General features: G+C 42.8%; 2 protein-coding genes across 2 annotated transcripts; both read right to left on the bottom strand.

Moving 5' to 3' along the window:
* On the bottom strand, positions 38,135-40,629 carry LOC110436294. The gene is made up of 2 exons (XM_021462976.1): positions 40,000-40,629; positions 38,135-39,900 (listed from the first exon to the last, which is right to left on the bottom strand). The coding sequence occupies exon 2, from the start codon at positions 39,098-39,100 to the stop codon at positions 38,135-38,137; it is 966 nt and encodes a 321-aa protein (XP_021318651.1). The 5' UTR covers positions 39,101-39,900; positions 40,000-40,629.
* LOC8080293 (probable pectate lyase 8) lies at positions 50,428-57,237 on the bottom strand. Its single transcript, XM_021462291.1, has 7 exons — positions 56,901-57,237; positions 56,491-56,586; positions 54,703-54,804; positions 52,131-52,773; positions 51,665-51,768; positions 51,377-51,515; positions 50,428-51,280 (listed from the first exon to the last, which is right to left on the bottom strand). The coding sequence occupies exons 1-7, from the start codon at positions 57,047-57,049 to the stop codon at positions 51,059-51,061; spliced, it is 1,455 nt and encodes a 484-aa protein (XP_021317966.1). The 5' UTR covers positions 57,050-57,237; the 3' UTR covers positions 50,428-51,058.

Below are 72,089 nucleotides of genomic sequence, written 5' to 3'. Positions count from 1 at the left end.
AAGAGAGGAGTTCGCATCCGGCCGTTGAGTCGACTACCTCATCGATGCGAGGGAGACCAAAAGGATCTTTAGGACAGTGTTTATTGAGATCAGTGTAATCAACGCACATTCTCCATTCATTATTCTTTTTGCGTACAAGAACCGGATTGGCCAGCCAATCAGGATGATACACTTGTTTTATAAATCCGGCTGCCAGAAGCCGTGTTATTTCTGTCCTAATAGCCTCCTTTTTGTCACGAGCGAACCATCGCAGCTTTTGCTTGATGGGTCTTGCGGTCTTCGAGACATTTAAGGAGTGCTCGATCAGGTTTCGTGGGACGCCGGGTATGTTTGCGGGTTTCCATGCGAAAATGCTCATGTTGTCCCTTAGAAACCTGACGAGCGCGTCTACCTATTTGGGGTCCAGATTAGCCCCGATGAGGGCCGTCTTCTCGGGGCTGCCGTCGACCAGCTGTACTTCCTTGTATTCCTTGGACTTTGAATTTTTCCTAGCGGTCTCCTGGTCGGGTAGTCGGAGCTGGTCCGGAGGGAGCTGTGCAGCTTGGGCTGCTGTTTCTGCCATGCGGATTGAAAGATCAATTGCTTCGGTGATCTTGAAGCTTTCCTCCTCGCAAGTGTATGCGGTATAGACATTGCCTCGAATAGTAAAGACGCCCTTTTCTGTAGGCATTTTGTGCACCAGGTATGAGTAATGTGGAACTGCCATGAACTTTGTCAGCGATGGTGGGCCCAGTATGGCATGGTAAGTTCCATCAAAGTCGGCGACCACAAAGTTGACGAACTCTGTTCGAAAGTAGTCGGATGTTCCGAACTAGACAGGCAGCGTTATCTGTCCGAGGGGTACTGAACTTTGACCTGGCAGGACTCCCCAGAATTGAGCGTCGTAGGGCTTTAGCTGTGCCAGGGTTATCTTGAGAGCAGGCAAGCTGTTGCGAAAGAGGATATCAATGGAGCTTCCCCCGTCAACGAGCACGCGCTCGAATCTGATGCTGTTGATGCAGGGATCCAGTATTAGAGGGCAACGTCCTAGTTCCGAGATGGTGGCCCACTGGTCCTTCCTGCTGAAGGAGATTTCCCTGTGCGACCAGGGAGGGAATTTCGGGTCGGTGATTAGGCCATCCGTGCTGTCTATGTTGAGGCAGGCACTTTTTAAGAGCTTTCTTTCTCACTTAGACTCGATGGAGACCTTGCCCCTGAAGATGGAGTGGACCACGTCGGTGGGACTGACATACTGGTGTCGTGGGTCCCTATCCTGGTCCTCGTCCTCGTCTTCATGATTGCGCCCGTCCTGTTTCCCATTTTTCTTGGCTGGGTCGTCTTGAGCAGCCCACCGTATGTAGATGCTTTTTAGGATGCGACATTCCTCCATCGTGTGGTTGGATTTTGGATGCAGCTGGCATGGTCTCTTCAACGTCTTGTTGTAGTCTTCCTGGTAGTCTCGCCGCCCATTGGGACGCTTGACCATATTCACCTCGTGGTCGTGGTCGCGAGGGCACTTGCCTCTGAAGTCATCGCGGTTGTCACGCCGCCTGTCCCAGCCTTCTCTGTGGTCCCGGTTGTCGGGGCGACGATGGTTCCTGTTGTCGAAACGACCTCGACTGTCATCTCGTCGAGGGGGCTGGTCGGGGCCTCTCGCATCGTCCCGGATGAGTTTTTCTGCGTCGTCGGCGTCGGCGTAATTTTTAGCCGTGGCAAGGAGCTCGGCCATCGTTATTGGTCTTTTGCGCAGCAGCTTGTTCCTCAGTGCTTCATGGAAGCGCAACCCTTTGATGAAAGCAGATATGGCCTTGTCGTGGGAAATTTTTGGGATCTTAAGGCGCATATCCGAGAATCATCGGATGTAATCGCGCAGAGGCTCGTTTTTCCTGTCCCGTATCCTTTCGAGGTCGTACTTGTTCCCAGGTTGTTCGTAGGTAGCGATGAAATTGTTGATGAATGTTTGGTGTAGTTCTTCCCAGGAGTCGAAAGAGTCCTCGGGGAGGCCTAGGAGCCACTGGTGACCAGCCTGGTCGAGGACGACTGGGAAGTAGTTGGCCATGACGTGCTCATCCCCCGCTGCTGAACGGATGGCGATCTCATAGAGAGTGATCCAGTTCTCTAGGTTTTCCTTGCCGTCGTATTTTTTGAGTTTCTCGAGCTTGAAATTGCGAGGCCATACGACCTAGCGGAGGTGTGAGGAGAACTGTCTCAGGCCTGGGGGACCGTGCGTTGCATCGTACTCAATGCGATGCAGGTTTTCATGAACTGCTCTCTCCGTGGCGCGTGTTGGGTATTCTAAACATCATTACCAAAAGTAGACTTAGTTTTCTAATTCTAGTAACGGTGCCAAAAATGCCAAACCTATCCCTCATACCACTTAAGCCAAGTTGTCATCCCCAGCATGACATGAGAGACGCGGTATTGAAATATGCAATTGCTCTTCTAAATAAATAATGAATGGGATCTGCAAGCGCACAGATTAATACCGATGTAGCATTTTAACCGGGAAGTATTCCAGGTATCGTTATTTATATTTTTACCACTGGGAAGGGATTAGCAATCATCAATATTGATTACAGAATAGAATATGAGATTGAGTATCTATCATTGCATGTATAATTGAGAACATTTATCTAACTCTTTCATACAGGGGTAAGTGTCACATAAAGGATATATGAAATAATGAATAGTGACAAAGATAATTAATCTGATCAGCCACATATAAATATGATAAGCACCTCAATTAGATACTCTAGAAAGTCATTAGCATGGTATTAGAACGAACTACAAGAATATTTCCTAAGTTATTCTCAACTATATAGTCTAGCATTATCATAGTTAGTGCAAGCATACTTAGCAATCATTGTGAGACAAGACTACGCCCATGCATAGTGATATTAGCAAGGTAAATGAGAAACATAGCAATCACTCTCCTGTAATAATATTGCTCTGCCAGCCCAATACACGAGAGGGGGACTATATAAGAATCAATGAAGCTGTCACTATCACGAACTACCCCACGATTTGGCATATTGGGTACAATCGCAGATAAATACGGTATAAGCACCACGCCTACACAATATCTATCATTTACTCATGGATCCGATGGATAAACGCTATACCATCCTAAGCATGTATATAGATCCAATCTAACTAAGCCAAGTACATAACTATGATAAACTAAGATCAATATAATCTTGAATATAAGCAAGTAGAGCAAAGTCATAAGCAATATATTGAAGTAGAACAAAGTCATATTCATAATATTGAAGAACAAAGATAATTAGAAAGCAATTAGAAGCACAATTAGAGAATAACCAAGAATCCTCTTGACAGATCCGGAAACCAATCGAAGATTGACTCCTTCTAGTTCTAATCCTATGTAGCTATGATAATCTAGATGTCTAATTGATGTGGTGGCTCTAATCTTGATCAGAGGCTTCTTCTCTCTTAAGGAATAATGAATTAGGGTTGAGAGGCTCTCTCCTCCAGGGGCCAGGGGGTCTGGTTTTATAGTCCCTTCAAGTGAATATGGGCCGTTGGATCAAACCGACATAGATTGTATGGTTTAGATTCATCCTTTAGGTCGGTGGAGATCTCCCACGAAGCAGAGTCCTGATTGGACTCAGGGAGAGGGCGGGCGCCCAGGGGAACAGGGCGGGCGCCCTGCCTCTGGCCCCGTTTTGTCTCCGCTTCGGTCTCGTGGCTTCTGAAGTCTTCTAGATGTAAGATAATTGTGCGGCACGTTAATATCTCTATGTAATCCCGACGTGTGGGCCTTTTTTCCGTATTTCCTGATAACCCCCTGCAGAAATAGACAAACACCAAAACTCGTGGAATTCTGTCAGATAAAACCCTAAGTCTAGATGTTGATTTCATTTAGATCCTTTTCTTTGTTTATTTTGATAATTGAATTTGATACTTAAGGACCGTCAACAAACTCCCCCAAGCTTACCTCTTGCTCGTCCCTGAGCAAGGATAGACTCAGCAATGGATCATAAGTTGTTGCAATATCTTTTTAAAAAAAATTGACGGTACACATGCTTTTTAAATAAGATCTTATCTCTGAGTTAGAATAAACTGTCAAGACTTAAAACTTACTTACTTTACCTTCACCATGGGACTTGTAACCGTCACTTCTGTCTTGAGTAGTTAAAAGATAAAACAGTCTAGTCAAGTGCCATGTCTCTTATTCTTGATCAGCTATAGCTCTGGGGTTTTTGCAGATTTTCAAATAAAACTCAGAGTTCCTTGTATGATTCTCTCAAATCTCTCTTTTGTGGTATTTCTGGATCCTTACCAAGACAGTGATGGTATATGCCTTCTCTCAAAATATGTAGTATTTGTGGTATAAGGCATAGTGACATTGCCTTCTCTCTCACCCTACTCTAATAAGGCTTTAATATATGGAGCTCATAGGTGGGAGATAAAGTATACATACTTACAAGACATGTATTGCATAGTCAAACCATGGATCCAAAGAAACAAGTTAATAAGTTTAATCAAGATGTGCATGTGTTGTGAATGAATGGTGTATGGTGATGATGGTGATAACAATGGTGGAAGTCTAATTCTACTTTTGCTCTTTTGAGGAGATACATACCTTCCTTGCTTTTTGAATAGTGAGGAGAATGAGATGCTCTTCTTTTTTCTTTTCTCTCAGGTGGGTATCTTGTACCCCTAATTCTACTGTCGGACACTTGTCCATTTTTACCTCTCGTCTCACTTTTTATTTTCTTTCGAGGTTCCGAGCACTTGCTCCTTTTTATTTCCTCGTATCTTTTTTCTCTCTTTTATAGAAATATTTTTGGCTATTCTCTCTCGGATTAGGAGTAGAATATTTTTAGGTGGTTCTGGAGATGGAAATGGATGGATATATGTGGATGGTACTTCCGGAGTAGAAGTAGCATGTATGAGTGAACGTGCAAGTGAATCTTGATTTAACCACATGACAAGCTCCTAAGGGTCTACACAGCTTGACAACACTCAATGCTCATAAGCAGTAAATATTAAATGTGTGGCTCAAAGTCTAGCAAGCATGTATATATGGCTGTGGTAGAAATTTAAACTCTCATCATACAGGAACTCATCATGCAATATTTTAAAGATTTTCAAAGATAAAATTCTCCAGAATTCTAGCATCCCTAGGAACAGATAAACAGCAGCTCAACCTTCCCATATCAAATCCGTTAACAACTTAGACTTCAGATCAAGTTTTCATCCCACAAGTTTAGGTCTAGAGCAAGTTTTAAATTATAACAGTTATATCTAAACTTGAGAGAGAACTTAAAATTAAGCAGAGCAACTATTCATCGTATCCATGCTTGAGTTTTATTTAGATACAGATTAGCATAGCCATTTTATTTATTTATTAAACACACTAAGCAAAAGATATATATAAGCAAAAAATCTTTATTTGGTTTTTTTATAGTTATATATATTTAAAATATAATATAAATATAAGGATAGATAGATAAAAATACTTATCGAGGTAAATGGGGGTGCTCTCCCCCAAGCTGAATTTTGACGTAATTTCCCTTGATGTAGCTAGCAGGTGGCAGAGGTGTATTTGAAAGTCAGCAGCATTCTGACAGCGATTAGAATGTCCTCCGTCTGCTAGTTTTTTTGATTCTTAAATTCTATGGAGCTCAAATAGACAACAAAGCTTGTGGAACTGATTAAGTGTTAGCATAAATATCTAGCCTTTATCATGTTGAGACTCCTTAATAAATGTTACTCCCTGTTTTTATATTTTCATTTTTATAAAGTAGAAAAGAAATATTTTTATTTTATTTTTATGCCACCACAGTGAATGTACTTATGGGTTTTATGCCACTCGTATACTCACATGGGGCTTTACTGTTTTTCACATTTTTATTTTCTTTTTAAGATAGTATGAACATGATTAACTAAGCAAACTATTTTAAATAATTGAAAGAAAAAGGATAACTACCAAGTTTACCTCGTGGCAAGGCGTTCGGTGTTTTTAAGTCCTCCGAACAGGACTCTCCATTTCTCAATTGTCGTGAGATTCGTTGGGTGGCGGAGTCGGTACTTCCGGCGGCGCCTCCTCTTCATGTATAGTTATCTTCTCTTTCCATACCTGACTCGGTGCTACGGTCTCCTCTGGATAATTCTGTTTAAACTCTACGTCTTCTGACCTTACAACTTCTCCTTCATAGTCTGCCCATCTGTCCTTGATGATTTGCCTCCTCAGGTTGCGGTTGCGGCGTTTTCTTACCTGCTTAGATTCTTCAACGATATAGTCAGGGTCAGTAAAATAACGGCGTACCTTCTCTGAGGGGAAGTGCATATGGACTTCTCCGGTTCCAATGTAGATGATTGCTTTAACGGTACTGAGGAACGGTCTTCCAAGGATGATGGGTGGATCGTATTCGTCTTCTCCCATGTCAATAACTTGAAAGTCTGTGTAGACAAAATGATCATCTATTTTGACTAGGACATCAGTTACTATTCCTTTAACTTCTCAAAATGTCTGATCTGCCATCTGGAGCTGAATGTATGTTGGTTTTAGTGGCATTGTTCCGAACAAGAGCCGATAGGTGACTGCGGCCATTATGTTGACGCCCGATCTGGTGTTGCAAAACGTCTTGTAGAAGTTGTATCCATTTATGGAGCAGTAAATGCTTGGCATTCCTGGGTCATCCTTATTGGTCAAAAACGGTGACTTGAGTTGATGATCTTGGCCTCCATGAACTGCAGTGACCATCTTAGCTGACTCGGTCCACACTTGCTTGTTCTTGTTCCTCCTGTTGGTCCTCTTCCTTGATTCACGTCTGGATTGATCTGGAATTTGTGTAGTCTTGTTCTTGAAGAAAAACGTCTCCTTCCTCCCTTTGATGTAGAAACTGATCTTGGCAGCACTAGCGTAGAAGATAGCTCCCGTGGTGTTCAAGAATAGCCTCCCTAAGATGATGGGTGCCCTCTCATCATTTCCGGTCTCTACCACTACGAAGTCTGCTGGGGCATATAAGGTACCAACTCGGACACAAAGGTTCCTCACTATTCCTTTTGGAAAAGTTATCGTCTGATCTGCAAACTGCAAACACATGGTTGTCTCTAATAAAGGATATGTAAAAAAATTTTCATAGAGTACCCTGGGTATAATGTTGACACTGGAGCCAAAGTCACAGAGTGCTTCTGGAACGTCCACCATGCCGATGGAGATCGGGATGACGGGGCATCCTGGATCGCCTCTCTTGACCGGCAGAAGGTCAGTAGAGAATTCAGTGACGGAGTTACTCCAATTACCTGCATCAAACATGTCTACAAGATTTGCAGATTCTAATCCTTCCAGTTGTGATGGTATACCGGGGTTAGTAGTAGGAACAGCAGCAGCTATTGATTTAACTGAGATTCAATCATTTTATTAAAGCTAATTTGATTCTTGGTGGCATTAGAGAAATTATCCATTCTATTATTTATATTTTCTCGCATTTTATCATTAGATGCCAATTTCTTAGATAGATTATCCATTAGCTTTCCTTGATTAGACACTAACTCTCTCAGAGGTGGAAAATTATTATTATTGTTGTAAGAATTATTACCTTGATAATTACCTGAGTAGTTAGGCCTCTGTTGATTCCAACTTTGATTTTGTTGAGGACGGTTGTAGTAGTAGTTGTTGTTGTTGTTGTTGTTGTAGTTCACATCCTCAAGTATCTCAGGGCAGTGGTTGCCTGAGTGTCCAGTGTCTCCACACTCCTCACAAGTCATGTGAGAGTCGTAGATGTGCATAACTTCCTTCTTATCTCCAGCTCTATCATCGAGCTTCTTCATGAGCAGGTCTAGCTTTGCAGATAGCATGTCTACCCCCTTCAGCTGATGCATACCTCCACCTCTCTTGCGTGTCTGGGTCCTCTCTTCATTCCAGCCTTGATTGGACACCATCTTCTCCACAAGAGCTGTGGCTTGTGGTATGGTAAGTGATAAGAATGCTCCTCCAGCTGCAGCATCCATGGTCTCTCGGGCATTGTTGCCGAGCCCATGATAAAACGTCTGCATCAATAGCCAACTCTTCATTCCATGATGGGGACATTCTAGGATGTAGTCTTGAAAGCACTCCCATGCTTCTGGAACAGATTCATCATGTTGTTGCTGAAAACTTGTAATTTTCCCACGGAGAGCATTGGTCTTGCCCATGGAAAAGAACTTAGCCAGGAAGTTTGTTGAGCAGAGTGCCCACGTAGTATTCTTCTCCTTTGTAGCGTAGAACCACTGCTTCGCTTTTCCTAACAGTGAGAATGGGAAGAGGCGAAGTAGTATAGCATCTGTGGAAACTCCTGATATGGTAAATGTGTTGCAAATCTCCAGGAAGTGCTGTAGATGAGCACTAGCGTCTTCGTGTGCCTTCCCACAGAACTGGTTGGATTGCACCATGTTGATAAGTCCAGGCTTGAGCTCAAAGTTGCCATCGATCTTTGCAGCATGTCCAGTGCGGATGTTGTCTGTAGTGGGAGCTGAGAACTCGCGGATTGATTTGTTCGCCATGGCTTCGAACTCTGAAGACAAATTCCGGTGATCTTCTTGATTGGATGAAGCTTCTTGCTGAAGTGTTGATGATCTCTTCTTGAGCTTGGCTCTTGTCTTCTTGAATAACGCTTCGGGATTGTCAACAAAATTTCCTGAAAGATGTCTTCTATTCATACATTCCCCTACATAAGATAAAATAGAAAAATATCGGGGTAAAACTGTATGAGAGAATAGATAAGCTCAATCATATTAGTGATGCGAATGATAACTCAAAATCTTTTATTCCATTCCTGATTATTAATCAACCTTCTCCGGCAACGGCGCCAAAAATGCTTGTTGGGTATTCTTAACATCATTACAAAAAGTAGACTTAGTTTTCTAATTCTAGTAACGGTGCCAAAAATACCAAACCTATCCCTCATACCACTTAAGCCAAGTTGTCATCCCCAGCATGACATGAGAGACGCGGTATTGAAATATGCAATTGCTCTTCTAAATAAATAATGAATGGGATCTGCAAGCGCACAGATTAATACCGATGTAGCATTTTAACCGAGAAGTATTCCAGGTATCGTTATTTATATTTTTACCACTGGGAAGGGATTAGCAATCATCAATATTGATTACAGAATAGAATATGAGATTGAGTATCTATCATTGCATGTATAATTGAGAACATTTATCTAACTCTTTCATACAGGGGTAAGTGTCACATAAAGGATATATGAAATAATGAATAGTGACAAAGATAATTAATCTGATCAGCCACATATAAATATGATAAGCACCTCAATTAGATACTCTAGAAAGTCATTAGCATGGTATTAGAACGAACTACAAGAATATTTCCTAAGTTATTCTCAACTATATAGTCTAGCATTATCATAGTTAGTGCAAGCATACTTAGCAATCACTGTGAGACAAGACTACGCCCATGCATAGTGATATTAGCAAGGTAAATGAGAAACATAGCAATCACTCCCCTGTAATAATATTGCTCTGCCAGCCCAATACACGAGAGGGGGACTATATAAGAATCAATGAAGCTGTCACTCTCACGAACTACCCCACGATCTGGCATATTGGGTACAATCGCAGATAAATACGGTATAAGCACCACGCCTACACAATATCTATCATTTACCCATGGATCCGATGGATAAACGCTATACGATCCTAAGCATGTATATAGATCCAATCTAACTAAGCCAAGTACATAACTATGATAAACTAAAAACAATATAATCTTGAATATAAGCAAGTAGAGCAAAGTCATAAGCAATATATTAAAGTAGAACAAAGTCATATTCATAATATTGAAGAACAAAGATAATTAAAAAGCAATTAGAAGCACAATTAGAGAATAACCAAGAATCCTCTTGACAGATCCGGAAACCAATCGAAGATTGACTCCTTCTAGTTCTAATCCTATGTAGCTATGCTAATCTAGATGTCTAATTGATGTGGTGGCTCTAATCTTGATCAGAGGCTTCTTCTCCCTTGAGGAATAATGAATTAGGGTTGAGAGGCTCTCTCCTCCAAGGGCCAGGGGGTCTGGTTTTATAGTCCCTTCAAGTGAATATGGGCCGTTGGATCAAACCGACATAGATTGTATGGTTTAGATTCATCCTTTAGGTAGGTGGAGATCTCCCACGAAGCAGAGTCCTGATTGGACTTAGGGAGAGGGCGGACGCCCTGCCTCTAGCCTCGTTTCGTCTCCGCTTCGGTCTCGTGGCTTCTGGAGTCTTCTAGATGTAAGATAATTGCGCGGCACGTTAATATCTCTATGTAATCCCGACGTGTGGGCCTTTCTTCCGTATTTCCTGATAACCCCCTGCAGAAATAGACAAACACCAAAACTCGTGGAATTCTGTCAGATAAAACCCTAAGTCTAGATGTTGATTTCATTTGGATCCTTTTCTTTGTTTATTTTGATAATTGAATTTGATACTTAAGGACCGTCAACAGCGTGCCTGTTGATGCGGTCCCGGGCGTCTTTGGGAGGGATATTGTATCGAAGATCCCTGTGCTGGTTTACTTCCTGACCACGCGCGGCGATTCTGCTCGCGGTGGCCGCCAGCGTCCCGACCGCCATCGTCACGCCGTGAATCTTTTCGACGATTGGTGGGGGAACGGCTGCGGTGGTGGTCGCTGGTTTGTGGTGAGGTCCGGCTGCGATTGGTCTGGTCGGAGGAGACCTCTGCATAGGAGATAGCTTGGACTCTTTTGAGCAGTGTGGCTGTCTGTCCCATCGCGGCGATCAGATGCGCGCGCACGCTGGACCGGACACCCTGGCACTCGGAAGTGTTAGGGAGTCGATCTAAGTTGGTCATGGCGACAGCCACGTTAGCGCTTGGCGTTTTGTAGACTTGTTGATCCCCGACCATGTCAAAAGCATCGGTGAGGTTATGTGGCGGGAGTTGTCGTTCCTCGTCTGCGCGTCGTCGGGCGCGGTCGGTATTGCGCTGCTCGCGGAGCTGCCTTTGCTCGTCTGTCTCTCCATCAACGACCGGCTCATCGGCGCTGACATTGAAAACGAGATCTTCTCGCCGAGGTGGAAAGACCGGGAAGCGAGAGAAACCGGAGGATACGGTGGCAAATCCAGGTCGTAGTCTTCGTCCTCGGAGTTTATGACTTCGGTGGGAACGGATCCAGTGCTGGAGTTTGTGCTAGAAGCCTGGCCGTCCCGCAGTTCTCGGATCGTCACCATGTTGACGTAGTGACGAGCCGGCTGACTGCTCTGTTTTGGCAACCAACCAGCCTCGTTGAAAAGGGATTGGATGTGCCGTGAATAGAGAACGGCCGAGTTGTTCAGCCTGTAAGGATAACCTTGATCTGGATCAGCCTCGAGTTTGACGGACCGTCCTGAGGGGGTGGAGGTTATCGTCAGAGACGTTTCCAGCTGTTCGTGTGTGACGACACGAGTTGGCCGGTGAGAGTTGAAAGAGTCCGTTGGCGCGGCTTGATCAGGCTGGCGCGAGATCCCATCCACTAGTCAGGAAGCCTCGAGAATCTTGAGATCGGCGCGATCAAGGGCTCAGAGAAGATCCGAGCCATCGATCTTCTTTCCCTTGTAGCGCGGAAGCGGTGGTCGGGTGCTCGGTGCCAGCGTCTGCGTGGTCGGAGCCGATGCCGCCATCATCCCAGATCAGATCTGGGCTTCTTCGGAAACCGTGGCCGTGAGGCCACCGCCACGAGTTGTCCATGTAATCTGGCCGACGGTGAACGTGAGGCCTTCGGGCACGGCCGCGGAAGCTGGAACGATGAACATCTTGTTCGCCAGAAAAGCTGTACGCACACCCCCTACCTGGCGCGCCACTGTCGACGAAAGCTAGTCGGCAGTCTACCCTGGGGTATACCCACGGTAGTAGTTTATCGGTAGACGGTGCGCAAGCTACGAACTCGATGGTGACGCAAGGCACGGACAAGCTTTTTATCCAGGTTCGGCCGCCGTGTGGGCGTAATACCTACGTCTTGCGTCTTGTTGTATTGATTTGTGTTGAGAGAATAATGTCTATGACTTGTCCTAGGGGGGGTCCCTTGTCCCTCCTTATATAGTCCGGAGGGCAGGGTTACAGATCTGGAAACTAATCCTAGTCGGTTACAATTGCCATAGATAGTTCGATATCAATTCCTATTCTAACCGACTAGAATCCTGCTTGATCTCCACGTCTTGTTTCCTTGCACGAAACTCCGAGCGATCAGATCAAGCCTCGATCTTGTTTCGTAATGGGCCAAGCCTCCTGGCCCAAGTCTAGCCGTAAGGGTATAGGGGTTTATACCCCCCACGAGGGCTCTTATGTCTTTGCCGAGGGCTTCCGGCTCTCGGCAAAGAAGGCGGATCCAGTAGTGCCTATAGAATATGTTTTTAACTTTTTTCGTGCATGCTTGTGCAACAGTGCCTTGTAGTAGATACGGCTAACTCACTCTTATCGTAGACCTGGCTCTCGACAAAGAGTTCTTTGCCGAGAGCTCTTTGCCGAGAGCCACGTGGCAGGCTCTCGGCAAAGACTTTGCTGAGGGCTCTTATGCCTTTGCCGAGGGGTTCCGGCTCTCGGCAAAGAAGGTGGATCCAGTAGTGACTATAGAATACGTTTTTAACTTTTTTCGTGCATGCTTGTGCAACAGTGCCTTGTAATAGACATGGCTAACTCACTCTTATCGTAGGTTCTTAATGGTGACATATGACCTGAATTTGTGTTTCGATTCTTAAATGGTACTTTATATTTCCTACATACTTGCATAAAGATTTTCAAACGATCAGGAGCAAGAGCAAGTAATGCTTCGGATGTTGTCTTACTGCATACATTCTGTGACTATAACCATAGATGAAAATGGTATTGGTATGGATATTTTCCGACCGTATTCAAGACTGAATTCGTTTATTAGAGGGGTTTAGATTTGTCCGTATCCAAGTTCAAATATTCAACATCTAATACAGTATCCGTATTTGAATACTAAAATCATATATTTATGATGTCGATATTCAATCGTATCTTATCTAACATGGTTAACACTATCCGTATTTGAATCCGAATCCGACTAGAAATATAAAAATAAATGTGATATCGGTGATATCCGTCTGTATCCGTTCCATTTTTTTGAAGGTAATATCCAATCCATTTTCATCCCTAGTCTATAACCTTTGGTTCTTAAGCATCATATTACATGACCCACCAAAGTCCATTGCATCAACTTATTGGCTAAAAACATCCACACATTATCTGAACAGATCATGTTAAGAATGGAGCAAGAAGGCAGACTTTGGCAGGCAGCCTTTTAAAAATGCTACTACTTTCTTACCTGGTGAGGTGCACAGTTTCATATGTCTAAGGCTGTCTCCAATAGGAGATCCATTTGGGAACCCAAACTCAAAATGGGTCTCCAACACAATACCTATAGCCTCCAACAGAGTACCCATACAGAAAACCTATTTTGGGTATTAGGAGAGGCATAACCCAAATTTGGGTATCCTCTCTCCTTGAGACCTATTTGCAGAGAGTGTTGTCTTTTAGGTCTTATTGTTGGAGAAGACTAAAAATAGGTATGGAACCTTTTACCTGTAGCGCTACCCAAAGGACAAATGGATATTGTATTTTGGGTAACAATTGTTGGAGATAGTCTAAGAAGGCAGATGCCTAAATTTGTTTTGTACCTTCTATATGTAGAAGCAGGAAGAAGCAATGGCAGCACTTTCACAAATGCAGAAGAGAGTTGTAATGGCAGAAATGATGCTAGAGGCTAAAAGGCAATACCAGGCAGGTTAAAGCCAACCGATACACCACTTCTAGGTATGTTTTGCTTGCTACATTTTTCTCCTTTCCAAGCATGATTACTGATAAGCTATTAATCAAAAGTATATCACTTCACACTGAGCATGAATAATTTTTATGTGTCTCGCAAACTATTATTTTAGATGGATGTTTTTTCCTCTCACATCATGTTTTTTCCTAGCAATCACATTACTCTGATATTTTATTGTTAATTAATTAAGAATCTTGAGTTCTACATTATTATGACAACACTTCACTTACTTCGAATTTTCTGTAGTTCACCTTGTGGACACCATGTTCTTTTTAAGATGAATCTAGAGCCAAATCAAGATGTACCTAACAGGAGAATTGGCCTTCTTTGAATTTTCTGTAGTTCACCTTGTGAACACCATGTTCTTTTTAAGATGAATCTAGAGCCAAACCAAGATGTACCTAACAGGAGAATTGGCCTTCTTTCTAGGGGACATGGATGGCTCCTGATGTAGCCCAGAGCCCGTTGCCGCCACTCCACTGTCGGTTGCCTAGAGCTCATCGATGTCGCCACACGGTCCTTTGTGTTTGGCACCACAGGCTCTCTCACCTAGATCTAGGGGTCAATAGCATGAGGATGGGACCATAGGGGCGAGGGCGACCGGGGGCAAAGGGAGGAGATTTTGGCCAAGGATAGAGCCAACTATGAGGACTGTGGCCCCGAAATAAGTTGAGGGTGACAACAACGACGATGGCTTCCTCTATTCAACAGGAGTGTCAACACAAGAGGGAGTGTGATTTCTTTTTACTGCTTGGAACCGAGTTCCATACGAAGAAATGACTCCTTCAGATTAGGTTTACACTGTAAAGAAGCTGGTTCTATCTTCAAAATTAATATGTGGAAGTGGGCTAGAGACTCCCATTGTGGACGCTCTTAGTTTCCTACTTGATGGTCCCTTTCTGTTATGGTCTTATACTCAGCAACCAACATTCTTAAAAATGTAAAAACTGCACTAGAAATCAAATATTCTTTGTGATGCAGATGACATTCATATCTACATATTCAGATTGCAGTATTTAGGGTACAAACGTTATCAATTAATACTTTATAGTTTAGATAGAAAAGACGAGATATAGATATAATAAATTTATTTTTTATATTATTTCAATTTGATTTACACACATGTAGTTTAAGCTTAGGTGTCGTCATTCCTAATGGTCAGAACAATGTGTACTCACAGCAGCATTTTGGGAGGCCGAGCAAGGTGAAGCAATCCACTATAAAATTGGTGTGTCCCAGCGAAACACATACCTGATGGCACTTGTCAACACTGGCGGAACCAAGGGGGCCTAGCAAGGGCCATGGCCCCCCCCCCCCCCAGCACAGTATATTTATTTAAATACATACATAAATATTTATATTTATAGCAAAAAGTATCAATTTCACCTAATTTTAAAAAATATGATGATTTGGTAAGAAATAGTGTAACTTTTTTGAAAAGTTCTTCAAATATATAATTATGTATATTTTATCACATTAAAAAATACGATTATATTTGTTCGGCCTCTCTTAATCAAGATTACTGGTTCCGTCATTGCTTGTCAAGGGTGCATCCTTCCAGCTTATTGCAATCCGCTGTAACTTGTGAAAAGCAATGATCAAAGTCAACTCATGTCAATGCCATGTAAAATGACAAGAGCAAAGTACTAGTTAAAGTACTTGTAATTGGTTATCTGTGTCCTTTAACGAAGTAGAGCGACAGGACCAATGCTATAATCGTAGTGAGCACTACAAAGAGAGGCGTTACTGAATCATTGGTTTTGAGAAGAGCCATCAGATGAGAGACCTTCTAAATCTAACGGTACGATTTCTTTTATCTTATGGCTTAGTTTGGATGTGATGCTTCCTTGTCCAAAGCTTAATATGTAGAGGTACATGGATGAAGCAAATGTGATCAAGAATTAGTGGTAATACCATGCTTCTCTCTCTGTTCAGTAAATATATTTTATTGGCCGCTATTAATTTGATGCCTTACAACACTACTTTATGTATTGGCAACTAATTAACTATGTGTGATATGTGTATGTATTAAGCCGACTATTAATATTATCTCCATTTCATATTACTTACCATTGTAGCATTCAAATTTTTCTATAACAATATTTGTCATTCATACACATTCTGAAGCACTCCACCCTTTATCAGTGTAGTCACATGGCTTCTTTAATATGAAAAGAAAAACATTATGACCTTATCTTATTATTAATTAGAGGCTCTAACGGAGCCTCCAAGTTAATAATCATTGGACATATTAGAAAAAAAAAGATAAATCTTATAATTTCTCATTAATCAAAAACATCTTGCTTTAATTAGGTAGACCAATCGTCATAGGCAATAAGAGCCACTGGATCTATTATGTTTTATTAGAAAATTACCAGCCTTTGGCATTATGCCAAATACATCAAGTAACCCATGATTTTGCATTTAATTAAATTGCCCACCTCTTCCACTATGAAAGATAATTAAGACAACCCCTAATTTTCTGTCTAAACGACTATTCACCTTTGCATATTATGACAGATAATTCAAAACAATCTCTAAATTTGTGTCTAAACTGTCCACTATGATTTTGCATTTAAATTTGCCTTTCGAATTAGTGCTAGTTTAGAATTTAGATACATAGAAATGGATCCGGCGGTACAAATGTATCGTTTAACAATATTGTTCTCATTTCAGTGGTTCCACAAACGGCTTATGATACGAGCAACAACACGTTACTAAATCAGGAATGCTGACGCAATCTTCTGTAGCATTGAGGTGCCCCAGCAGCGAGACACACAACTGATGGCACTTGTCAAGAGTGCATGGCAGTTTGTTGCACAATACCCTGCCAGCAAAATGGAAAAGAAAAAAGCAAATTAAAGTCAAATCATACCTGCTTGCCGATGACATTTTAAGCGCCTCAACAGCAGATAGGAATCACTAAATAATTATTGATATAGAATGATTGAATACAAATCTAAGGAATCGCTAAATAATTATTGTGCAGCACTGTAGTATATCCTCCCTAAACAATTACTGATATACAATGAATGTACAGAAATTGTGATGCAGGTTGAATTGAGTTTACATGCGTTGTCGTGCCATCAAAGACCTTGTTTTTGCATCAAGAATATTTCTATACACGTTGAAACGCTATATATTTATGGCAACTAGTGGAAATGCACGTTGGCCTTTTGATATAGACTTTGTAATAAACTTTTAACTTTTCAACACACCAAAAGTATAAAAAAACTCAGTTTTTTAGCTTTCCAAAAAGCCAGCTCAACCACTGGATTAAGCCGTTGGCCTTTTGACATAAACTTTTGTAATAAATTTTTAACTTCTCAACACACCAAAAGTGTTTAAAAAAGCTTGGTTTTTAGCTTTTCAAAAACCAGCTCAACAGTTGGATTAGCTTATGACATCTGACTAGTGGTTTTTGCTGAAACAGACAGACCATAGGACCAGCTATTAATCCTCATTAATATTGATAATTTATCCTCACCTCCATGCATATGTCAGCGCTTGACCAATGAAGCACCAGCCTATCTTTCTTGAACTTAGGGCATGTTTGATTTGTTCGCCTGACACTATTTTTGTAGAGAACACGAGGGACTTTGACGGACCGAAAACGGCGACCAGAGGGGGGTGAATGAGAGCCTTAAATTTTCTTTGAAAATATTTTTGGCCGCTGTCCCAAACTCACCGCCAAGCCCAAACACGTTCCAAAACCAATTTGCTCAAGCCAATCGGTGACAAGTGCACTTAGATAAATTTCTTGCAGCAAGAGAAAACTAACGCAACAAACGGAACTTAAATCAGAGCCCAAACGACTAAACTACACATAAAACAGAAAATCAGAGCTAGGAGAAAATAACCTGAAAATCTCCTAGAAAATTGACCATCACAAAAAAAATAGAACATTAACCTGGAGCTCTCAGCTCTGCACAGCTAGGTGCCCACGAAAAAGAAGTTGCCTCTGCTCAAATCACACACAAGAAAATACACAAGAAATAAAATTCATGTGGTCTGCTCCTCCACCTCTTGAAGTTGTGCGAACACAAACAAATGGAAAGCACTGATTAGTACTTGGAGAGGCCGGTCCTAAACACCTGATGCTGAGAGTGCACAACGATGGAGTGTCCCTGTGCTGCAAACGAATCAAGAATTAACAGAGAGTGTGAAACTCGAGCCGGTCCAGACTGCAGAACAAGAAGCAGATGGCAGACGAGGGTGCTCTCGATCAACAAAGCAAGCAGGAGCTCCGTCAGGGTCTGCACTGTCAAATTGGGTGAACGAGGTTACCCATCCAGGGTCCTCGGGTACGTGTTAAATAAGATGGGAACAGCCCCTATCGTGGCGCTTACAGATGCAATCGGTTACAACAGATTGAGAAACAACTAGGAAACAAACTAATCAACTTGTCCTACAATCTAGGACTCCTAACCCCTATCACAAGATATCTCAACAACTCTATCATACAAGATGTACACGCTGTTTAACATACCCCCTCAATCTCAGCCACTAGTGTTAACAAGGTTGAGATTGTCTCTAAATTTCCGAAGCTTGAAGACTGGCAAGGCTTTGGTAAATCCATCCGCCACCTGATCTCCAGAATTAATGAATCTGATGTCCAGCAATTTTTGCGCTACCCTCTCTCAAACAAAGTGGAAATCAATTTCTATGTGTTTGGTTCGAGCATGAAATATTGGATTTTCAGAGAGATATTTAGCACCTAAGTTATCACACCATAACAAAGCCGCAGAAGGATGTTGAACGCCAAGCTCCTGTAGCAATTTTTGAACCCACATCATTTCAGCCGTAGCATTTGCCAGGGATTTGTATTCAGCCTCCGTACTGGATCTAGAGACAGTAGGCTGTTTTCTAGCAGTCCAGGAGATCAAATTACTTCCCAGGAACACTGCAAAACCCCCCTGTTGATCTCCTATCATCGACATTCCCTGCCCAATCGGCATCACAGAAAGCACTGACCAGTATGGACTTAGATGGACAAATCCTTAACCCAAGATCAAGCGTGCCCTTAACATACCGAAGTATTCTCTTAGCTGCACTCCAATGAACCGAGGTGGGTGCATGTAAGAACTGACATACTTTGTTGACAGCAAAGCTAATGTCAGGTCTTGTTAAGGTAAGATATTGCAAGGCCCCAACCAAACTTCTATACCTCGTGGAGTCATCAGTACTGAGTTTACTTCCATCTGCTAAACTCAACTTCTCGGAACTGGGCAAGGGTGTGTCAACCGGTTTACAAGCACTCATGCCTGACCGACTCAATATATCTGATGCATACCTTGATTGAGACAACAGCAGGGATCCATCTTTCCTCTTTACCTCAATGCCAAGAAAATAGTGTAGATCTCCCAGATCCTTTAGTGCAAAATCTGTCTGCAGGTCTTTCAACAAAGCACTAGTAGCCTGCGGTGAGGAGCTAGCCACAATTATGTCATCAACATAAACCAAGACAAATAAACTATGACCTTTTTTATTATAGTAGAAAAGGGAGGTGTCAGCCTTAGAAGGAGCAAATCCGAGAGACTGTAACTTGCCAGACAGACGCGCATGCCAGGCTCTGGGGGCTTGCTTCAAGCCATAGAGAGCTTTATCTAATCTGCAAACATAATCAGGATACTGTGGATTGACATACCCTAGAGGTTGTTTCATGTAGACTTCCTCCTCCAGTAAACCATGCAAGAACGCATTCTGGACATCCAGCTGACAAAGTGACCAGCTCCTTGACACAGCAATAGACAAGACCAAACGAATGGTTGCGGCCTTGACCACAGGACTGAACGTATCCTCATAGTCCACACCATATTTCTGTTTAAACCCCTTCGCCACAAGCCGTGCTTTATGACGATCAATGGTTCCATCCGCTCTGCGTTTAACCTTGTAAATCCACTTGCAATCTATAATGTTTTTACCTTGTGGTCGAGGCACCAGGCGCCAGGTGTGGTTGCGTTGCAAAGCATCATACTCAGCTTGCATCGCCGACGCCCAGTTTTTGTCGTGCAGAGCTTCACGGACGGTAGCAGGTTCTTCTGACGCCAATTGGGACACCATGCCCCAACGCACCGTGCCGTCTGTGCGCACCTTGGGCTTGACGATGCCACTATGTAGCCATGTGCCGTGTTGATGGCGAGGTGGAGGTGGAGAGGCCACAAGAGTAGCTCCTGTTGTCGACGCCGTAGCGGATCCACCTGGAGCCGCAGAAGATCCAGTCGGCAGCTCCACCTGATGATGTGCGTCGGACGGCGCCACAGGATCAGTCTGTGCGGCCACACAGGTTTCACCAGACTAGAGCGCAAGGTTTTCGTCCGCAGGGGATCCCGAAGGAGACCCTACCCTGAGTGATGGCGACGTCGGCCCCTGCGCAGACGACGATTGCTGCTGCCCTGACGCCGATCCCGAAGCCGCTTCGCCGACAGATACGCCTGCAGTTGCAGGGCAATCGGCTTCGATTCGGGTGTTGCTTCCGGTGGGGGAGCACATGAAATACCCCCTGTCTTGTGCGTCATATGAGTGAGTTGCTCCCTGATCTTGAGTAGGAATTGAGCCTGCTGGTAGGGATGCACTTCCTGCACCGCTAGATGAGTTAGCTAAAACAGAACTCAACATCGAACCATTATCTCTTGCGTCCCCAAAGTCATTAGATGGATTTAGGAGAATATCAGGTAGGAGACTGAGTTCAGCTCTAAGTTGCGCACCAGCATTAGGATGCATGAGGGCAAATGGAAACACTTTTTCATCAAACACAACATCTCTTGACACATAGACACGACCTTGAGATGGATCTAGACATTTGTACCCTTTGTGTTGAGTGCTGTAGCCAAGGAAAACGCATTGCTTGGATCGGTACTCAAGTTTTCGTGCATTAAAGGGCCGCAGATTCGGCCAACACGCACAACCAAAAGACCGAAGGGCACTAGTCTGGTTGCTGACCAAGGAGGCGGAAATAGGGCGTATCATTATCTATGACCTTTGAGGGTAATCTATTGATTAGAAAAACTGCTGTAAGAAAGGCCTCATCCCAGAATTTTAAGGGCATGGAGGAGTGAGCTAGCAGAGATAGGCCGATTTCTACTATGTGTCGGTGTTTGCGTTCAGCGGAGCCATTTTGCTGGTGGGCGTGTGGGCAGGACACCAAGTGGGTTATGCCAACCCGCTTAAAGAATGGACTCAAGGCCCGATACTCCCCGCCCCAATCGGTTTGTATGGCCTTGATTTTCCGATCAAATTTCCTTTCAACTAGCTGCTGGAAATCTTGAAAACATTGAAAGACTTGTGACTTATGACGCAGGAGATAAACCCACACAAATTTGCTGTGATCATCTATAAAACTTACATAATATTGATTGCGACCAACCGAAGTTGGTGCTGGACCCCAAACATCAGAAAAAATGAGATCAAGCGGACTAGCAGACACACTAGTTGATCTGGGATATGGTAATTGATGACACTTGCCTTGCTAACAGGCATTACACACATGATTATTGGACTCTTTGACAAAGGAAATATTGTTGCGACTAAGCACCTGCCTAACTATGGCGACGAGGCATGTCCTAGTCTATGATGCCACAAGGACTCTGATGACTTGACAGCGCCGTTTGCTTCTTTATTTGATGACGATCTAGATGATGACAGCAAGGGATATAAGCCTTCTTCACATTTGCCTTGAAGAAGAATTTTCTTCGTCGACTGTTCCTTGAGGGAAAAATGAGTGGGATAAAATTCAATATAATCATTGTTATCACGAGTGAGCTGGTGGACAGAAGCTAAACTTTTATGAGCAGTAGGTACACAAAGAATATTTTTGAGGTGGACTTGACTAGATGGGGTACGTAGAGTAGTATGGCCAATGTGAGTAATGTTCATACCATTCCCATTTGCGGCGTGCACCTGATCGCCACCGTTGTACCTTTCCCTAGTCGTCAGCTTCTCAAGTTCTGATGTGATGTGGTCGGTAGCACCTGAGTCCAGGTACCAGTTGGAGTCGACTCCATATGAGGTGATGGCAGACGACGCCGATTTGTGTGGTGGTCCGCTGAAGGAGGTGTCGAAGCGCTTGAAGCACTTGATGATGGTGTGGCCTTCCTTGCCGCAAAGCTGGCAGAACACGCCAGCCTGGAAGCCACCACCACGACGACCACCATTGCGACCTCCTCTGCCACGCCCGGACATGTTGGGCCGTTGCCACGGCCTCCGCCACGAAGTCCGGTGTTGTTGTTGTTGTAGCGGCCACCCTTTGCTGCAAGATTGGCAGACGACTGGTACCGCCCGCCATTCTTCATCTCCATTCTGGACTCGAACAATGTCAATTGGGCAAACAGTTCCCCAACTGAGATCGGTTCGACATGTGCCGCCACCGCGGGCACCACTGAGTCGTAGTCTTGATCAAGGCCGGTGAGGATATAGGAGACCAATTCCTCATCCTCCAACTTCCGACCTGCAGCAGCCATCTCATCGGCTAACCTTTTCATTTTAACAAAATACTCACTTATGGTGGATGCACCCTTAGTTGCAGTTGACAGGGCCATCCTTGTGCTCATGACGCGAGCACGAGACTGGGATGCAAACATCCCCTTGATGACTTCCCAAGCCTCGGCGGCCGTGACCACTGTAATGGGCATTTGCCCACTGATCTCCTTGCCCAGAGAGGTCAGGATGAAACTGAGAACCATCTGGTCCTTGGCAACCCATGACTCGTAGTCAGGATTGGGCTTCTGCTCTTCATCTTCGTCGTCTTTATTCTTCTTGGGCAGAAGTGGCGCCGGTGGTTTGTTGGTGGAGTCGAGGAAGGACATCATCTGAGCTCCCTTCAGCGTAGACGTGACTTGAAGTCTCCAGATCCTGTAGTTGTTCCTCTCGAGCTTCTCGGTCACGGAGAAGCTGTAGGACGGAGCAGCAGACAATGCGGAAGACGAGGCGAGATGAAATGCCATGGATGTTTTTCTCCATGTGGAGTTGAATGGCTCTGAATACCATGTCAAATTGGGTGAACGAGGTTACCCATCCAGGGTCCTCGAGTACGTGTTAAATAAGATGGGAACAGCCCCCATTGTGGCGCTTACAGATGCAATCGGTTACAACAGATTGAGAAACAACTAGGAAACAAACTAATCAACTTGTCCTACAATCTAGGATTCCTAACCCCTATCACAAGATATCTCAACAACTCTATCATACAAGATGTACACGCTGTTTAACATGCACCACCGGTGATTCTGAAAATCACAGGAGACACGCAAAAATCCAAACTGAAATCAGAAGAACTAGGTGCCACGAACAGCAGCTCGCCAGATGCGAAAACAACTAGATCTTTACGGGAACTGGAACAAGCACTCTGGAAGCTACGCACAACGACTGAGCAACCAGTACTGATTGCTCTGCCTCTGGAGCCAAGACCGATGAACTGTTGTTCGAGTACCAGGACTGAGAGCGAGCACCGCTCAGATGAGCGCGCACAGCGCAAAGCACACGGTGCTGGTAGTGCAACTACTTGGCCTCACCTGCAACAAACGAACGGATAGGACACCGAGCAGAGAAGAAAGCAACCACAAAATCGGTCAAAACCGATTCAAAAACACACGAAACATTCTCAAACTTTGGCCAGATGGAATTCAACTAGCAACGAAACTATTTCCCAAAAATCATTGCTTGAGATTGACTCAAACTCTGGGAAACATAGATCACAGCTAGACACGAAAAATGGGGAGAAAAAGAAGAACACAGTCAGTGCAACAGAAACGAAAATCACAAGTAAAAGTGATGAATCCCGGAGGACAACTGGAGGATTTGGGCCTCCATTCCCACACCAAATCACAAAAAATGCTACAAATTTTTCTCAGTTCATGAATCTCTAGAACTTGGGAAAAAGAGCTAAACCTAGAGAAAGGAAAACTGCCTGTTGGCAGAGAGGTGGCGTGAGAGATAGGTGGAGAAGGGTGGAGAGAGTTGGGGACTCTCCCAGCTTATTTATCAGGCATATTACATATTCCCCAGATGCCCCTAGATATTTTTGAGCAAACTAGCTAGCCCCAGGGGCATTCTAGTCCAACTCGACATGACCTAAATCCGACGGCCACCGCGCCTTCTCACCGGTAGCCTCGCTCCGAAGCGATCTCACCGATGCCGCCACGTGTCGTCCGTCCGCATCGGGACCTCCGCCCGGGTTTTGAGGCCCAAACCCGCGAAACCTGCCGCAAGTAGCGTACTCCATACGCTTCTGCGCCACTCGACACGTGTCACCGTCGTCCTCGACCAGCCGGCCCGCCAAGTCCTTCTGAGCCTCGCTCGACTCGCGTCCGCCATCTTGACTTGGTCAACACGGTCACTCCCATGTACACTTGCACTTGTCGATGTCCCAGATGTCAGCCACTACAGCTGGTCACCCGGCCTCCTGGTCCATCAGTCCAAGCCTCACGTCCGTCCTTCACCGCTCTAGGTCCATCAGCACGGCACGTCTCTACTTGACCTTCACCTCGCCGTTGACCACCGCCTCCGAGCTCCATAGCTGAACACCACAAGCCAAGAGACATGTCGCACACATAGCTTTCGCCATGGTAATGTTAGTCACCAACTCAACCTATTCGTGGATCACGTTGACAATCACTCATCACAAAACGTACCACAAGGGTACTTCTCGACCTTGTGTTCGCAATCTCCCCCTTGATGAGTGCATTGTCAACATCCTCACACGAACAGCTTGAGCAAAAGAAGAAATAGAGAAAGAGGAAGGAAGAACTCACCCAAATGACCAAAAGCCAGAGAAAGCCAAAACAGGATCATTTGAAGTGAGCAACGCTTGGCAAAAACTTGGTCCCCAAAGACATGGGCAAAGGCTCGACACAACCAAGTAAAACATAGCTAGCCCTCAAGAAGAGGCAAACGGGCTCAACACCGCTAGCAAAGCTCGAAAGGCCTGAAAACAACTAGACCCTCCAGAAGAGGCAAAGGCTCAACACATCTAGCAAAAGCAACTTAAAGGCAACTCCCCCTGAGCAAATGCAATCTCTCTCAAATAAATGCATGTCTCTCTTTTTGTGTGTAACTTTCTCCCCCTTGTTGACACATGCACTTATCAAGATTTGCCCAAAGGAGTGCAACTCCCCCTCAAATCATGCTATGAATGCAAGGAATGCACAAATGCAGAAGCTTCAGGAGTATAGCAATCATATTGAAAAGATGCTCTAGGTGGTGTTGTCATGTGTGTATAGCAATAAGTACAAGTGCTAGCAAATGCTCAAACTGATCAAGTGAAACGAAATATGGCATTTAAGCATTTTTTTTATCAATTTTAAGCAATTATAAGGAGTTCACCATTGAAAGTAGCACATAGCAGCTATAAGCAGGAAATCAACCTAGTGCTAACAAGTGTATACAAGGTGAACTACCCCAAGCAGCATTCATACATCATGTCAAAGACTAACTTTAGACTTGTGTTTCATCAAATTTTCATTTTATTGGAGTTTGCAGCATATCACAAGGTTTAGTCAAAAACATGTGTGAGTGAGAGAGGTTATCTGTACCATCAAACCAACTTATCGACCATGCCAAGCCTATGTCAGAGACAATCGCAAGCTTAAGACAATGATCTCGGCATCCACTACAAGGCTCAAGTTCATCCATAAGTGCAATTGGAAGCAGTCTCGATACCTTGACGTAGGACAGCACAGACCCATCTTGATCTTTTCTTTTTACTTAGCTTGATTTTCAATTTTTAGCACAAGTATTTACAAGTTGTCCAAGCAAGTGTATAACTCAAAGCATGAGACATAGCAACCTAGCATATAAATGATAGCTCAAGTGATCTCAACACATCCTACACATGCTAGTTGCGAATCACAATGGTGAACAATTTTTAGGTTTCAACAAGTTTATGTTAAGTTCACAAGTTATAAAACATGCTTAGATCATAACATGCATCAAGTGATCAAAAGGAGCCTAAGCGACAAGCACCATATGTACATACAAGACATATCACAAAGAGCATAATCTCAATCTAACAACTATAATCATGAAGCTCAAAATGTTCTAATATGCATGATGAGATGAAATGCAATGCAATATGATACAAAGATAAAATAAAAGCTAAATTAAAAGAAAAAGAAACTAGAATACAAAAGCCAAAGTTCCCCTCAACTAAAAAGGGAACAAACTCCAAGCTCCCCTCGCAAGCGAGCAAACTGGGCTTGGTCAAGGGGTTTGGTAATGATGTCTGCAAGCTGATTTTGGGTATCAATATGGTGTAGGTCAATATCTCCTTTCTCATAGTGGTCACGCAGGAAGTGAAAGCGGACATCTATATGCTTGGTTTTTGAGTGGAGGACTGGGTTTTTAGCAATGCTTATGGCACTGGTGCTATCACAAAGCAAAGGCACTCGCCTAAACTCTAACCCAAAGTCTCTCAGAGTGGCTATCATCCAAAGCAACTGGGAGCAGCAAGCAGCAACAGCAACATACTCGGCTTCTGTGGTGGATTGAGCAATAGAGGATTGCTTGCGAGAGGACCAAGACACAAGAGAAGTCCCAAGAAACTGGCAAGTCCCCGACGTGGACTTGCGCTCAACACGGCAGCCGGCATAATCTGCATCAGAATAGCCGCAAAGAGAAAGAGAGGAGGAAGCTGAAAACCAAAGACCAAACTCAGGTGTGAAACGAAGGTACCTCAAGATCCGCTTGACGGCTTGACGATGAGATGTGCGCGGCGAAGACTGAAAGCGCGCACACAAGTAGACCGTGAACTGGATGTCCGGTCTTGTCGCTGTCAGGTACAGCAGTGACCCGATCATGCTACGGTACTCCTTCTGGTCCACAGCTTCTCCTTCTTCATCTGCATCTAGGGCCGTCGTGGTCGACATGGGCATCGAGAGAGGCTTGGCCTCGCCCATATCGAATTTCTTGAGTATGTCCTTGGTGTACTTGCCTTGGTGCACAAACGTCCCTTCTCTAGTTTGCTTGATTTGCAAACCAAGAAAGAACGTCAACTCGCCCATCATGCTCATCTCAAATTCCCTGCTCATAGTTTCTGCAAACTTGCCAACAAGTGCATGAGAAGAGCCACCGAAAATGGTATCATCCATGTATATCTGAACCAAAAGAGTGTCAGTGCCTTGCTTGAGGAGAAATAAAGTTTTATCAACAGAACCCATTTTAAAACCCTTTGCAAGCAAGAAGGCTTTCAAACGCTCATACCAGGCTCTCGGGACTTGTTTTAGACCATACAAGGCTTTGTGGAGTTTAAAAACATGGTTAGGAAACTTAGGATTTTCAAAGCTAGGGGGTTGTCTCACATAGACCTCTTCCTCTATATACCCATTGAAGAAAGCACTCTTCACATCCATTTGATACAGCTTGAACCCTTTCGAAGCTGCAAAGGCTAAAAGGATCCTAATGGCTTCTAGACGGGCAACAGGAGCAAAGGTTTCCTCATAGTCTATCCCCTCTTTCTGACAAAAACCCTGAGCTACCAACCTAGCCTTGTTCCTCGCTACCACCCCATCTTCACTCTGTTTGTTTTTGAAAACCCACTTGGTACCTATGGGATGGCAATCTGGTGGAAGTGGTACTAAAACCCAAACCTTATTTCTCTCAAAATTTTCTAGCTCCTCATACATAGAATTAACCCAATCAGGATTAGATAGTGCGTGTCCAACATCTCGAGGCTCAAAAGAAGCAACAAAAGCAGAATGAGCGAAGTGTGAGATGTGATATGACCTGGACCACATGACTCGCTGATCAATTTCACCAATCATGGTCTGAGGTGGATGGCGACGCTGAATGTGTCGAGGTGCTTCCCTTGAAGAAGTCGCCTCCCCCTCAACTGTAGCTGGGGCGTCCTCAGGGACAGCCGGTGAAGACTGAGGAGGCTGCTCGATCGGACCCCAAGTAGTGGAAGAAGAAGGATCGGGGCCGTCAGCCGAAGTAGTCGTCGAAGACGCGAGAGGGGCAGCCAGTGGTGTCGGCTCGGGATCACCCCAATCAACATCTTCTGCATCATCCTCAACAAAGATGCTCTCACCAATCTCCTGATCACCTGCACATTCAAAGACAGGAGAAGAACAAGGCATAGTCTCATCGAATGTGACCTCACAGGTCTCCACGACTCGGTTAGTTTCAAGGTTAAGTACACGATATGCATGAGAATGAGAAGCATAACCAAGAAAAATACCGTCGGAGGACCTAGACTCAAATTTGTCCAAATTACCTTGCTTCAGGATGAAACACATGCAACCAAACACCCTGAAGTGACTTACCTTGGGTAGTCTACCAAATCGCAACTCATAAGAAGTCTTTTTCAAGAAGGCTCGAAGAAAAATGCGATTGGAGACATGACAAGCGGTGTTGATCGCCTCGGCCCAATATCTCCTAGGAGTCCTATGCTCATCGAGCATCGTCCTGGCCATCTCAACAAGGGTCCGATTTTTGCGCTCAACAACACCATTTTGCTGGGGGACATAAGGAGAGGAAAACTGGTGCTCGAGACCCAAAGAAGCACAGAAGGTATCAAACTGAGTGTTTTTGAATTCTGTGCCATTGTCACTGCGCATAGCTCTCATGGCATTCTTAGGCAACTCAGTCTATAACCGAAGAATCAAATCTCGAACATGAGAAAAAGCCTCATCCTTACCCTCCATGAAAACCACCCAAGAGTAGCGATAAAAGTCATCCACAATCACTAGAACATACCACTTTCCTCCCTCTGACCGAACCCGAGCCGGACCAACTGTGTCCATATGAAGTAGCTCACCGGGTCCCTTGGTCATGACCTGAGTCACAGGAGGATGAGAAGCAGCAACCATCTTCCCATGACGACAAGGGTGACAAACCAAATCCTTCTCAAATTTCAATTTGGGCAATCCTCGGATTAAGTCAAGTGAGCTCAACCTAGCTAGTAAGTCAAAGCTCAAATGACCAAGTCTCCTATGCCACTTCCAAAGATCAGAAGAGGATCCAGCCACAAGACAACGAGAAGAGCCAAAAGAGAGAAAAATCAGCTCGAAAGACACGACCAAAAGGGACAATCTAGCAAACAAGATTTCCCTGAGAATCAAGAACTCGAGACAAGCTTGTCTTAAAGTGCACCTCAAAACCATCCTGAAGGAGTTGCGAAACCGAAAGCAAATTGAAATGCAAATTTGAAACCAAAGCAACATCCTTCAAGACAAAACTTTCATTGACCCGAATGGTCCCACGAGAAAGCACCTTACCTTTGCTATTGTCCCCGAATGTGATGTACTCCTTACATTGCACGGGGTCGAGGCTGGAGAACCATTTTGAACTTCCGGTCATGTGGCGCGAACAACCGGAATCAATAAGCCACGTGTTCTCCAGGCCTCCGATCTGCATCAATAGAAAGACATGGGGTGAACAAATGGCGCAACACTGGGGTTAGTAAACTGTGAAGGATACCAGTGTTGGGTCATTTGCCCTGGGAAAGTGTTAGGAAAAACACCAAACATGTCATGTCCCATTGGAGGAAAGCGATCACCACGAAAGGGAAAACGTGGTCCACTAGAGCTGTGGGACTGAGAAGCAAAGCCACCGCCACGAGGTTCAAAGTCATATTGATCATGACCTGAACCACGTCGGGCACGACCACCACGTGGTCTCGCAAGCTGAGGCCTAGCACCTTGAGGCATTGCACCTCTAGGCCTAGCACTGCGCCTCTGAATAGGCGGCACATGTACGCCATGGGGTGGGCGGTACATGTTTCGGTTGTTCAACTTGTACTCTCGCCGCTCATCTCTCTTCCTCCTAAAGCAAAACTCAACAAGGTGACCATCCCTATGGCAATACTCACAGTGATACCTTACCTCTCTCTTGGGTGGTTATTGGTTCACTCTCTTGTGGGTATGGTTCACTCTTGGTGGCTTTTTGGCTTTAGGAAGGGGATCCTCAGAGATGTTTGGTAGAGTGTCAAGTGGGTTCCTGAGATGGTTAGGTTTTGGAATCCACACTCGTTTCTGAGGTGGGGATTTTGGAGGTTCTTCAAACACTCCATCTTTGACAGTGGGTTTGGAAGGCTCAGGTGGAGTGAATTTGATCAACTTGGGAGTAGTGGATAGTTTCTCACTTGGGCTCAACCCACTAAACTCACCAACCTTGCCATAAAGATTTTCACCCTTCCCACCTATAGCAAAGCCTACACCCGATGTGCAAGTTCCCCGCCTGAACTGGCTCATCATCATGCCCAACTGTGGCTCACTGCTAGACACCCAGCTCAAGATGGACCGAAGGTATGTGTTGTCTTCCTCGGATCTCATCTTATCGTGCCTGCAAGACTCAAGCTCTAGCACCAAACTCTCACAACGTGCACACTTAGCAATAGTGCTATCTGAACTGGCCTTCTCAAGAATAGAGATCTTGGCATTCTTCTCTGCCAGCTCAGATTGCAAGCCCGAGCAGGACTTGCACGCACCCAACAAGACAGGCCTAGCCTTCAGCTCACCATACTCATCAAGCAAAGTAGCATACTTAGATTGCAATTCAGAGAAGTTAGACATATGAACAGCACACTCATCGCACTCTACTTCATCTGACACAACCACATTACACTCCTTAGCAACCTCAAGCTCCTTAAGCGCCAACTCTAGCTTGTTCTTAAACTCTTTCCTCTCACGGGCAGCACGCTTAAGCAATTTATCTTGACTAATCAAGGTGATATTCATGCTATCAAGCTCAGCGACAAGGTCATCGACAGAAGGAGGTACCTCAGAGGTGTCGTCGTCGAAGGAGACCTCATCCTTGCTGGCCTTCACCTCTTCATCAATCGCCATGGTGCAGAAGCCTCCGTGAGTGGAGTTGGCGACGAAGCAAAGACCAGTCAGCTTCTCCTCCATCTTCCTCTCGGACTCATCGTCACTCGAGGGAGAAGAGGAGCGGTCATCGCCGGAGTCGTTGTCGAGGTCGCTGAGGGAAGCAAGGAAGGTGTTGGGTATTCTTAACATCACTACCAAAAGTAGACAATTCCTAATTCTAGTAACGATGCCAAAAATGCCAAACCTATCCCTCATACCACTTAAGCCAAGTTGTCATCCCCAGCATGACATGAGAGACGCGGTATTGAAATATGCAATTGCTCTTGTAAATAAATAATGAATGGGATCTGCAAGCGCACAGATTAATACCGATGTAGTATTTTAACCGGGAAGTATTCCAGGTATCGTTATTTATATTTTTACCACTGGGAAGGGACTAACAATCATCAATATTGATTACAGAATAGAATATAAGATTGAGTATCTATCATTGCATGTATAATTGAGAACATTTATCTAACTCTTTCATACAGGGGTAAGTGTCACATAAAAGATATATGAAATAATGAATAGTGACAAAGATAATTAATCTGATCAGCCACATATAAATATGATAAGCACCTCAATTAGATACTCTAGAAAGTCATTAGTATGGTATTAGAACGAACTACAAGAATATTCTCTAAGTTATTCTCAACTATATAGTCTAGCATTATCATAATTAGTTCAAGCATACTTAGCAATCATTGCGAGACAAGACTACGCCCATGCATAGTGATATTAGCAAGGTAAATGAGAAACATAGCAATCACTCCCCTGTAATAATGTTGCTCTGCCAGCCCAACACACGAGAGGGGGACTATATAAGAATCAATGAAGCTGTCACTATCACGAACTACCCCACGATCTGGCATAAGATCTCATCTCTGAGTTAGAGTAAACTATGAAGACTTAAAACTTACTTACTTTACCTTCTACCATGGGACTTGTAACCGTCACTTCTGTCTTGAGTAGTTAAAAGATAGAACAGTCTAGTCAAGTGTCATATCTCTTATTCTTGATCAGCTATAGCTCTGGAGTTTTTGCAGATTTTCAAATAAAACTCAGAGATTCCTTGTATGACTCTCTAAAATATCTCTTTTGTGGTATTTCTGGATCCTTACCAAGGCAGTGATGGTATATGCCTTCTCTCAAGATATGTGGTATTTGTGGTATAAAGCATAGTGATATTGCCTTCTCTCTCACCCTACTCTAATAAGGCTTTAATATCTGGAGCTCATAGGTGGGAGATAAAGTATACATACTTACAAGACATTTATTGCATAGTCAAACCATGGATCCAAAGTAACAAGTCAATAAGTTTAATCAAGATGTGCATGTGTGGCGAATGAATGGTGTATGGTGATGATGGTGGTAACAGTGGTGAAAGTCTAATTCTACTTTGCTCTTTTAGGGGATACATACCTTTCTTGCTTTTTGAAACTTTGTGAGGAGAATGAGATGCTCTTCATTTTCTTTCCTCTCAGGTGGGTATCTTGTACCCCTAATTCTACTGTCGGACACTTGTCCATTTTTACCTCTCGTCTCACTTTTTCTTTTCTTTCGAGGTTCCGAGCACTTGCTCCTTTTTATTTCCTCGTATCTCTTTTTTTTCTTCTTTTTTTAGAGCACTCATCTCTTGAGATAATATAGCAAGTGGTAGTAACAAGATAACTTGAGCATTTATTTCACAGGGGAAAATAGAAATATTTTTGATTATTCTCTCCCGGATTAGGAGTAGAATATTTTTAGGTGGTTCTGGAGATGAGAATGGGTGAATATATGTGGATGGTACTTCCGGAGTAGAAGTAGCATGTATGAGTGAACATACAAGTGAAATCTTGATTTAACCACATGACAAGCTCCTAAGGGTCTACACAGTTTGACCACACTCAATGTTCATAAGCAGTAAGTAGTAAATGTGTGGCTCAAAGTCTAGCAAGCATGTATATATGGTTGTGGTAGGAATTTAAACTCTCATCATACAGAAACTCATCATGCAATATTTTAAAGATTTTCAAAGATAAAATTCTCCAGAATTCTAGCATCTCTAGGAACAGATAAACAGCAGCTCAACCTTCCCATATTGTATCCGTTAACAACTTAGACTTCAGATCAAGTTTTCATCCCACAAGTTTAGGTCTAGAGCAAGCTTTAAATTATAACAGTTATGTCTAAATTTGAGAGAGAACTTAAAATGTGCAAATTAGGCAGAGCAACTATTCATCATATCCATGCTTGAGTTTTATTTAGATACAGATTAGCATAGCCACTTTATATATCGTATCCGTTAACAACTTAGACTTGAGATCAAGTTTTCATCCCACAAGTTTAGGTCTAGAGCAAGCTTTAAATTATAACAGTTATGTCTAAATTTGAGAGAGAACTTAAAATATGCAAATTAGGCAGAGCAACTATTCATCATATCCATGCTTGAGTTTTATTTAGATACAGATTAGCATAGCCACTTTATTTATTTATTAAACACACTAAACAAAAGATATATATATATAAGCATAAAATCTTTATTTGATTTTTCATAGTTATATTTTAATATAGTATAAGTATAAATATAGATAGAAAGATAGAAATACTTATCGGGATGAATGGGGGTGCTCTCCCCCAAGCTGAATTTTGAGGTAATTTCTCTTGATGTAGCTAGCAGGTGACAGAGGTGTATTTGAAAGTCAGCAGCATTCTGACAGCGATTAGAATGTCCTCCGTCTGCTAGTCTTCTTGATTCTTAAATTCTGTGGAGCTCAAATAGACAACAAAGCTTGTGGAACTAATTAAGTGTTAGCATAAATATCTAGCCTTTATCATGTTGAGACTCCTTAATAATTATTACTCCCTGTTTTTATATTTTTATTTTATAAAGCAGAAAAATATTTATTTTAATTTTATGCCACCATAGTGAATGTACTTATGGGTTTTATGTCACTCGTATACTCACATGAGGCTTACTGTTTTTCACATTTTTACTTTCTTTTTAGGATAGTATGAACATGATTAACTAAGCAAACTGTTTAAAATAATTGAAAGGAAAAGGATAACTACCAAGTTTACCTCTTGGTAAGGCGTTCGGTGTTTTTAAGTCCTCCGAACGGGAATCTCCGTTTTCTTAATTGTCCTGGGATTCGTTGGGTGGCGTAGTCGGTACTTCCGGCGGCGCCTCCTCTTCATGTATAGTTATCTTCTCTTTCCATACCTGACTCGGTGCTACGGTCGCCTCTGGATAATTCTGTTTAAACTCTACGTCTTCTGACCTTATAACTTCTCCTTCGTAGTCTGCCCATCCGTCCTTGATGATTTGCATCCTCTGGTTGCGGTTGCTTCGTTTTCTTACCTGCTTAGATTCTTCAACGATATAGTTAGGGTCAGCAAAATAACGTCGTACCTTCTCTGAGGGGAAGTGCATATGGACTTCTCCGGTTCCAATGTAGATGATTGCTTTAACGGTGCTGAGGAACGGTCTTCCAAGGATGATGGGTGGATCGTATTCATCTTTTCCCATGTCAATAACCTGAAAGTCTGTGTAGACAAAATGATCGTCTATTTTGACAGGGACATCAGTTACTGTTCCTTTAACTTCTCGAAATGTCTGATCTGCCATCTGGAGCTGAATATATGTGGGTTTTAGGGGCATGGTTCCGAACAAGAGCCGATAGGTGACTGCGGCCATTATGTTGACGCCCGATCCAGTGTCGCAAAACGTCTTGTAGAAGTTGTATCCATTTATAGAGCAATAGATGTTTGGCATTCCTGGGTCGTCCTTCTTAGTCAAAAACGGTGACTTAAGTTGATGATCTTGGCCTCCATGAACTACAGTAACCATCTTAGCTGACTCGGTCCACACTTGCTTGTTCCTGTTCCTCCTGTTGGTCCTCTTCCTTGATTCACGTCTGGATTGATCTGGGATTTGTGTAGTCTTGTTCTTGAAGAAAAATGTCTCCTTCCTCCCTTTGATGTAGAAACTGATCTTGGCAGCACTGGCATAGATGATAGCTCCCGTGGTGTTCAAGAATGGCCTCCCTAAGATGATAGGTGCCCTCTCATCATTTCCGGTCTCTACCACTACGAAGTCTGCTGGGGCGTACAAGGTACCGACTCGGACACAAAGGTTCTTCAATATTCCCTTTGGAAAACTTAATGCTTGATCTGCAAACTGCAAACACATGGTTGTTTCTAATAAAGGATATGTAAACAATTTTTCATAGAGTACCCTGGGTATAATGTTGACGCTGGAGCCAAAGTCGCAGAGTGCTTCTGGGACGTCCACCATGCCGATGGAGATCGAGATGACGGGGCGTCCTGGATCAACTCTCTTGACCGGTAGAAGGTCAGTGGTAAATTCAGTGACGGAGTTACTCCAATTACCTGCATCAAACATGTCTACAAGATTTGTAGATTCTAATCCTTCCGGTTGTGATGGTATACCGGGGTTAGTAGTAGGAACAGCAGCAGCTATTTGATTTAACTGAGATTCAATCATTTTATTAAAGCTAATTTGATTCTTGATGGCAGTAGAGAAATTATCCATTCTATTATTTATATTTTCTAGCATTTTATCATTTGATGCCAATTTCTTAGATAGGTTATCCATTAGCTTTCCTTGATTAGACACTAACTCTCTCAAAGGTGGAAAATTATTATTATTGTTGTAAGAATTGTTACCTTGATAATTACCTGAGTAGTTAGGCCTCTGTTCATTCCAACCTTGATTTTGTTGAGGATGGTTGTAGTAGTAGTAGTTGTTGTTGTTGTTGATGTAGTTCACATCCTCAAGCATCTCAGGGCAGTGGTTTCCTGAGTGTCCAGTGTCTCCACACTCCTCACAAGTCATGTGAGAGTCGTAGATGTGCATAACTTCTTTCTTGTCTCCATCTCTATCGTCGAGCTTCTTCATGAGCAGGTCTAGCTTTGCAGACAACATGTCTACCTCCTTCAGCTGATGCATACCTCCATCTCTCTTGCGTGTCTGGGTCCTCTCTTCATTCCAGCTTTGGTTGGACGCCATCTTCTCCACAAGAGCTGTGGCTTGTGGTATGGTGAGTGATAAGAATGCTCCTCCAACTGCAGCATCCATGGTTTCTCGGGCACTATTGCCGAGCCCATGATAAAACGTCTGCATTAGTAGCCAACTCTCCATTCCATGATGGGGACATTCTAGGATGTAGTCTTGAAAGCGCTCCCATGCTTCTAGAACAGATTCATCATTTTGTTGCTGAAAACTTGTAATCTTCCCACGGAGAGCATTAGTCTTGCCCATGGGAAAGAACTTAGCCAGGAAGTTCATTGAGCAGAGTGCCCACGTAGTATTCTTCTCCTTTGTAGCGTAGAACCACTGCTTCGCTCTTCCTAACAGTGAGAATGGGAAGAGGCGAAGTAGTATAACATCTTTGGAAACTCCTGATATGGTAAATGTGTTGCATATTTCCAGAAAGTGTTGTGGATGAGCACTAGCATCTTCGTGTGCCTTCCCACAGAACTGGTTGGATTGCACCATGTTGATAAGTCTAGGCTTGAGCTCAAAGTTGCCATCGATCTCTGCAGCAGGTCCAGTGCGGATGTTGTCCGTAGTGGGAGCTGAGAACTCGCAGATTGATTTGTTCGCCATGGCTTCGAACTCTGAAGACAAGTTTCGGTGATCTTCTAGATTGGATGAAGCTTCTTGCTGAAGTGTTGATGATCTCTTCTTGAGCTTGGCTCTCGTATTCTTGAATAATGCTTCGGGATTGTCAACTAAATTTCCTGGAAGATGTCTTCTATTCATACATTCCCCTACATATCAGGGTAAAACTGTATGAGAGAATAGATAAGCTCAATCATATTAGTGATGCGAATGATAACTCAAAATCTTTTATTCCATTCCTGATTAGTAATCAACCTTCCCCGGCAACGGCGCCAAAAATGCTTGTTGGGTATTCTTAACATCACTACCAAAAGTAGACAATTCCTAATTCTAGTAACGATGCCAAAAATGCCAAACCTATCCCTCATACCACTTAAGCCAAGTTGTCATCCCCAGCATGACATGAGAGACGCGGTATTGAAATATGCAATTGCTCTTGTAAATAAATAATGAATGGGATCTGCAAGCGCACAGATTAATATCGATGTAGCATTTTAACCGGGAAGTATTCCAGGTATCGTTATTTATATTTTTACCACTAGGAAGGGACTAACAATCATCAATATTGATTACAGAATAGAATATAAGATTGAGTATCTATCATTGCATGTATAATTGAGAACATTTATCTAACTCTTTCATACAGGGGTAAGTGTCACATAAAAGATATATGAAATAATGAATAGTGACAAAGATAATTAATCTGATCAGCCACATATAAATATGATAAGCACCTCAATTAGATACTCTAGAAAGTCATTAGTATGGTATTAGAACGAACTACAAGAATATTCTCTAAGTTATTCTCAACTATATAGTCTAGCATTATCATAATTAGTGCAAGCATACTTAGCAATCATTGCGAGACAAGACTACGCCCATGCATAGTGATATTAGCAAGGTAAATGAGAAACATAGCAATCACTCCCCTGTAATAATGTTGCTCTGCCAGCCTAATACACGAGAGGGGGACTATATAAGAATCAATGAAGCTGTCACTATCACGAACTACCCCACGATCTGGCATATTGGGTACAATCGCAGATAAATACGGTATAAGCACCACGCCTACACAATATCTATCATTTACCTATGGATCCGATGGATAAACGCTATACGATCCTAAGCATGTATATTGATCCAATCTAACTAAGCCAAGTACATAACTATGATAAACTAAGAACAATATAATCTTGAATATAAGCAAGTAGAGCAAAGTCATAAGCAATATATTGAAGTAGAACAAAGTCATATTCATAATATTGAAGAACAAAGATAATTAGAAAGCAATTAGAAGCACAATTAGAGAATTACCAAGAATCCTCTTGACAGATCCGGAAACCAATCGAAGATTGACTCCTTCTAGTTCTAATCCTATGTAGCTATGCTAATCTAGATATCTAATTGATGTGGTGGCTCTAATCTTGATCAGGGGCTTCTTCTCCCTTGAAGAATAATGAATTAGGGTTGAGAGGCTCTCTCCTCAAGGGGCCAGGGGGTCTGGTTTTATAGTCTCTTCAAGTGAATATGGGCCGTTGGATCAAACCGACATAGATTGTATGGTTTAGATTCATCCTTTAGGTCGGTGGAGATCTCCCACGAAGCAGAGTCCTGATTGGACTCAGGGAGAGGGCGGGCGCCCAGGGGAACAGGGCGGGCGCCCTGCCTCTGGCCCCGTTTCGTCTCCGCTTCGGTCTCGTGGCTTCTGGAGTCTTCTAGATGTAAGATAATTGCGCGGCTTGTTAATATCTCTATGTAATCCCGACATGTGGGCCTTTCTTCCATATTTCCTGATAACCCCCTGCAGAAATAGACAAACACCGAAACTCGTGGAATTCTGTCAGATAAAACCCTAAGTCTAGATATTGATTTCATTTGGATCCTTTTCTTTATTTATTTGATAATTAAATTTGATACTTAAGGACCGTCAACACAAGGCACGCTCTTGCGCCTTGGCTTTCTTGCGGTACATCTTCTTGAGCGCCTCTTTGTCGAAGCCCTTCTTTGACTTGTACTTCTTGGAGGTGTATTCGCGCTTGTCCTTGCGCTTGCCGGAGTCATACTTGTTGGAGGAGTGCTTGTTCTTCTTGGCGCAGTGGGCGACGAAGTGGTCGAGATCTCCACAGTTGTAGCAGCCCACCTTTTGATCACCGCCCTGGCGGCGGTTCAAGCGGTTGTTGTGGAACCGCGAGAACCGGCTGATGATCAACGCCAGCTCGTCATCCCCAAGGGTCTCCAACTGCTCCTCTGAAACAGACACCAAAGAAGACAAGGCAAACGACATATGTGAAGGGTTAGCTGAAGAACTTGAACTGTTACCTGAGACTAAAGCCATAGTCGGTGCAGAGGGATTCTTGAGCTTGGCTTGAGTCTGGTAGTCGATCTCGGTGGACTTGAGCTTGCTGATGGTGTCGTAGTTCGAAGACTCGATGATGGCAGACACCTTCACATTCCATACCTTCCGATCTAGGGCATATAGAAGCTTGAGAGCCCTCTCATGATCGTCATAAGGTAGCTGTGCCTTGTTTGCTCGCATCTTGTTAATGATCGTCTGAAAACGAGAAAACATGGCATCGATGGACTCGCCATCAAGCTGAGTGAAGTTCTCGTACTCTCTTTTGTACGTCTCATAGAGTCTGGTTTTGACATGGGCTGTACCCTCGTGATAGCTGTGAAGCCTCACCCAGATATCTCGAGTAGTAGCACAGTCAGAGACACACTCGAACTCAGGAAGCGAAAGACTCGAGAAAAGAACAGATCTTGCTCTGCTATTTGCGTTGTGCCGATCTTTTTGATCTTGCGTGGTTCGAACACGGGGTTCAAGCACAACGAAAGTAGCATCCTCGCAAATTTCCCAAACAAGCCAATCAATACCCTGAAGATGGGCACACATGCGTATTTTTCAATAGGGATAGTTTGTTCCATCGAAGAACGGTGGTTTACCGGAACCACGCTCCATGTCGCCTTCGTGGATCATGGACCGATTAAGGTGGAATGATCCTTAACCGGCTCCGATACCAATTGAAGGACCGAAAACGGCGACCAGAGGGGGGTGAATGGGAGCCTTAAATTGTCTCTGAAAATATTTTTGGCCGCTGTCCCAAACTCACCGCCAAACACAAACACGTTCCAAAACCAATTTGCTCTAGCCAATCGGTGACAGTGCACTTAGATAAATTTCTTGCAGCAAGAGAAAACTAACGCAACAAACGGAACTTAAATCAGAGCCCAAACGACTAAACTACACATAAAACAGAAAATCAGAGCTAGGAGAAAATAACCTGAAAATCCCCTAGAAAATTGACCATCACAAAAAAATAGAACATCAACCTGGAGCTCTCAGCTCTGCACAGCTAGGTGCCCACGAAAAAGAAGTTGCCTCTACTCAAATCACACACAAGAAAATACACAAGAAATAAAATTCATGTGGTCTGCTCCTCCACCTCTTGAAGTTGTGCGAACACAGACAAATGGAAAGCACTGATTAGTACTTGGAGAGGCCGGTCCTAAACACCTGATGCTGAGAATGCACAACGATGGAGTGTCCCTGTGCTGCAAACGAATCAAGAATTAACACAGAGTGTGAAACTCGAGCCGGTCCAGACTGCAGAACAAGAAGCAGATGGCAGACGAGGGTGCTCTCGATCAACAAAGCAAGCAGGAGCTCCGTCAGGGTCTGCACCACCGGTGATTCTGAAAATCACAGGAGACACGCAAAAATCCAAACTGAAATCAGAAGAACTAGGTGCCATGAACAGCAGCTCGCCAGATGCGAAAACAACTAGATCTTACTGGAACAAGCACTCTGGAAGCTACGCACAACGACTGAGCAACCAGTACTGATTGCTCTGCCTCTGGAGCCAAGACCGATGAACTGTTGTTCGAGTACCAGGACCGAGAGCGAGCACCGCTCAGATGAGCGCGCACGGCGCAAAGCACACGGCGCTGGTAGTGCTACTGCCTGGCCTCACCTGCAACAAACGAACGGATAGGACACCAAGCAGAGAAGAAAGCAACCACAAAATCGGCCAAAACCGATTCAAAAACACACGAAACATTCTTAAACTTTGGTCAGATGGAATTCAACTAGCAACGAAACTATTTAACAAAAATCATTGCTTGAGATTGACTCAAACTCTAGGAAACATAGATCACAGCTAGACACGAAAAATGGGGAGAAAAAGAAAAACACAGTCAGTGCAACAGAAACGAAAATCACAAGTAAAAGTGATGAATCCCGGAGGACAACTGGAGGATTTGGGCCTCCATTCCCACACCAAATCACAAAAAATGCTACAAATTTTTCTCAGTTCATGAATCTCTAGAACTTGGGAAAAAGAGCTAAACCTAGAGAAAGGAAAACTGCCTGTTGGCAGAGAGGTGGCGTGAGAGATAGGTGGAGAGGGGTGGAGAGAGTTGGGGACTCTCCCAGCTTATTTATCAGGCATATTATATATTCCCCAGATGCCTCTAGATATTTTTAAGTAAACTAGCTAGCCCTAGGAGCATTCTAGTTCAACTCGACATGACCTAAATTCGACGGCCACCACGCCTTCTCACCGGTAGCCTCGCTCCGAAGCGATCTCACCGATGCCGCCACATGTCGTCCGTCCGCATCGGGACCTCCGCCCGGGTTTTGAGGCCCAAACCCGCGAAATCTGCCGCAAGTAGCGTACTCCATACGCTTCTGCGCCACTCGACATGTGTCACCGCCGTCCTCGACCAGCCGGCCCGCCAAGTCCTTCTGAGCCTCGCTCGACTCGCGTCCGCCGTCTTGACTTGGTCAACACGGTCACTTCCATGTACACTTGCACTTGTCGATGTCCCAGATGTCAGCCACTACGGCTGGTCACCCGGCCTCCTGGTCCGTCAGTCCAAGCCTCACGTCCGTCCTTCACCGCTCCAGGTCCATCAGCACGGCACGTCTCTACTTGACCTTCACCTCGCCGTTGACCACCGCCTCCGAGCTCCATAGCTGAACACCACAAGCCAAGAGACATGTCGCACACATAGCTTTCGCCATGGTAATGTTAGTCACCAACTCAACCTATTCGTGGATCACGTTGACAATCACTCATCACAAAACGTACCACAAGGGTACTTCTCGACCTTGTGTTCGCAGATTTGCACCCAATTTAATTGCAGAAAGAATAAGTTCAAGAGTCCAATCATGAAACAAGAAAAGTTGAAAAGAAAATCATAACAATTACACAAAGGCTTCTAGCCATAAGTCTATGCTAGGGTGGTGCTTCACTTTTGCTCTGAGAATAATCAGAGCAAATTCATGATAAAAAAACTTGTTTGCATCTCTGAACTGAATGAGGAACATTCCTGAAAATGATATCATTTCTCATGGTCCAGATGGACCAGCACATAGTGACCAAAATCTTCATGAAGAATGGTAATCTGAGTTGTGCTCTGAAGCTTTCGATTATGGCTCCAGTGTCCAAACTATTAGGCACTTGAATCGGCAGAGTAGACCAGCAAGCCAGAGAAAAGGGGCACTCAAACAGCAAATGAGCAACATCCTCCTCAATATTCAAGTTACAGTGTACACAATTATATTCAGGTAGATGCATGTGATGCCTTCAAAGCATTGTCCTGGTGCTTAAACGATCCTGAAGCACCAGCCAGAAGAACTTTCTCTTATTCTGACAGGAAGACTGTCATAACCACTTGAAAGCTTTATGAAGAACTTGTCTATGACCAATGAGTTTTTTATGCACTTGTAAGCATTATTTTGCCAAGCGAGATTCCTAAGCGAGATTTGTGAGTTTTTGTTGCCTTGCTTGTGTGTATTGGAGCATGTGATGGCAAGCTTTGTTTTGGTCGTGTAGGAGAGCAAATACAGCTCACTTGGCTGGGCAAACTTCTCGGTGCTAACAAGATATGGCTAGAACTAAATGTGCCCTCAATTCCTTGCAAAAGCAAATTTCCTGCACATGCACGTTGCATGGACAACGACGCATGCAGTTAACCATTTGCATTCTTCATCCAAAATCCATTCTCTACTCCCTGAAACAAAAAGGATTGGATTTGATCTGCCCAATATAGGAATTCTCTAGACACACTAGAGAGATGTACAAATTATCTCTGGACAGGCTAGACAATTGGCAATATTGTCTGCCCAATATAGGAATTTTAGTAGTGCGCCCCCAAATGCATATCGAATGTTTTTATTGGGCCGCTAGTTTTTATTGGGCCGCTAGTATTTATTGGGCCGAATGCACAAGTTGTAGCCTGGCACAGGTAAATGTCGTGCATGAGTACAAATGACGTACTCTGAATGTTGGTAGGGGCTGTTTTTTTTCTTTTTTTTCTTTTCTTTTATTTCCATTTCTTTTATTTTGTATTATTCATTTTGTTTTATATTTCCTTGCTTCTATTTATTTTCCATTTTAATTTCATTTTATCTATATATCTTTCTTTTATTGTAATTAAATATTTTCTTTAATTCGTTTGATCTATTCTCATGTTTTATTCCTTTTTATTTATATTTAATTTATTTTGTTTATTTTTTTATTTTATATGGATTTTAGTATTTTTGTTTAATTTTTTCTTTTTATTTTACTTTAATTATTATTTTTATCTCATGTTTACTTTTTTGGTTTTCTATATTCCATGAGATACATTCATGTAATATACATATGATGTTTTATGATGTATTTTTGCTTATTCACATTGTACCGCTGAGATGTTTTAATGTGTATTCTAGAACGTTCATGTAGTATAAACATGATGTTCCACAATATATCTTTGATTATTCACATAGTATATGTGCTACGTTCTATGGTATATTTTAGACTGTTTAAGTAATATTCATGTAATCTTATATTGTCCTCTATATGTGGTTTTTTAAATTTTATTATCTTTGTTTTCCTTGTGTTTTGTTTACCTTTTATGAGTTTTATCTTCTATTTAAGTTATTCATCATAGCATTTGTTATTCTTTTTTATTCCTCATTATTTTATTCTAATTAATTATTTGATGTTTTCATCTTTTAGTTTTACACCTTTTTATTTCTTACCTTCCATGAGAGACATATGATGTTCATATAATATATATGATATTTTACGATGTATTTTGAAATATTCATATAATATAAATGAGGATGTTGTGTGTGTGAGAGAGAGAGATATGTTCTATGCATATTTTAGCGTCAATCATCATGGGCAAGCGCTCGGCCTGTAGCACAGTGCAGCTAGCTCATTCATACGGATGCGTGCATTTATAATTCTTGATTGGATCGTTAATTTCTTTACTCCAGACAACTGGTATGTGTCTTTTGCATTTTGTGGATTATATCACATACCAAAACATTTTCCTTTGCTTAACTTATAGAAATAATTTGTGTATTTTTCATGTGTCTTCTGCATTCCCTGTGTCACATCACCAAAACACATTGCTTTGTTTAACTATAGGAATAAGTTATGTATTTATGATGTCTCTTTTGCATATCACATACCAAAACATTTTATTTTGCTTAACTGCAGAAATAATTTGTGCATTTATGTGTCTTCTATATTTGTGTGTATTACATTATATACTAAAACATTTGACTTTGCCTAATGATAGAAATAATATGTACATTTGTGATGTTCTAATCTAGGGATGAAAACAAATAGAAACGGTTGGAAAACCCCTAAACCGTTTTCTATTTTTACTTTCGAATACGAAAACTTAAGCAAAAGCGGTAAGGCTGAACATGAAAATGAACTTGAACTTATAGAATATCAATAATTTTGAAAAAGAACCAATTCAGCAGAATTATATCAAATACATTTGGTGTATGAAAAATCAATATGGAATACCGACATACAGGAGCAAGTGCATAACAATTAATCAGTGCATGACCAAGTGCATAGAAATTAACAAGTGCTACAACTTTTATATAAAAAGTATCTCCATTTTTTTAAGACAACAAGTGCTTAAACTTTGTTTATTTTTTTAAGCATCTTAATGATCTTAAATAAAAAAACTCAATACTAGAAAATCATAGGTTTCATGGAGAGTTTCTTTTCATTAAAAATTATTTTCATCCGAGACCATATAAAAAAGATATTGATTTTTATAAGGTTGTGCCTAGTGGGCCAAAATGGGTATATACCGTATTTCAAAAATAGGATATGCCAACTAAAAAGCGGAGAAGTAGAAAATGATCGAGATAATACCTAAACTGTTTTCGTTATGTTTTCGAATTTGGTGTACCATATTTCATACCCGATTTAGAATTTTTCCGAAAATACAAATTTGGACGAGTGATGCGGGACGGTACAAGGTATATCTTGACCGTTCTCATCCCTATCTATAACATAGGTTGTTCAATTACCGTCCATACGATGTTCTTATAAATTTTTATCTATTGTGTGGACTTTTATATTTACTATTTTTGTTTTTTTTATTATAGTTTGTTCTATATTTAATTTATTGATTTCCTATGCTGTATTGTATTTTTATTTATCTCTCTCTAATTTTTTCCATTGTTTTTATTATTTATCATTTGCATTTTAGGGATATTAGAATACCATTATGAATCTAGAATTTCTTACCCTAAGCTTGAAATATTATGCTCCTGAACTTAGAAATTTGCCTTATGAAGATGCAGAATTTTATCTTGGACCTAGAACATCAAATATATTCCACAAAATTTTAAAAAGTTCTCTTTCTATGAGATAAATGTTTGTTAACAAAACTTTATATAAATATGCCCATATGCAGTCTTAATTTGAAGTATATAACTCTCTAAAAATTTCAAAACCATTCTGCGTTAGACAATGATGATGGCCGTGTTTGGCGAATATTAGTACTTGCATAGCCTGGCTTGTCCCCGCTGTCGCGATGGTGATGCATACCGCCACTGACACCGACACCAACCACACCACCAGGGCGCGACTGGCCAGGTAGGGCGAATAGGGAGGGCGAGCAAGGCACCAGCGGCCATGGAGGGCACACAGGGAGGGCGAGCAGGAAGGATGAGCAGGGAGGGCGCGGCCGACAATTAACCTTGGTGGTGGATCAGTGCGGGTGGCACCGCAGTCGCTAGGAAGAGGATAAGTCACGAGTTTGCGACCCCCACGCGTGAAGAGGAGGATCTCATGCAGCCTGAGTTGGGAAAAAAGAAATTGTTGTGGGCCCAACCGAAACTAGCCCAAATAATCACCTCTTTGTGCACTAGCACACGTTCGGGCATTAGCACCGGCCGGGAAGGGCCTGTTGCCCCGGTTCTCGAGCCGATGCTGCCCTTCCGGGACTAAAGACCCACCCTTTAGTCCCGGTTCTGGGAACCGGGGCTAAAGCCACCCCCTTTAACACCGGTTGGTAGGATCCTGCCAGGGCTGCCACGTTGCAGGACCCTTTAACACCGGTTGGTATTACCAACCGGTGTTAAAGGGTTTCTTTTTTTTGGTTCACTTCTTCGGTTCTGTTTATTGTTTTTATTTAATAATAATAGGTTTTTCAATACATGTTTTTGCTGATACAATAATATATTTATATTACACGCATATTAAGCATATATAAATGAAAATTATAGGCTTAGCTTTATAATTAAGCTTTGCCTATAATAAAATGAATAGGCCACATCAAAAACTAAATAGATATGTAAAAAGCTTTATATATATGTCAGTTTTATATGTACAAAATTCGTGACACATATATACATAGAGTTTTTTCTCCCAATGTCTACAAACGATACAAATGATCATCGTTGTTTGGAATAAGAGTTTCGTTGCCGGTGAAGTGAAACTCGCCGTTTGGATTGATCACTTGCTCGCGGAGAAATCCTGCTATCGTCTCTTGGATAGCTTTGATTCGGTCTTTTTGTATGACCTTTTCCCTCAACCATTTCGTCTTTAATTTGAAATAAATAAAAAAGGTATTAGTTATCTAAGTTATTTAATATAATTCAGGAGATAATGAAAAGAGACATGAAACGTACTCTGAGCGTCTATGTGGGTGTTTGATTGACTTATATATATATATATATAATATTCACGACCACGACAATAAGAAGGCTAAAAGTTAACGAAAGTTTGCTAGCTAGTAGAACTTACTTGTGGATGTATTATGTTAAGCGGCGCTTTACATCCACTGAGATGTTCACGGTCAATGAATCTTTTCCAAACCCTACACACAACCATTGTGGATCGTCAACTAATAATTACATAGTCATATTATGATATTCTTCTAGCTGAGATCGACATTACGTACTTTTGGATAATGTTTACCATTTGTTGATAATTTTCTTGTGGTTTTCACATTGAGTCAAAGATTATCAACCGGTTCTTGGGAATTTCAATGACCATGAGTATCCATTGAAAGCTGTTTACACACATATATATATAGTCAGGCCTATATATAACTATATAAAACTTGTCTCAAGTAATAATTACTAAAATAAAATATGCATGCACTTAATAACTATATAACTCACTCGAAGTTGAAGGGAAAGAGTATTTTTTGTTTTTCTTTTTGGTTCACAAAGAACCTCATAAGATTGGTGCAGACTTCTGTCTCATGAGCTGCTGTCCACACTGTCTGCGGAGCCTTAAAAAAATTATAAGGGTCAACGAACCTAATACTATTGTCATTTCTGATTCTGAGCTCTCTCATTTGGTGCCTGCATATATACATACAAATCCTAAGTGTGTAAGGATTATATACATGTAATTAAAGAAGTTAGAAGTATAAAAAAAGAAAAAAATACTTACAGACAAAAGCAGCTGACAAGAGATTTGTCGAGAGCGTCGAGGTGACATAATTGGTGCAATTCTTCGAACTGCACGTATATGAGGTCATCTCCACGGAAGTAGTGATGTTGTCTAATACGAACAGAAATCCAATTCTCTCCCCTTTTAGACGCCTCAATGCACCATTTGTTTATTGCAAACATTTGTGTGTCGAGCTCATGTAAACGTTGAGGGTCGAATAGACTCCTGTCCGGTTCATATCTTGCCCTCCATTGATCAACTACCTCAGCTTTTTCAAATGTTTGGCATCCAATAATGGCGGCAATTTCTTCCATATTTAAACCGCTCTGTCCAAAGTAACGCTCAAGCGAGTCTAGCTCAGACAAGCTAAGGATTTCTTTGGCATCAACTCTTCATTTGAGCCGTATTGATTTGGCACAATCAAAGGGGGCACCGGTTTTGATACTTCTCCGAGGTGTGGGACCCCCTTTCCTACTCTCTTTCTAGGCTGTGAAGACTTGACCAGAGACTGCTCATAGTCCGAAAGTGCTGGCTTTTTCTGAGCTTCGTGTTGCTTCTTTTGCTGGTCCGCCACCTTCTGCCTCAGTTCCGATGGCTTTACATAAAAGTACGGCTTTTCTGGGTTTAGCCGCTTTTTTCTATCCTCCTTCAATTTATCAAAAAATTATTTCACCTCAGCTTTGGATGCAGCAATTACCTCCTCTTCACTCTTTTCGTAAGATAATTTTTCTGGTGTCTTAGCTCTCTTTGCTGAGGCAGCCTTCTTTGGAGGTGGGACCGATGACTTCGGTCGTTCTTGCGCGGACCGCTTCTGACTACCTCGCTTTGGAGGCGAGGGGACTGACCATGTACTCTTTGGAGAGGGCGGTGCAGGCGGTGATATTACAAACCAATTAATTTGAACTATCATACTTTCTAAGATCATAAAAAGATACTATAATTCATTCTTGCAAACTACATTAATACTAGGTCAACCATGAAATATGATATATATATATATACTAATTCATGTGAATGATTCAAAATAACAAAGTGGATTTGAGCTAAAAATAGTGGGAACATCACAAGCCAAAAACAACATGAAAAAGACAAGAAAGACAAAAGTTAGTCACCTCCAAGCACGAAGAAACGATGACGGAGTCGAAGAAGATCAACGATGGGCGTCGGAGATGAAGAACAAATGAAGAACAAGGAAGAAGAAGCTCCAAGAATAACAATGGTGCTCTCGGTTTCAAATGGGCAGAGGGGAGGAGAAGGCGGGCCTATAAACCAGAGCTTTAGAACCGGTTCAGAGAAAAAACCGGTGCTAAAGGGTCACCCACAAACCGGTGCTAAAGGCTTTGCCTCGGCCCATGGCACTGGCCGGTGCTAAAGGGGACCCTTTAGCACCGGTTGGTAACACGAACCGGTGCTAAAGGGTCCCTGCTCCGACAGCACCTGTCAGTAGCCGTTGGGCAGGCCCCTTTAACACCGGTTCGTGTTACGAACCGGTGTTAAAGGGTCCTTTAACCCCGGACCGCAAAAAGGCCGAGGTTTTTGGCTATTTTGGGCATCGACCAATGCCTCATTCTGTAGTAGTGGTGGGATAGTTTTTTTGGGTGGACTAGTTACAAAATAACTAACTCTAACCCTCCTATTGGCTACTTTTGAGCTAATTAAGCGTAAACTAGCACAAACTAGCTCTAGTTCGTGTATGAAATAAGGCCGATGTAAGTAATTTGGTTCTCGCATGATTATGCAGTGGAGAGAAAGCACACGGCCCAATATGGTAAATTTGAATCCAATTAATTATTATCAGCACGCACATAGTCGCCGTGCCGAGCAAAAGGGGAGCTAAAGAGCTACCACAGTCTCTTTGGCCTTGTTTAGTTATGAAAAGATTTTGGGTTTCGGTACTGTAGCATTTTTGTTTTTATTTGACAAATATTATCCAATCATAGACTAACTAGTCTTAAAAAATTCATCTCGTGATTTACAGGTAAACTGTGCAATTAGTTTTTATTTTTGTCTATATCTAATGCTTCATACATATGCGCCAAGATTTGATGTGATAGGAAATCTTGAAAAGTTTTTGGTTTTTTTTTGGGTGAACTAAACAAGGCCTGTTTGCGTTTCCTAGGTGATGGCGGACCTGAATCTCTGCAATGTGTTTCTCAAAAAAAAAAAAAGAATCTCTGCATTGTGTGGTCATGCATTATAGTGGCCTGGATAAAACAAAACAAAACATGTATACGATAAAACTGGGCTGCGTAGAGATGCCTTAACGCATATGGGCTGGCTGTGTGGGCATGGTTCTTCTCTGTCGGACGCAGATCAGCTTCCTGTGTTCACGGGGTCTTTCTGCACCACGATCGATTCCACAGGCCCAACCAAAAGAGAGCCCACGAGCTGAGCATGGCGTTGGTACCATACGAGTCGACAGGCACGATGGAAGTAGCCCAAGGGGACAAGAAACAAACAAAAGCTGGAAATCAGTGGCCTAAATTGCTGCTGCGTTAAGGTTGGATCCTCATCCTCTGCAGTGGCCACTTTTACAAACTACTGCAAGCGGCTCAGTTACAGATAGGAGTACTATGTATTTTTTTTTTAAAGAAAAAAAAACATGGACTGGGCTTATTTTGTAGTAGTATGATTGTATCCAAGTCTGGATCGTGGAAATCAGCTTCATTCATTCACACTTGTGCGACAGCAAGGCATGATCGTCCATCGAGCCCCATTTTTTACTCGGTTCGGCTGTCCGTGCCGACAGCAGCAGTGGCACAGCAGCGACATCCGCCCATGCATCTCTCACATGGCATGCCAACATGCTAGTTTGGTGTCTGATTTATTGTTAGAGAAAAAATGATTTGGTGTTTGATTTATTGTTAGAGAAAAACGCTATTGAATGACCGGCAGATTCGGCTGATAAGCTGAACAACATTACCTGAGAGTGTCCCAGTCCCTGATCTCGAAGGACCTTGCCAACTGAATGCCGAGCCATGAACAAGATGCTTTCCTTCAGCTCCTGCTGGCAGGATTCAATTCTCGACATCTGCGTCTTCATCGGGGAGGCGCCCGACGTGCAGCATTCAATGGTCAGTGAACAAGATCCATCCCACTAGTACTTCCAAGGATAGAGTACTAGCCATTCATATTCATATTCATATTCTCAGACAGACAGAGGATCCCCCCTCCCTGCATTCGTACGCACACACACACACAAAAAAATTCTTGATTTGGAACAGGCAGGTGCAAGTGCAAGTTTGTGACGTGGGATCGATCTCTCCATGTTCAGGCACAAAGGCCCAGTCAGCAAACAACATTCAGCCCTCAGAGCATGGTCAATGTGCTGCTGATACTACTGTCCTTTCAGCCAAAATCTCATCTCAGCACATCCAGATGCAACACTTGTTCTGTTTCCTGGGGGGATTGAAAGGGATCGAGGATCACCTACTACGAAGTGAAAACCACCCCTCGATTCCCTTGGACTAGAGATTAACCGAACAAGTGCCCAAAACATGACTCAAGGATAAACAGCAAACAGGCAGGTAAAACATTTCAAAAGCAGCACATTGCTGTACTTCCAGGTCAAAATATTCAGCTAGCCTGTAATGTTTTCACTTTTCACTGAAGAATAAAGAACATGGCTATTCTCCCATGTCTTCTACAGGGCAAATCCATCCCAGTCCAGGCATAACATTTCACTACTACCACTACTAACAATCTGACATGTTTGTTCTCCACAACCAAAGTGAGTATCACACATAACACACACGCACCACACACGGTGTTCACCCCTGCCCTCAACATACACTTGCTGTGGGCGGGAGGGGGGGGGGGGGGGGGCAGGCAACAACACACCACACTCAGATCAGATGACTAATAGAGAGACCGAGCGAAACCAATCAGCAACGCTTCACGCCTGCTCCGGGGTAGCTTTCCATGTCAGGAGCAGGGGGAGGTTGAGCAAATGGTGAAATCATCAGGAAGGCGACCATCATATATAACCCTTGTCAAAAAGGTGACCAAAAAAAAAGAGAGAAGCGGAAAAAAAAACTGTAACCATGGTGTTGAGGTAGCTTAGTTTTCTGTTGTCTTGTTTCTTTTCTGTTGTTGGAGAGGTGGCGTGGGGGTGCTGGGTCTGTTTCCCTTCTGCCCCTGCGCTAGCAGGCCGTGCCCTTGTGGCACGACAGGGCACCAGCATCCGAGGTGATGGTGCCAACCATAGATGATGACTTGGCGCCAAGGCTGGACGCGCGCGAGTAGCTGGCTGAGGCGCCTGCGCCGGATGGGGTGAAGTAGGCGCCATTCAGCAGCAGGTCGCCCTCTGATCTCCAGTTCCAGCTCTTCCAGACAGTCTGAGCAGTTTCGACCCTCTTGGTCACCTGCAGTTCAGTTACATTGGAAGTTATTTTTTAGCTTCTAAAGAAGGAATGATTGCTCAAGGCAAATAATTAGCAAAGACATCATATCTACAGTACCTCCTTGGCGAATGGGTTTGTTGGAGCAAGGTAGCGGTTGCCCTGGCTGTTGATGGTAGGCTCAGCGCTCCCGCCAATGGCGTACATTTCCCAGTGGGTGTAGTCATTGTTCACAACATGGAAGTAGCCATGCCGGCACCTGAAACAAGAACCATTGAGATTGTGGCAAAGGGGTAGCAAAATAAAATGTGTAACAAGAAATGAATACAGATCAGTGCATAGTAATGCTGCTGGATAGGAACAAACAGACTTTGGTTCAGTATGCTGGTGTTCAGTTCATAAATTCACCTTGGCATTCGCTGAATGAGACCTTCACCAAAATGGTTGAAGGCTATTGTCACCTGCATTGCCTTGTCCTTCACATAGGAGTCACTGTGGCCAAGAAGCATCACCTGCATCAATTTCAGTTTCACCATTAGATGAGAAATCCAACCAGGCTGTTTCCAGAGAACACCGAAAGAATCTCGTTATGCACGTGACCATCAGATACTACAGCACCGTCCTCAGCATAAGCAACCGACAAGTTCTGATTGGATTTGAGAGAATAATTCGCATGAAATAATTAATCCTAAACTACACTTGTTCTGGCAGAAAACAAACGAATTCTCAGGCACATATGCGCCAAACCATGTAGAATCCTCCAAGTTTCCGATGTCTTTGGTGAAGAAAACAGAAGGACGATCGCACACGAGCACTTAATTATTACAGGGTGAGGACAAACAAGAGCATAGGATCTAGTAGGAGGATGTACTACCTCGTTGTGGTGGGTGAAGTAGTTGTTGGACACAGTAATGGCCGTGGATCCCATGATGGCATCGATCAGGCCGTCGGCGCAGTTGGAGAGTGAGCAGTGGTCCACCCAGACGTGGCTGGAGCCGAAGATGGACACAGCATCTCCGTCGGCCATGGTGCGCCACCCATAGTGGCTGGGCGAGCTGCGCACCATGGCGTTCCCCGTGGGCTTGCAGTCGTGGATGTGGAGACCGTGGATGATGACGTTGGTGATGTACTGGATGGTGATGCAGGCACCATTGGCGATGTGCACGTTGGCGCCGCGGCCGTCGATGGTCTTGAAGCTGTTCATGATGAGCTCCTCCTTGAGCGTGATGACCATGTCCCGCTTGAAGATGATCCAGAGCGGCTCTTCCTGGATGACGGCGTAGCGGAGGGTGCCCTTGCGCGGGTTGACAGGATCGTCATCGCTCGGGTCGGTGACCACGTAGATCTTGCCGTCGCGGCCACCGATGGCGTTGCGGCCGAAGCCGATGCCACAGTCAGCTAGGCGCTGGCGGTTGTTGTGCCAGTCCGAGTCGCAACGCCAGCAGTCATCGATGGGGTTGCCTGTCCCGCACGACAGGTACCCGAGATTTCGCCGGGCCGTGCTGTTCCTGATGGACCTGCAGAGCAGCCATTCATCCATCCAATTATTTCGAATCCACGCAGCATGTCAACCACTCAGTTTATGGAAAACTACTAACACAAATAACTACACAGAAAAGGAGCAATGACGGATAGAAGTAGAATTCAGTAATTCAGGTACTCAGAAATTTGATGCCAAATGCAGTAATAATAGATGGCAGAAAGAACATTTGTTACTGACTCTTGCATGGGCCACGGCAATTCTAGATGCAGCAATATGCATTGACGAATTCAGTTACAGTAATTAGAAGACCGATGCAGCCAGGAAACTTGCAAGTGACAGAACAGAAGTACACTATTTCTTTGGGGACCAATTCAGGCCTTGTTTAGTTCGCAAAATTTTTCAAGATTTCCCGTCACATCGAATCTTGCGGCACATGCATGGAACATTAAATATATATAAAAATAAAAACTATTTGCACAGTTCATCTGTAAACCACGAGATGAATCTTTTGAGCCTAGTTACTCTATAATTGGACAATGTTTGTCAAATAAAAACGAAAGTGCTACAGTGCCGTTTTTCACCAGTTTTTGCGAACTGAACAAGGCCTCACTGTCCATGCCTATTCGTTGCATCTAACATGTCGGTCAATAATGCCTTGTTGGCCCCCAAACTCAAACAAGAACACTTCTTTTTTTTTCTGGAGAGTCTCAGTCAATAATGCCTTGTTGGCCCCAAACTCAAACAAGAACACTTCTTTTCTTTCTGTCGGTGCAGCATTGTATTCTAGATCGGCCGCTAGAGGTTTCGAGCTCCACTACAGCGCATACTCAACTGTGAATCTGTTGTCGTTACCAGCTCTACCAGAAGATCTTTGCATAGAAATAGGTGGCTGGTGGGAAAAAAAAAAGAGATGGACGGGGAAACACCATGAATGCGCGTCGCAAATCCAGGGGCGACCAGAGCAGGGCTGCCCCCACACGGGGGCGTGGGGAGAACGTGGTGTGTCACTGCTCACTGCTGCCTCCATGCCAGTGTGTGTGCCACCACCCGCACCAGTGGCTCTAGAGCCTCGCAGCTCGGGCGTTTGTGTGCGGTGGCAGCTGCACCGCCGTGCTGGTGATGCGGTGAGCACGGAAAGGGAAGGAGGTGTCCCCGGTCGCCGTGGACACGTCGTGAAAGGCAACGGAGTTAATGGCGATCGGCCGGCCCCGGCAGTTGCCCATGCACGGCGGTGCGGGGCGGCAGGGTCGCGTCGCCATAAAAGCGCGCAGGTGCGGACCTGTGGGTGTGGGGAGGTGCATGGCATGCGGGCCCGTGCGCGTTCATGCTCCCACGTGGCAGAGTAAAGTACGCCGCTGCTGGTACTACTAGAGCTGATGAACCAGGGCCTTGTTTAGTTTCCAAAAAAATTTACAAAATTTTTCAGATTTTCCGTCATATCGAATCTTTAGACGTATGCATAGAGTATTAAATATAGATAAAAATAAAAACTAATTACACAGTTTGGTCGAAATTGACGAGACGAATCTTTTGAGCCTAGTTAGTCCATGATTAAACAATATTTGTCAAATACAAACGAAATTGCTACAGTGCTCATTTTGCCAAAAAATTTGGAACTAAACAAGGCCCAGATCTGCTCCGGCAGGGAACAGTATTCTTGTTCGTACGTATCTCCTCCTCTCCTTTCTTTTTTTAACTTTTCTACTGTGAGACTGCGGGTGGGTCCGGCTTGTCGGGCTGTTGACAGAAAGGCTACTAGTAGTTCTAGCCGAAAAGCAAAGAACTTCCAGTGCAGTGCTGGTGCTAAACAATTCCCAAATCATGCTTAGTAGATCTAAAACAATTCGCAAATCATGCTTAGTAGATCTACTATTTACATCAGCAACAGCGCTTTCAGTTTATGTTGGCGTGATCGATTTGAAGCGGAGCGAAGGGGAAGGAAAGGCAGGAGAGAGCGACTTACACGTGCACGTCGTTGGCCACGGCTTCCGGATCCTCCACCGCGCCGGCGACGACGGGCGTGCTGCTGGCTGACCCGTCGGCGTCACCGTCGGCCCTGCTGCCCCTGCACAATTCCAGGTGAGTCCGTGAGTGATGTTGGACACCGCCCGCAACCGAGAAACACAGCACATGCAGATGATGGCAACAGCTAATAACACAGCACTTAAACAGTCAGTATCAGTATGTATGTATATAGCTGATTCCTAAAAAAAAAAGACCAATTTCGTACGGCATTGCTGTCACCAAACAAAGAAAGAGAAAAAAAAAAAGTTTCATGTTATACATTCATGAAGCTAAACAATGGTACTACTACTCTACTCCTCCAGCACTAGCAATTCTTCGCAATGATGATGATGGAGTTGCAAATTTTAGCAGTCGGAAGGAGTAACATGAGTGGGTGACCAAGCGGAAAAAGCAAGCGAGGGCGCGAGGTGAATGAATCCGTGCGCCGTTTCATCATCATGGTTCTGGTTCGTGCGCGGCGTGGATGCACTGCACTGCACGCCGTGGCCGTGGCGCTCCATGCGTGGTCTGGTCGGTCGAGACCCAGAGACCCAAAAGTGGAACGGGAGTAAGAAAAAGAAACAACCAGCGCAAGCACAAACAGAACATCGCTTTGCGCACGCGAGGCCGTACCCCCAACCCCAAGAGGGGCAAACACAAGGGTGCAGTGCAGTGCAGCTTATCCAAGCGAATTTTCTTTTGGCAGCCTTTTTCTTTCTTTCTTTTTTGGCCTTGTTTAGTTTCAAAATATTTTGCAAAATCGACACTGTAGCTTTTTCGTTTGTATTTGACAAATATTTTCCAATCATAGACTAACTAGGCTCAAAAGATTCGTCTAGTCAATTCCGACCAAACTGTGCAATTAGTTTTTATTTCGTCTATATTTAATACTCCATGCATGTGTTTAAAGATTCGATGTGACGGGGAATCTGAAAAATTTTGCAAAATTTTTGGGAACTAAACAAGGCCTTTGTGTAGCGAAAAAGTGCAAAACCAAATGAGTGCCTCTCCTCTGGCTCCCTGCTGGGTGCATTTGCCGGGGACGCCAAGGGACACGCCGCGATCTCGCTTGCTTCCTCGGCCAGCTTTTTCCCCGGCTTCTTGTCCGCCCGCCCGGCCGCCGTCCGTCCGTCCTCCCAAATCTTTACCCCCACTTTACCGTGGCCGGTGCAGGACTGCAGTCTGCAGGGGCAGCCAGTGGCTCGCCGTTGCAGCAAAACCACGAGACTGCCTCTCTCTCTCTCTCTCTCTCTCTCTCCACCTGCCACCAGCCATCGTAACGAACTGGGCAACGGAAAAGCATAAAGAGAGCATCTCTCTGCTATTGCTGCTTTGCACACGGCTCCCCTCCAATCCAAAATTTGAAACCCCACAAATTCCATCCCAAGCCCCCCAAATTACGAATCTGGCTGGTTACCGCGCACCAACAACGTCCCTCCTAAGGACAGCCAAAATTTGGTTGGGATCGGGAATTTTTTGAAGCAGCCCAAAAAAAAAAGGAGATTGATTATATTCGTGGAACGGAGCAGTGACGAAGCAGCTGCTGCCTCCGGGATCTAGATGGGGACCGAACGTACGTATACGTAAATCAAAAGGGGAGAATTGGACGGCCCAGATCGCGAAGTCCGCATGGACCGACGCACCGGATTCGTCCCACCTGGAAAACCCCAGGCGGAGGGAGGCGCAAAGGAGGAAAAAAAGCAGAGCATGGAATTAATAAATTGGTGATTGGTGGAGCGCCGCTCACCTCGTCGTCGTCGTCGCCGCCGCCGCAGCCGGCCAGGAGGAGGAGTCCCTCAGCCACCGCCTCGCGCCGCCTGCCACCACGGCCGTGCTCCTGTGCCTGCGACGGAACGCACAGAGGCGGGGTGGTGAACCGGTTAGTGCTTGGTAGTAGTAGAGGAGCAGGTGGGTGGCGCACGGCACGACGCCGCGCGGCGGCACCACGCCGTGGGTTCGTCGGAGCTGATGGAAAAAACGGAACAATTCGAAAACGGAGGACCCCGCTGCGAGACGGAAATTCCCACGGGAAGTTTAACGAGACGGCGGCGAATTCTGGAGCAGAGGAGGGCAACCGAAAAACCCCCCCAGCAGCAGCAGCAGAGCCGACGGCCACGGGCGCAACCACATTAGTTAGACGGCGAGGAGAGAACTCACCGGAGGCCGTCGAGGACCGTCACCCGCCCGCCAGGGAGCGCCGCGCTGCCAACGACCACGACGAGGACGAGGAGCGCCGTCACCGCCGCCGCCGCGGCGAGCCCCGCCGTCCTGGTCCTCGCCGCGGAAGAGCCCGTCTCTGCTGCCATGTACCCCGCCGCTCCTCGCTCGGCCCTCCCTCGAGCACCGCACACCCCTCTCAAACTGCGTGCGTCCGCGGAGAGAGAGAGGAGGAGGAGGAGGAGGAGGAGTACGGGTACGGGAAGCGAGGCGGATGGAGGTGGAGGCGGAGGAGGGAGGGAGGGAGGACGGTGGAGGAGGCGAGGAGGGAGGGCTTTGAGCGCCGCGCCGATTTATACTAGTGCCGGCCGCTGCTCCTCCGGCCTCGACCTCGAGCCCCCGACCAGCCGTACCCGCATTGCCCCTCTAGATTACTGGATTCGCAAACAGGTCCCTCGGTCCGCGAGCGGGAGGACCTGGACGTGAATACGGGGAAGTGTAGGGTGGGATGCACGGCTCCTGTGGCTTCCGAAATCTGCAGTCGCGCCAACTAATTGCGGGGGTTAGGAGATAGGATTAGTGGGAAAGATGGCCATGGCCATGGCCTCTCCTGCTGGTATAACCAAAAAAGAGGGATGGATCTGCTGGGGTGGTGTGTACGTGCATTACAGTCCAGCAAAGTCAAGACTGTACTGGCGTTGCGGGCGTCATAAATAATGCAACGCCTCCTCCGTTTTCTCTATGTGTTTGTTTTTTTTATCGTTCTCTGTAATAGTATTATATTAGTATAAATAAAAATGGGATGGAGTTTGTTCGCTTCTCTTAGAAGTCATGATTAAAAATAGTGTTCGCTAATTTATTATAAAAAAAATATTGTTAAATAGCTGGTAGATTCGATAAATTAGCTTAAGCGCAGTAACACTCGCTATTGTCGGCTACTATAACCGATCGGGCTCGTACCAACAACTAGATGGTACTCCCACAACGCATAACAAATGGTACGGTTGAACGAGCATGCAGTTAAGTTTGATTAGGTTTATAAAAAAATATTAACAATTTTTATATCTCTAAACAAATTTAGTATAAAATTAGATTCAACGATGATACTAACTATGTATCATAATTTTTAATATGTTTTTGCATATATATTTGGTCAAAAATAACTACAGTTTACTCCTTGTGAATCAAGAAGAGTTACATCTTTTAGACAAATGCTAGAAGAACAGATACAAATGGGCGCAGGGAGTACGTTGAATTGCAGGTTCATTTTTTTAGGTTTACTCCTTGTGAATCAAGAAGGGTTACATCTTGCCAAATTATAGAATGTATGTATGGTATCTAGTAATCCCGCTAAAATGATTGCTTGGACGCATCCAAGCCAAAAACATGCAGCAGTAGCAGCATTTTTGGTGGTGAGTAAAGTTTCCGTGGGAATACTTTCCATACGTACTGTATTTCTTTTTATAACATTTTCAATGGATGCGGTTTTTTCCTCTCTAATAAAGCGCCTTGCAAAAATGACATACTCTGTTCATATCAATGGTTGCAAAATAGGGCCTCAACTCTTGCATATGTTTTGAAGAATTACAAGTTTGGTGATTTGCCGTGCAAATAGCGTACTATCTCTTTTTCCTTACTTTTTTTTTCTTTTATAATCAGTGTATAATCTCTTAGTGAACGATAATACACGATCAAATGTGTGGTGGCAAGGGCAATGAGCACGTATTAGAATTTTCTCTGGAAACAACAATGTTTCATGCATGTCACAAATTAATTTCATAATTGCCTTTGTACATGAATCCAAGCGTACACACTATGAGCATACAAGCGTAAAAATGATCGATGTGAGTTAGAGTTCTAGGAAGGAGGTTGATGATGGATGGTAGCATGCATGGTCGATGATTAATTTGGGTGAGAGAGCAAAGATGCGAGAGGCAGTGGGGCGGGAGAGTGGCAAAATGGTACTCCCTCCGTTCCAAATTATAAGTCATTCTAAAAATTTTAGAGAGTCAAAGCATTTTTAAGTTTGACCAAAAATATGGAGAGAAATATAAAGATTTATGTCATAAAATATATACACTATGAAAATATAACTAACAAAGAATCTAATGATACTTGGTTGGTACCAAAAATGTTATTATTTTGCTATATAAATTTGGTCAAATTTAAAAAACTTTGACTCTCCAAGATTCTTGGAATGACTTGTAATTTGGGACGGAGTGAGTATAACAGTATAGTCACATGTTGGGCAGCGAGGCAGATTGTGATTAGGCACAATGACAACTGATCATTTTGTTGTTTGAATTGGTAGAGTTAACATCTTTGAAATTTATTATAATTATGTGGCGCTAACCGGATTACACAAAAAAAATGATTGTTTAGATGCTTCGAAGAATAAAATTCTGCAAACGATATCGCTAATGTATTTGTTTTTCTATAAAGGAATTTTGTAGACATTTAGGTTGAAACTGCGTGCAAAAATACCATTTTATTTTTTATATGGCTCGGTTTCATGTCTTGAAAAGGAATATAAGTGGGGTGGTTTGATGATTAAATAAAATATCTTTGTCCAATCCTCTCTCTCTCTTATTAACAAATTATTTGCATTCAACATACAATTAAAAATGTGGTTAAGTGCATTGAAGAGGGGAAATATTGGCAATATAGGATTTTATTTTATTTCCTAATTACTGCAAGTCATAAATAGATCCTAAATTTGTAGATGTTCAAGGTATGCTAAACAAAAAAAAATTTGCTCCACTGTAGCACAAGAACACAACTAGTAATTTAAAAGGAGAGAACGAGAAGTCCCAATCCTAATCCGTTCTAGGGAAAAAAGGTCAACAATGGTAAAGAAATGGCTAGGGACGTGATCATGATGAATGGCGAGGGATACGTTCGCCAATCCATCCAACTGTAGCGTAAACCTCTTGTCAAAAAAAAAAAAAAACTGTAGCGTAAACCGATCAAATAAAAAAAATTGTAACGTAACGAACATCGGCAGCGTAACGGAATCGAGGACCACGGTAAAAGTGAGGGTTGGTCCGTTTGGGTGTGGGCCCTCCTCCGAAGCATCCGAAGGACCAGCCAATTAACCCCAAACAAGTGGGCCGCCGCCGCTGAACACACACACTGGCTGGCAGGCGGGCCCAGCCTGCCTGCCGTCGGTGCCCCTGGTTGATGACGTCTGCGCTTTATATTTTCATCTTTTGCATTTAATTTGCATTAGCATTTACTACTACTGCAACCTCAAATAATCGACGCACGCCTTGTCGTCGAACTTGAGTGCTATTTTAATTTTTCTTTTTGCATATTATTTTCTTGATATATGTAGGGCATGGAGTAATATACTGTACATACTAATGTGAATTACTTCCTCCGGTCCTGTATATGTGGCGCACAAGCATTTTTTATTTTGGCCATAATATCTGGCGGTGTGAGGATACCAATAGTAAATTAATTAGTCTGCAGTTGAAATGATTGACCATGAGCGAAGCGTTGCATGCATGGTGGCTAGCAACGAAGCGGTTCATGCATACACTCAGAGCAGGTTGCCCTTTTCACCTATGAGGGATGAGGTAGGAATGCATGCGGCACAACTGTTAACATGTAATTAATATATTTCTTGGTCTCTGGAATAAGGCCTTGTTTAGATACACCTAAAAATCCAAAACTTTACAAGATTTCCCATCACATCGAATCTTACGGCACATGCATGACACATTAAATATAGATAAAAAAGATAACTAATTACACAGTTTACCTGTAAATCACGAGACGAATCTTTTAAGCCTAGTTGCTCCATGATTGGATAATATTTGTCAAATAAAAACAAAAGTGCTACAGTGTCAAATCCAAAAAGTTTTTTGGATCTAAACAAGGCCTAAGCCTTGCTACGCCAGATATATAGGACCGAAGGGAGTTGTTGGAGTTGTTGGGTACCATAAAAAGGATACCCAAATTAGAGTAATAAAAATCGCAAAAGGCAAAGCAAACCATCCGTAATCACCAGGGCGCGAGCGCCGGCTCGTCAGACTCCTCGGCCTCGGGCCTAAAACCATAGCTCGCCCGATCTCTTTGGCCTCGGGCGCGAGTTCCGTCTCGCCCGACCCCTCCAGGGTTCGGGCGCCGACACAGCCTCGCCCGACCCCTCCGAGCCTCGGACGCGAGTTCCGTCTCGCCCGACCCCTCTAGGGCTCGGGCGCCGACGCCGCTTCGCTCGATCCCCCGTCACAGAGTAAGACTTCCAACGCACGGCGCCCGTACCCACGACGTGACAGGCGCAGTAACTCCCATATCGCAGCAGGGCATGGTGGCGACTATTCCAACCACCCTGGTCGCTGTGGCCTTACCCCTTTCACTGTGTAACCTTACCTCTTTCACCGTGGTGTACCGCCTGACAGTAAAAGAGGAATGGGAGAGATTAACCAGCGTCACTGTTAGCTGTCTTTTTCTACTATTACAGGACAGGCTGCAGTATCACCGATCCGACCCCCACGACTCCAACAGGGCTCGTTAAACCTCCACAGGAGTAGTCATGCTGTCAGTCATGCCTCAAGGACGGGATGGGCGAGCTTCTACAGGGTCGGGACTGTGGCTTCACCACTCAGCAGAGGAAATCTCCAATCACACATGTAAAAACCTGCGCCCCTCCCCCCCTTGAGACTATAAAAGGGGAGCCAGGGCTCACAACCAAGACAGGTTCATCCACACGACACACAAACACCACACTCCAAGCAAGTTCACTCACAGAATAGGAACCAGCGCTCTGTCCACCGCACAAAGCTGAGACCTAGGACTTAGCCCTCTCTCGCAACCTGCTTGTACGCCCCTACTACAAGCATCTTTGGGTGCAAGGCAATACAGACCCCCAATCTCGCTGGACGTAGGGCATCCTTAGCCCGAACCAGTATAAATTCTCTGTGTTCCACTTGCATCACCATCCAGGCTTAGATAGTCACGCATACATATACTCGTTTGTGTCTAGACCACGAGTCTAGACGCCGACAGGAGTATACTATAAGGCCGGACACATTCGTTTTCCACTTTTGGGCAGTGACGACAACCTAAAACCCAGCGACTCTCGATGCAGCGGACGAAACTATTCATTTGTGTGAAAAGTCATAACTAAAACAGATTCGATAAATAAGTTCAAAAATATGTTGCTAGTTTAAAAAATATGTGATCTCATCAGCACCTAATTAATAAGTTTGGTCCTTGTTCGCTTGAACTTATTAGCCGAATCAGCCAGCTATTCAGCAGATTCAACTGTATTTTCTGTCATGGCTTATCAGCCAAACGAACAAAGAGTTGGTCAAAGGCCTTGTTTAGTTCTAAATTTTTTTAGCAAAACAGGTACAGTAGCATTTTTGTTTGTATTTGATAAATATTGTCTAATCATAGACTAACTAGGCTCAAAGATTCATCTCGCAAATTACAGACAAACTATGTAATTAGTTATTTTTTATCTATATTTAATGCTCAATACATATGTCGTAAAATTCGATGTGATGAGAAATCTGAAAAAAAAAATTACATAATTATTTAGCAACTCAACAAGGCCAAAGACTTTGTTCGTTCGGGTGCTGCTGGAGTAACGTTTCGCGCACCGCCGGAGTAGTATGTTGTAATAATGTACCAATATAATATTGGCACGTATCATGTTGAGTTGTCTGCCTGCATCGGGCAAACACGACACGCCATCCGGGCCAGTTCCCGTCGTCGTGGCAAGCAAAGCAAGCTCACGGCCGGCCGGGCCGGAGCTCTATACTGTGCTAGTGTGAACAGACGTCGTCGTGCACGTCTAGTTCTAAAGCTGGCCGCCGTTGCATATGCATTGCATGCATGCATGCACGCACATGGTATGTATGTAGTGCGAGTCGCCGCACATGACATGACACGCTCATTATTGGCAAGCTAGCAAAAGATGGGAAATTACGCCGTACTCCCAAGAGTAATTACTCCCATCTCTATATATCTAGATTTAAGGTGTATATAACCGAACGAAATATATATAGATAAAGTATATGATTATACTAGACTATCTAAGATGATATATATATTAAATATGTATGCATATATAGAGTATGTAGTTATACTTATTATATATACTACAGTAGTGATATTTTAGTAATGTATTAAAAAATATGGATTTTTTTGAAAATTTTTTACGTGGTACGATCTAGAATATCTTAATATGAGTATACAAACAAACTCAAACCGATAAACAAGTATAAACACATACGTAATGTGGTTTATTGAAGATAGGAGTAACTACTTCTGGGAGTACAGAAAATGCTTCCTATATATATCTGGTTCACAATACCTACTTTTAGATGATTTACTAAATATATGATGCCTCCTTAGATTAGTTACCATAATCTGTTTGCTAGATTTGCTAATTGGTTAGTAGAATCTATGCTTATCTGCCCCTGGTAGTTACGATATTCTATTTACTAGATTTTTAAAAAATATTTACTAGAATCTATGCCTTTAATATCTAACCCTTGTAGAATGATTCACGAGAAACTTTTAATTTGATTTACTAAAATATATTTCTGACCATGTAGTTACATAATCTATTTTACGATATTTCTGTAAATTATTGAATTATATGGTAGTGAAAGATAGTTGTTATTTGACAAGTTACACAGCAGAGAAACCAATCTAGACATACATGCAACGAAAAAAAAAAGTAGTACGGACATACATGCAGTGAAAAATCAAGTTAGAGGTTGACAATCCAACGTATACATGCAGATGCTCTAAATTATATAGAGCTTCTCCCATGGCTGTGGAATACACAATGAACATTAACATTTCACATTGTTCAGGAGCTAAACAAACTATGAAAAATAGTCATTCAAGAGATATTTGGTTTGCCAACATGAAGATGATCCCCAATACACAACGGCAAGCATGCAAACTGCAGATGTTGATCCGGTAAAGAATGCCTCTGCATGACGGCAAGAAATTTTTACCTAAAGAATAACATGGATCGGAGCGAATTCTACATCATGAATCTGAGCCATCACAAACAGGCGACGAGGCTGGTGTCACACGAATAGGTATGGCTTGTTTGGCACAGCTCAACTTCACTAGTAAAGTTGTTTTTTAAGAAAATAGTTTTATGAGTGACTTTCTAGATGAAGCTGAGCTATTTTAGAAAAAGTGTTTGGCAAAATAGCTTCACAAACTACTTCATGCATAGTTGACACAGAGAAATGAGAGAGAGAGAGCTATAATAAGCTACTTTTTTCAGCTTCATACTAACTTATGTCTTTGTGAGAGGAGGAGAAAAACAGCTTCACCTATGAAGCTGTTTTGGAAATAAGTGTTTGGCAAAAAAAAAAACAGCTCACAACAGCTCTGTACCAAACAGCCCCGTAGTCTGTTGGAGTGGATTTTTAGCCCTTCACTGCTCAGATTAGGATAAGTAGTCTATTTAGGTATCTTACTGGAGATGCTCTGTACTTTTGGTTTGGATTTGGATTGGATATATAGGTGCAGTCAGTTAGTTGCACTTTATGTATAGGATCGAGGATCAATGAAATCTGTGCGCCGCACGTCAATGCAAGTCGGTCAACTTTAAGCCGCAAGTCATGATGCATCCGCCATTCTCCCATTCCAACTCGATCCAGGGTCCAGTCCAGGCGGCCTTGAGCATGGTCGTAGTCTCGTGGACGGGACGGGACGGAGGAAACGCCAACCGTGGATGGAAGCTGCAGGGCCCCGAATTAAGGGAATGATGCGTGTTTGCTTTAATTATATTTTCCCGTGGGACGTGGGTGCTGTGCTGTGTGTGTGTGTCTGGGCGTCCCGTGCATAGTGTGTCCATCGTCTGCAGGTACTCGAATCACGCCATGCGTGGCGTTTCGAGTTCCGATCCGATCCGGCCGATCCTCGTCACTAAGGGGCCAGGGCACTCCAATGCTATATATATATATAGTTTCTATACCTATTAATTTTTATAGACACTATATATAGAAACTATGTCATAAACGTCAATTAACATGGGTATGAAGGGAGTATGATGAAAAATGAGTTATGAAACCGTCCCTAAGGATGACCTTAATAATCAAAACAATCCCATTTCAATCAATCACGACAGCCCCCAGATCCAGATCGATCGGATATCCCTGCGGACTTAGTCTGTTCATTTAAGCTTATCGGCTGAATCTGCTAGTTATTTAGCAACGTTTTTCTCTCACAAAAAATTAGCTAACAATACTTTCTGCCATGACTTATCAGCTAAACGAAGAAACGAAGGCTGTCAGTGCCTTTCCCAATTAACCAAGGGGCTGAGTTCCCAAAAAAACTTATAAAGTTTTCAGAATTTTTCGTCACATCAAATCTTGCGACACATGCTTAGAGCAATAAATATAGATAAAAAATAACAGGTAAATTGACTACTGTAGCATTTTTGTTTGTATCTAGGCCCTGTTTAGTTGCAGAAAAATTTGCAAAATGCCTATTATATCACTTTTATTTGTATGTATTTAACAATTATTATCTAATCTTGAATTAACTAGGCTCAAAAGATTTTTCTCATAAATTACAAGAAAACTATGCAATGAATTATTTTTTTATCTATATTTAATGCTCCATACATGTGTGGTAAGATTTGATATAACAGAAAATATTTAAATATTTTGTAAAAATTTTAGGAACTGGGCCCCCAATGCCTGCCTGACACTCTGACACCGCCATCGTGCGGGGCGTTCATACATCTCCCGGCCGGCCATCCTCTTCGATCTAGCTTTAATTTGGAATATTAAATGGTTCGATTTAATTATTGTGTGCACTATGTTCTCACAGTATACTCTTATTTATTTTGTGCTATATATATGTTTTCTTACATGCTCCCTTCTCAAAGCAAAAATACAATTCTCAATTCTTGACAAGTTAAACAGTTTAATAAGTTTATATAAAAATGTATCGCAAAAAAAATTTATATAGAAACAATATTCTAACATTTATAACACAAGATAAGCGCCATTAAATTAATCTCATAGTAAACTTAGTTGGAGACATAAATGTTAGTTCTAGTTCATTATAAATTTAGTCAAAGTTAAGATAACTTGACCTGCAAACATCCTATAATCGTATACTTTTGCGGACACAAGGAGTATAATAGTTTGGATTCACAGTTCTATAGTCAATTTATTTTATATAAGACGGATGTAACGTTAGACACCTCCTCTTTTAGACTAGACCATTTTAGAACCAACGTAACACATCAACGAGTGATGGTGGTGGTGGTGATACCGGCGGCTAAAGTAAGTATCATTAGTGCAAACTAAAATATGTCCATGATACATGGACTCCCTTTTGCTTCAAAACAGTTGCACATCTTATTTATCAAGTGTCAACTTTTTAAAAATTTAACTAAGTATACTTAAAATACTAATATTTATAGGTAATAAGCAGCATTATATAAATCGTCGAATGTCTAATAAATTAAGGATCAAACATAAAAAGTTTAACTTCTCGATAAACATAATATATAATTGTTTTGGAACGGGGAGGGTTATACTCGTGTTTAGTAGATGCCCTAGTACTAGTTAATCGTGAATGTTAGCCGGTAGTCGACATACAGGATAATTAAACGACTGGAGCAGCAGCAGGAGGCCGGAGACACATACATCGCCCCCTCTGGTTAATTAAAGTCACCAACACTTTATGTTTGTTCTCTCTCAAAAAAAGCACTGTACTTTTGTCTGACAGATGATGTTTACTTGTTGATCTCATCCGAAGCGTGACTAGATCATCATAATGCGCCGGCCGGGTACATAATAAAACCAAGAAAATCAAACATACAGACAAAGAGAAGAGTGGAGATGAGATGATAAAATAAAAATATGGTACGTGTACGAGGTCGCCAGCATCTGGATCTTATTAGCTGCTGGGGGACCTCTGCGCTGCTGTCTCGCCTCAGCTTAGAATCGTGTCACATGTACCCCTTGCTATATATGCCCTTGTGCCGGCGCTTAATCACGTAATTGTCCACGGTTAATTCATGAATAAACCCTACTAGTTTTTTCCCTCATATATGTTAGCCACTCATGTTTTTCTTTTAAGTTATCATTTTTTTCCATGGTTGATTGATGACATATTGTTTCCTAATTTAAGTGACTTCATCACACATTCGTAGACTGTTCAGTTCCTCCGTCCTCTAAATACACTCTAGCTATCCCATTAAAATTTTTGGACATATACATAAAGTATTAAATATAAACTTTAAAAAATAACTATTTTTGGATAACGTTCTAATAACGTACGTTCACACCGGAGTATATATGTACCAATAAATAATGGGACGTATCATGTTGAGTTGTCTGACTCCATCGGTCAATAACACAACTCTTGATACACGTGGCGAAGCTAGAATAAATTAGAAGGTGGTACACTTGTCTTGTGTATGCATAGACTTATGCTATATGTGGTGCATATATGGTGAAATTTTAGAAAAAACCATTGTTTTCTAAATTTTGGGCGGTGCATTTGCACCCACCAGCTTGTACTCTCTCCATCCCAAATTGTAAGCCATTCCAAGAATCTTGGCGAGTCAAATTTTTTTAAGTTTGACCAAATTTATATTATAAAATAATAATTATTATGGTACTAACTAAGTATTATTAGATTCTTTCTTAATTGTATTTTTATAGTATACTCACTTTACGTTACAAATTTTAGTATTTTTCTCTATAATTTTGGTTAAACGTGAAAATGATTTGACTCTCCAAAATTGTTAGAATGACTTACAAATTGGGATGGAGGGAGTAGCTGTCACACCCGATTTTAAGGACAAAATCAGATATGCACCATATGTGAGTTTTAGAAGACAAACCTCACATATAGCTACAAATACGGGGTAATATCAAAGAACAACGCATAAAATATATAACGTACTAAATAAATCAGAAACAACCTTAGGCAGCAAACCACGAAAGATGACTCCAAACTTCGGGTGTTAACTTCACTCTACAGGATCCAACTGACTGGTTGATCACAAGCCCAAAACTTCTCCTGAGGTGTGGGGGAGATAGCAAGAGTGAGTTCAAAACGAACTCCGCAAGTATAACAACTAGATTGTATAGATCCCACAATCTCATGATCAATGTGACATAAATAATATAGAGCATTAAACAATAATCAATGAGTTTCTTAACACAAGATTCATCACCCTTAATGTAAGAGTTCCCAAGGCCGCTCGTGACTGTGAGCACGGCTAATATACCAGTTTTTAACACTCTGCAGAGGTTGTACATCTTTACCCATGAGTCATGATTTACCCTTTCGCCTGAGGTGATCAGCCTCGTAACCCACTACCAAGGTAGGTCGGCAGGGATCACTATGAAGTCTTTCAAAGGTTCGTCTAACAAGTTAGGGCCGCTTGGTTTCGTTAGTCAGTCCGTGTGATTCTACCACTCGAAGGGAATCCACGGTCTGCTATCCCCCATTTGCGCCACACGGGTAACCTCTAACAAGCTAGAAAAATTACTCATAATTGACTAAAGCCAGAGTCATTATAGCCCTCATGGTTGCACTTTCATCCCGGTTATCACTTACGAATAAATCCTCAAGTTGCTAAAAAGTCATTATTATCATTTGTTGCTTTATACCGATCTAGTCACAAGATCATGGTCATAGAATTAAAACCCAAATGCTATACTTGCCTTGATCCAATTGCTCCTGCTGGTCCTGCTGATCTTACTTGCTTCCAAGGCTCTGATCTTGATTACCGAAGTAAAGCTCACCGACTAGACTCGATCATCGATCATCAACACACAACAATCGGAGACAGACATACACGAAGCAAACAATCCTTTAATTAGAACAGTACACCAGCAGTAAATAAATTTAAATAAAAGTTTTCCAAAATCATCTACACGCTGCTACGATCATGTCAATGAGAAATTCACGGAAAATGGAGTTACGACGCGAAAGTTACGCTTTTTACGGAATTTCAACAGCAGTTTACGGACTTGCAATTAACTAGGGAATCTAACAGTGGTGAATCTAGACAACAATGGTACCAACGTGAAGCTTATGAAATTATGAAACTAACGCAACTTGAACGGATCGAATCGGAGCTAAAACGGAGAAGATATGAATTTTCTAAGATTTTCTTATAGAAAAGTAATTAAATAGGGTCATAAAATTAAAATGTTTCAAACTGATGAACCAAGATTACTAACATGTAGATCTCGCAAAAACGAATCTAACGCAATTTGAACGGGTCAATTCGGAGCTAAAATGAAGTTTTTATGAGCTAAATGAAATCAGTGGCAAAACTGTAAATACTACAAAGTATAAACGAATTAAAATAAATATAGAAAATTCAGGAAATCCACCGGCCAGGGACTGCGGGCATGATTAACTGAAAGTCGCGGGTCTCTTTAGCAAAAAGACCCACGAAGGGGTATGGAGCGCTCCTGGCCATCGGATTCAAGATCGACGGCCGGGATTAGATGGGAGGGGAGAGAGGGTGGCTCCGGCGGCCGGAATAGGCCTACGCGGCGGCGCGCCATGAACGACGGCGAGGAGGTCGCCGGCGTGACCCGCTAGAGCGCTAGAGTGCATGGTTTTCCAAACCAAGAGCACCAGAAGAGAGAGGTGAGCATGACGAACTCGCCAGGACCCTTTGCGCGGTCAGGGAAGGTGAGTAACGCAGTGGCTCCTGGCGGCGCCATTGACTATAACACCCCAAAATTTCAATTTTGGGTTGTTATTAGAAAATACTAAATAAAATGAAGGTTTTTAATATATGGATAAAAATTTGCCAATAATTGTTTAGATTTTCATATACGGTTATCAAAGAAAAATAGTGCTTTTTAAATATTGTGGAATTAATTAGACGAGCTTAGTTGATGTGAAGCTTTTTTGTTGCTTGAGTTGGTTGTTTTTGTATGTGCTAAGTTACAAAAATTTTCTAGACTTTTTCGGGCTTTTTTTTTTCTATTTTTCCTAGAACAAAAACTATTTTTTTAGATGCTCTAAAATTCTTTTTTATAGACACCAAAAACTTTATTTGGATTGATCAACTCTCAATATATCTCTAAAAGTTTTCCTTTAATTTTTAGAATTTTGGAAATATTTTTCAGGAATTTAAAATGATTTCAGCTTTTTCTAGAATTGTTTTAGAACTGAAAATAATTTATTTAAAATCCCGAAATTAAGAAATTCTAAAACTTTTCCAAACCCTAGACCTATATATATGCCGGCGTAGCCCTCGACGCGCTGATTTCAGAAGTACGACCCTTTTTCCGAGCCGCCGCTCGTTGCTCCGTAGATCCATCACCGAAGTTTTGGATCTCGTTTCCGGCGAACTTTTCCGGTGAAAGTTCGGCGAGCTTTTTCGGCCAACTCCGGCGTCCTCTGCAGAAACCGTTACCACTCCGAGGTTCGTCTCGATCTCCTCTACACCGGCACGCCCTTATTTTCGCGATTCCGTGTTCGTTCATCGTTTCCCTAATCTATTCTTCTCTTTTCCGGCGAGGTCATCCATGGACGAGCTCGTTCATCATCTCCATCGGCCGGCCACGTTACCCTTCAGGCCAGCGGCGCCAAGCCTCGTGCCTCCCCTCTGCTAGCCACCTCCCCGCGCAACCTACGTCGCCTGGCCCTACGCGTGGCTGCAGGCCAAGGGCAGCAACACGCTGTGCTCACGCACCGGCCGTGCGTGGCCTAGCACCGCGGGCGAGGGCGCGTGGCCCAGCTTGGGCGCGTGCGAGCCCTCCATCTGGCCGGACAGCAGGCCAAGGCCCCACGCCCGAGGCCTCTGTGCCCCTGCACAAGCGCCTCGACGAGAGCAGCAGCGGACAGCCATAGATGCATACGTGAACACGGTGAACAAAGGTAGAAGACGACTTAATTACAAGTTTGCCACTGGTCATTAATCCTTCGCTATTTAATCGTTCTAACTCCGTTTCATTCCGTTTCAATTGCGTTAGTTTCGTAACGTCGCGCTCTACGTAGTAGTGCTAACTTTTATTATGTCATATATTTTTATATATATTTAGTTGAATATTAGATTAATTAATATATGTACTTAATTTTATAATTAAAAGCACTATACAGTTAAAATCATGTTTTCTATTGTTTTGTGATCATGGCAACGAAAATGACTTGTTAGCGATACTGTTTTCCATGTCCCATGTTTATAAATATAATTAGTTTAATTCATATTTATTGAGTGCCATTTTTTAATTATTAAAAAACAATTTAGGTTTACACTTCGGTATTTTTTTATAATCTACTATTAATTTGATTAATGTTAACTTAAATATTTATTAATTATAATTCTTTTAGTTAGACATAAAGTATATAATTTGTTTAATATTTATTTAATGTCTTTTTGATTAAAAATAACTTATGTTTCTAATTTAGATCTTTTATAAATAAATAAATGATAACATTATTAATATCAACTTAAATGATTCTTTATTAATTATAACTTGTTTAGTATAAATGGAAGCATGTTAGGATTTGATTAGTTGCTCTCACTTGCTTTATGTTTCTAAAATTACAAAGACGTAAAGGCTTAAATGATATATAATCATCTACAATTAAAATATAACTAAAGTTTAACTCTGGTTTTTATAATTCAACATAATTTGATTAATGATTGCACATATTTGTTTCTAAATAAAAGTAACATATGAAAATATTGACCTTTTTATAATTACTTGTCAACTTAAATGTGTATTTATCAATTATTAATTTGCCTTGTTCAAATATGATCATATAAAGTTGTTTTAAATGAATTTAATTAGTAGTTATTCAATGTCTTTTTGAATTTGAAGTAGTTTAGGTTTATCTCCGATCTTTCATAAATCATATTAATTATATAATATCAACATAAATGCCTTGTTAGTTATGACTTGCTCCGTTTAACTTTGAAAATAAATAGTGATTCTAATTAAGTTGCTATCACTCGTTTTATATTCTCTAAGCTATGAATGCTAAAATAGTTTAAATAATTTCTATAATTATTTATAAATAGAGTATGACTAGAACTATACTTCATCTTTTTATAATTATAATTTGTTTAATTCCACTTTTTGAGTTGTTTCTCTAAAAAGTCTATCACCTCTCTTCATCAAATAAAATAGATCAAGCGAATAGTTGGTCTTCTTCGTTGCGCTTCGAACCTCGAAAGTCGTGTCCGATAAACTATAGCTCCGT

The sequence above is a fragment of the Sorghum bicolor genome, chromosome 6 (genome assembly GCF_000003195.3).
Source record: "Sorghum bicolor cultivar BTx623 chromosome 6, Sorghum_bicolor_NCBIv3, whole genome shotgun sequence".
Taxonomy (NCBI): domain Eukaryota; kingdom Viridiplantae; phylum Streptophyta; class Magnoliopsida; order Poales; family Poaceae; genus Sorghum; species Sorghum bicolor.
Note: the sequence above shows the minus strand (reverse complement) of the source record. Positions and strands in the feature narration are given on the sequence as shown.

Excerpts from the sequence above, each read along its gene's own strand:
- LOC8080293 (XM_021462291.1), bottom strand. The coding sequence starts at position 57,049 with ATGGCAGCAGAGACGGGCTCTTCCGCGGCGAGGACCAGGACGGCGGGG. Across the intron at positions 51,769-52,130 it reads ACTTCACCCACCACAACGAG|GTGATGCTTCTTGGCCACAG; the intron begins GTAGTACATCCT and ends AAATTGATGCAG. Across the intron at positions 51,281-51,376 it reads CAAACCCATTCGCCAAGGAG|GTGACCAAGAGGGTCGAAAC; the intron begins GTACTGTAGATA and ends ACTGAACTGCAG.
- LOC110436294 (XM_021462976.1), bottom strand. The coding sequence starts at position 39,100 with ATGTGTGCCCATCTTCAGGGTATTGATTGGCTTGTTTGGGAAATTTGC.